This window comes from Scyliorhinus torazame, chromosome 7 (assembly GCF_047496885.1).
Source record: "Scyliorhinus torazame isolate Kashiwa2021f chromosome 7, sScyTor2.1, whole genome shotgun sequence".
NCBI classification, from domain to species: domain Eukaryota; kingdom Metazoa; phylum Chordata; class Chondrichthyes; order Carcharhiniformes; family Scyliorhinidae; genus Scyliorhinus; species Scyliorhinus torazame.
The window spans coordinates 268,743,856-268,815,944 of NC_092713.1; the positions used below are offsets into that span (position 1 = coordinate 268,743,856).

A 72,089-nucleotide genomic window follows, 5' to 3' on the forward strand; every position below is an offset into this window, starting at 1 on the left:
GTCAAGATAGATAACATCCATTGGCTCTCCTTGGTCTAACCTATTTGTTATCTCTTCAAAGAACTCTAACAGGTTTGTCAGGCACGACCTCCCCTTACTAAATCCATGCTGACGTGTCCTAATCCGACCCTGCACTTCCAAGAATTTAGAAATCTCATCCTTAACAATGGATTCTAGAATCTTGCCAACAACCGAGGTTAGGCTAATTGGCCTATAATTTTCCATCTTTTTCCTTGTTCCCTTCTTGAACAGGGGGGTTACAACAGCGATTTTCCAATCCTCTGGGACTTTCCCTGACTCCAGTGACTTTTGAAAGATCATAACTAACGCCTCCACTATTTCTTCAGCTATCTCATTTAGAACTCTAGGATGTAGCCCATCTGGGCCTGGAGTTATATCAATTTTTAGACCTCTTAGTTTCTCTAGCACTTTCTCCTTTGTGATGGCTACCATATTCAACTCTGCCCCCTGACTCTCCTGAATTGTTGGGATATTACTCATGTCTTCTACTGTGAAGACTGACGCAAAGTACTTATTCAGTTCCTCAGCTATTTCCTTGTCTCCCATCACAAAATTACCAGCGTCATTTTGGAGTGGCCCAATGTTAACTTTTGCCTCCCGTTTGTTTTTAATGTATTTAAAGAAACTTTTACTATCATTCCTAATGTTACTGGCTAGCCTACCTTCAAATTTGATCCTCTCTTTCCTTATCTCTCTCTTTGTTAGCCTCTGTTTGTTTTTGTAGCCTTCCCAATCTTCTGACTTCCCACTACTCTTTGCCACATTATAGGCTTTCTCTTTTGCTTTGATGCATTCCCTAACTTCCTTTGTCAGCCATGGCTGCCTAATCCCCCCTCTGATAACCTTTCTTTTCTTTGGGATGAACCTCTGTACTGTGTCCTCAATTACTCCCAGAAACTCCTGCCATTGCTGTTCTACTGTCTTTCCCACTAGGCTCTGCTCCCAGTCGATTTTCATCACTTCCTCCCTCATGCCCCTGTAGTTACCTTTATTTAACTGTAACACCTTTACATCTGGTTCTACCATCTTTCTTTCAAATTGGAGATTGAATTCAACCATATTATGATCACTGCCTCCTAAGTGCTCCCTTACTTTAAGATCTTTAATCAAGTCTGGCTCATTACATAACACTAAGTCCAGAATGGCCTGTTCCCTCGTGGGCTCCATCACAAGCTGTTCCAAAAAGCCCTCCTGTAAACATTCAATGAATTCCCTTTCCTTGGGTCCACTGGCAGTATTATTTACCCAGTCCACCTGCAAATTAAAGTCCCCCATGATCACTGTGACCTTGCCTTTCTGACATGCACTTTCTATTTTGTGATGCATTTTGTGCCCCTGGTCCTGACCACTGTTAGGAGGCCTGTACATAACTCCCATTATGGTTTTTTTGCCTTTGTGGTTCCTCAACTCTACCCACACAGACTCCACATCATTTGACCCTATGTCGTTTAGTGCTATTGATTTAATTTCATTCCTAATTAACAAGGCAACCCCGCCCCCTCTGCCCACCTCTCTGCCTTTTCGACAGGTTGTGAATCCCTGGATGTTTAAATGCCAGTCCTGAACCCCCTGCAACCATGTCTCTGTGATGCCTACCACATCATACCTGCCAGTCACAATCTGGGCCACAAGCTCATCTACCTTGTTCCGTACACTGCGCGCATTTAAATATAGCACCTTTAATTCTCTATTGACCGTCCCTTTTTGATTTCTTAGTGTGGTGGACCTTGGTTTACTGAGCCTCTACATACACTGTGTCATATTTTGTGGGATGGGGACAATCGTAACCACTCTTGAGTTTTGTCTGTTCGTGTTTTTTTGTATTCCTAAGCAGCTACGCTCCCCGCTGATTACTTCACCTCTTGGTTCCCTGACTTTCCCTTCCTCCCCAATCTTTAGTTTAAAGTCCTATTGACCACCCTATTTACTCTTTTCGCCAGAACACTGGTCCCAGCTCGGTTCAGGTGGAGACCATCCCAACGGTATAGGTCCCCCCTGCCCCAAAACTGATGCCAGTGTCCCATGAAAAGGAACCCCTCATTCCCACACCACTCTTTCAGCCACGTGTTAACTTTCCTTATTCTTGCCTCCCTATGCCAATTTGCACATGGCTCGGGCAGCAATCCGGAGATTATGACCCTTGAGGACCTGTTTTTTAATTTGAATCCTAGCTCTTTATAATCTCTAAACAGGTCCTCTTTCCTAGACTTGCCTATGTTGTTGGTACCGACATGGACCGCAACAACTGGATCCTCCCCCTCCCTCTCCAGTATCCTTTCAAGCCGGTCAGAGATGTCCCGCACCCTAGCACCGGGCAGGCAACATACCATGCGGGACTCTTTATCCTGCTCACAAAGGATACTATCTATCCCCCTAATAATAGAATCCCCTACAACTACAACTTGCCTATTTACTCCCTCCACTTGAATGGCCTGTTGAACCATGGTGCCTTGGTCAGCTGACTCATCCTTCCTGCAACCCTGTTCGCCATCCACACAGGGAGCAAGTGCCTCATACCTGTTGGACAGAGTCAAGGGCTGAGGCTCCTGAGTTCCCGACTGCTGGTTCCCTTTACCTGCCTGACTTGCAGTCACACCCTGCTGTCCCTGGCCACTGGCAGGATTTAAACTACTTACTCTGACAGGTGTGACTGCCTCCTGAAACAGTGTCCAGGTAAGTCTCCCCCTCCCGGATGTGCCTCAGTGTTTGAAGCTCAGACTCCAGCTCATCAACTCTGAGCCAGAGCTCTTCGAGCAGCCAACACTTACTGCAGATGTGGTCGCTGCAGCTCGCAATGAGATCTGCCAGCTCCCACATCAAGCAGCTCAAGCACATCACTTTCCCTCTTGTTCCCAGCTCATCAGGACACATTTCCACTGCGCCTGGAGTGTCCCTAACCTGATGGACAAAGGAACTGAGAAAAAGCCAACCTTCTCGTTCCCCGTAAAACCGACAAGACTGTAGGGCACCCCACTGGTTAGGGGGGTGTTCGGGGGTTGTCCGTGTGGACAATAGTACTGGAAGCACCTGTGTCCAGCAGGTAACTCCCGACTACATCCTGGACCCCCACCTTCACCCAGGGTCTACCACATGGGCATAAAAAGGTGGGCTGCTTCATTGGGGGGTTTGGGGTACGGACGCAGGTGTCCCCTGGCCAGTTGCCATGGACACCTGTCTGGGTTCTGCTGCTTTGGACTATAGAAATGCCAGCAGATCGTTCACCTCTACAGTCCCATGCCCAGGTCCACCTAACACCGGGGTTAGGTTGGCTGCTACTGGGGCCCTTTCCTCCACTGACCTATTCGAGCTTTTACATTCCCTCCTGTAATGCCCGGGCTTCCCACACCCGTAGCACACCGGTCTTTTGTCAGGGATTCTGTTGCCTCCCTGTCTCCACTCCCTTCTCTTAGTGGGTGCTGGTGCAATTTCGTGCACCCTTCCCTTGGAGGGCTTTTCCTCATCCCTTTCCCCGCTCCGGTATGCCAGGGTGAGCTTACGGATCACCTCCTCCTCCCTGAGGTTCGGGTCCTGTGGGTCGAACCGATGTTCTGCCTTAGCTCTGATTCTCGGGAGACAGTTTGCGACCAATGTTTTCAGCCAGTAGGCTGTTCTCTCATCCAAATTTCGCATGTCTAAAAGAATCCCACATGCTCCCTCATACACTGTCCACAGCCTGTCTGCGAGCATGTTCGGGGATTCTGCGACCTACTGCTTTGTTTCCCACACCCTTGTGAAGGGGCTACCCCGGTTTTACCCCATTGCCTCCAGAACCGCTGTCTGTGCTGCCGTCCATGTTGAAGGTCTTCCCCCTTCCCTGGAGGTCACTGCCTTGCATAGGTATGAGTCCAGGGTAATGAGTAATAATTTTACCCTCTCCCTCTCATCATAGTCATTTATGTCGGCTGCCTGCTGCACCTCCATAAAATGCAATGACGTGTCTCCCGCCCTGGTCAAACTATGAATGTGGGTCACCATCCCCCTGAGCGTGTGTACCCCATGGGGAATTATAATATCACTCTCTATCAGCCCCCTGTCTGCCAGTCCCACCGGGGGACCGTATTTGCGCTGCCTTACTGGGCACATCTGCCCTACCTGGGCTGCCGCCAAGATCCAGTAAGTCTTAAGTCAATGCTCGCTACGAAATAGGCGCACCTAGCTATCAGTCCGTACCAACTTTGAATCCCGCAGACTCAGAACCCGAAAGAAAGGCCATTTGTTCCCCTGACCTGGTGGGACAGTCCGAAGCTAAATATAGGCCTGTTAGTTGTCGAAGTAGCTTAGAAGTAGAATTTATGCATGAGTAGCGATTACTGTGTAAAATAAATGTGCTTTGATTTGAATCTTACTAATTGGTGTATTGAGTTATTGATCATTACTTGAACTTGAACCTTGTGGCGGTATCATAAAGATACCTGGCGACTCGAGACGGACCTGACCAGAACGGACTGACGGTGTTCGGGCTCCCCCAGTTGCAGCAAAAATACAGGGACAGCCCATCGAGTTTCTCTGGGACACAGGAGGGTCCCGCACCACAATCAATTCCTCCACCATATTTCAAAAGGACACGTGGCCCACTACAGCCACCATCACCCTCAGCGGCTTTACAGGCCACTCACAGCAGGGACACATCACAGCCCCTGTACCCATTCAAATCTGCAACATCACCACCAAGCACCCCATAGTTTTAGTCAACCTGCCCCACACAGCAGAACACATTTTGGGCATAGACTTTATGAATTCCCACAATCTATCCTTTGATCCAGTCAACCAATGTGTCTGGAAAATGGCAAAATCCGCAATGCTCACAATAGGTGAATACGCCAACAAAATTGATTTAACCCGACTACAATTAGCACAGACAAGCAGGTTAGGGCAGTGTTACAAAAGAACAGGACAGCATTCGCGACCCACAAACATGACTGTGGCTGGATGACTGGTTCAGTACAAATCACAGGACCTGACCCTAGACCCCAAAAGCAATATGGATTTCCCCAAGAGGCAGAGGGAGAAATCTCAAAGGTAATCAACAGCTTATTGGAGCAGGGCGTACTTAGATCAGTAGCCTCCACTAATAATGCCCCGATTTGGCCAGTGAGAAAGCCCGATGGATCATGGCGACTGACCATTGATTACCGGGAACTCACCAAAATCACCCGCAGCAGCCCCCACAGTAGCAACAAGTCACGAGACCATGCTCAAGCAGGGACTCAATTCCCGATACTTTACGGTTTTGGATATCAGTAATGGATTCTGGTCCATTCAATTGGCAAAGGCGTGCCAGTACAAATTTGCCTACACCTTTAAACACCAACAGTACACGTGGACATGCCTTACACAAGAATTCCACAACTCCCCCTCAATTTTCCACCGACAGCTGGCAAATGGTTGAGCCAAATTCTCTCGCCCAGAATGTCTGGTCCAGCACGTAGACGACCTACTACTGCAGACAGACACCAAGGAAGAGCACATCGAGCTTCTGTCCGAACTCCGAGAACTCCTACGAGCAATTGGATGTAAAGTTAACCCCAAAAAGGCCCAGATTTTGGAACACAAAGTGATATATTTGGGTACAATTATCACACATGGTAAACGCGAGATCGAGCATAAAAGGATTGACTCGATTGCCAAATTGCCCCTTCCCCAGAACGTTTCAGCCCTCCGGTCATTTTTAGGACTGGTTGGCTACTGCCGAAACCACATTGACGGTTTCGCCAGCAAGGCAGCACCCCTCTCAGACCTCCTAAAGAAAGGAGCCGCCCGGGAATGGCTTCCACAGCATACGGATGCTGTGAACTCGTTGAAAAGAGCACTCATAGCAGCCCCTGCACTACAAGTTCCAGACCCGCTTTCCCCCTATGCGATAGAGGTAGCAAGCACAGACCGCACCCTTTCGGCCGTGCTCCTTCAGGAACGGCACGAACAGTTAAGGCCCGTGGCTTACGCCTCCAGAGTTTTAGATGCTGCGGAGCAGGGATTTTCAGCCTGTGAAAGGCACCTGCTCGCAGTTTTTTGGGCAGTACAGTATTTTTCGTACATTACCGGACTAAACCCCATCACAACCCTGACGGAACACACCCCCACCCAACTTTTACTGGACGGACGACTCAAGGACGGTACAGTTAGTCAGATAAGAGCAGCCAGGTGGACCCTTCTTTTGCAGGGACGGGACATCACTGTTAAAAGGACAAAGACCCACACTTTTTTAGCCGACAACCTACAGTACCCCGGAACCCCCCATGAATGTGAAATTAACTCTCCACACCACAACACAGGCCCCTTTATTGCTAAAACACCCCCCAGAAAGATAGGTAGTTCACCCCAGAGCCCCAAGCACACAGACACGTGCAAACCGATAAGGATATATGTGGATGGATCTTCCACAATATTAGAAGGGAAGCGCATAACAGGATGTGGCATTTACATTGGGGACGCGCCCTAGAAGAACATAAGAACATAAGAATTAGGAACAGGAGTAGGCCATCTGGCCCCTTGAGCCTGCTCTGCCATTTAATGAGATCATGGCTGATCTTTGTGGACTCAGCTCCACTCTCCGGCCCATACACCATATCCCCGAATCCCTTTATTCTTTAGAAAGGCATCTATCTTTTTCTTAAAAACGTTTAAAGAAGGAGCCTCAACTGCTTCACTGGGCAAGGAATTCCAGAGATTCACAACCCTTTGGGTGAAGAAGTTCCTCCTACACTCCGTCCTAAATCTACCTCCCCTTATTTTGAGGCTATGCCCCCTAGTTCTGCTTTCCCCGACCAGTGGAAACAACTTGCCCGCATCTTTCCTATCTATTCCCTTCATAATTTTATATGTCTCAATAAGATCCCCCCGCATCCTTCTAAACTCCAATGAGTACAGTCCCAGTCTACTCAACCTCTCGTCATAATCTAATCCCCTCAACTCTGGGATCAACCTAGTGAATCTCCTCTGCACTCCCTCTAGTGCCAATATGTCCTTTCTCAGGTAAGGAGACCAAAACTGAACACAATACTCCAGATGCGGCCTCACCAACACCATATACAATTGCAGTATAACCTCACTAGTCTTGAACTCCATCCCTCTAGCAATGAAAGACAAAACTCGATTAGCCTTCTTAATCACCTGTTGCACCTGCACACCAACTTTTTGCGACTCGTGCACCAGCACACCCAGGTCCCTCTGCACAGCAGCATGTATTAACATCTTATCGTTTAAATAATAATCCATTCTGCTGTTATTCCTCCCAAAATGGATAGCCTCACACTTGGCAACATTGAATTCCATCTGCCAGACCCTAGCCCATTCACCTAACCTATCCAAATCCTTCTGCAGACTTCTGGTATCCTCTGCCCTTTTTGCTTTACCACTCATCCTAGTGTCGCCTGCAAACTTTAACACATTGCACTTGGTCCCCAACTCCAAATCGTCTATGTAAATTGTGAACAACTGCGGGCCCAACACTGATCCTTGAGGAACCCCACTAGTTACAGGTTGCCAACCAGAGAAACACCCATTTATCCCCACTCTCTGCTTTCTGTTAGTTAACCAATCCTCTACCCATGCTACCACTTTACCCTCAATGCCATGCATCTTTAGTTTATGCAGCAAGAAGTAGCAATAAAACTTCCAGGACACTTAGGCGTGCAGGCAGCAGAACTTGCGGCCATCGCATACATAGTGGAACACCCAGATTCCTTCCCCAGCCCAGCAGACATATATTTGGACAGCCTCTATGTCTGCAACAGCCTTACGGAATTCTTACCCCTGTGGAAAGCAAGAGGATTTGTTTCCGCAGACGGAAAACCCCTCATCTCAGCCCCATTGCTCCGCCACATTTTCGAGCAAGCACAGAACAGGACTTTTGGAATAGTCAAAGTTCGTAGTCACCATCGTTCCTTCCCCCCTGGAAATGTAAAAGCTGATGCACTGGCTAAAGCAGGTTCCAGGCACGGATATTTTTGGACACCCCCCGAAAGTGCACCAGTGAATGCAGTTCAGGTCTCGCAGACTAAGATTGAGGATTTAGTGCAGGCCCAGAAGCAGGATAGCAATCTCAGGGAGCTTTTGAAAGGAAACTATCCCGCCCCCTATGATAGGTTTAGAAATGCTCTGACCACACATGACGGTGTGGTGTTAAAAGACACCCTTTATGTGGTTCCTGAACAGGACAGGAATCAACTGATTTGTTTATTCCATGACAGTCATGGACATCAAGGAATTGATCCCCCTACAGCCCACCTCAGGCAGCTCTGGTGGTGGCCGAGTTTAAAAGATGATGTAACTCACTACATTGAGAATGGATGTATCTGTGCCCAGAATAACCTGGACAGATATGCCAAAAAAGTTCAGCTCAGTCACACCCGACCCATTAATGGCCCCTGGACTAACCTCCAGATTGATTATGTTGGACCATTGCCCCCTTGCAGGAATGGTTATAAATATGTACTCATGGTGATAGACACGTTTACAAAATGGGTGGAAGCATTCCCATCCGGAACGAACACGGCAAAGACCACAGCCAAGATTTTAACACACCACATCTTTACGAGATGGGGACTCCCCCGCAACATTGAATCCGACCAAGGTTCCCATTTTACGGGACGTGTCATGAAGAACGTCCTCACGATATTTGGCATTACCCAAAAATTCCACATCGCATACCACCCCCAGTCGAGTGGTATCGTGGAGCGCATGAATCAGACCCTAAAATCCACCCTCAGAAAAATGGTCCAGCAAAACGACACCACTTGGGATTCAGTCCTCCCCTTTGCGCTGATGTTTTTGCGAAATACAGTTTCAACTTCCACAGGTTACACCCCACACACGCTCATGACCGGACACCCCATGAAAGGCACAGAATTTTTATTAGGATTAGATTTGACCAGCCCCGAAGTGATGGCCCTCACACACGAAAAAACAGTAGAACAATTAGTGGCGAATGTTAAAACGGCTCAGCTAGCAGCCGCAGTGAAATTGGGCACAAGAAAGAAACAGAGCAAGGCCTGTTTCGATAAGACAGTGCATGCGACTGAGTTCAGTGTAGGACAGCAAGTCATGCTCTCCGTATACAACCCCAGCACATTCCTGTCACCAAAGTATTCGGGTCCGTACTCCATTGCGGACAAAGTCAGCCCTTCCGTCTACAAAATAAAGTTCCCCAATGGAAAGACTGCGTGGTTCCATATCAACCAGATGAAGGCATATGGAACACAGTCTAACCACGCACACCACGTCATGCTCGACGCAGCAGATCACGCCCCACCCACAGCCAACGTAACCCTACCCTCCCCCAACACGTCCAGGCCAGCCACGGACTCAACCTCGACTCCACCCCCGGACTATACACTCTGCCCCAGAATGCCCAGTCTGCAGCAGCAGCGACTGTGACTCGGACAATAGCCACAGCACGCCTCCCTACTATCCCCATGCAATCTGACCATGATTCGAGTGATCCCTTCACGATCACTTTCCTAAACAAACCCCACCACCGACCACCTACCCACAATGACGACCCCGATTCCGTCCCCACAGAACTTTTGTTTTGTTTTCAGGTAACCCTTAGGTTGCCAACCCTCTGCTATTTACATCCTAAAACATTGGGATGGTAAACCGCAGTCTGCGAGACGGCTCGCACTGGTTTAGTATTTGTAAGTGTGTCTTGTCCTGAAATTCGGATTTTTGGAAAAGAAAAATGAGGGAGTCACACGTAGTGACAAATTATAAAGGGAGTAATTGGCACTAAAGGACAGACAGGCTATCATACGAGATATTAAACCAAGATAGTAACAGACACTATGCTTAATCCCACAGAACTCCAGAAGCTCCAGGACCAGAGAAGAGAAGAGAGGTGAAAGAAGAAGAACCATGAGGACATCCTCCGCGTGGCTCATAACCATAATGGACATTTGGTTGCGCGCGAACGTGAACCCCCTGACCTCAACCCCCCCCCCAGCCGTTAATGATTCACTCCCCCACAGTACCCAGAGCCCAGTCACAAGCGACACCACACCATCTTGGTGTGACAGGTTTATAACCTGCTACTCCCTGTCCTACTTGATAGAACCCGTACTAGTATTGGCGATACTCTGCTGCATCGTGCAGACTATTTGTCTGAGAAAATGGAGAAGGAGAGCCTATCGCGCTCGCACCCCGGTATATAGGATAAGATCCCCTATTTTCGGATATGACCAGACCCCCGACCCCTGCGATCTACAATAAAGAGCATTCATTTGCGTTTTTGTTGTGAATAAAGAAATGTTTCAGGAGCAATTGTACAATCCTGAGCTTGACTGCCAAGCCAGAAAACTGTGTATAATGCTGCTATGATTTTGTGTGTATTGTTTAGGAAGTTAGTGTGATGGAATGTTTGAGTGAGTGTAGTTTATTAAGGATAGTTAGAGGTTCCGATTTTCTTATTTTGTAATGCATGTCCCTGTTTGACATAGCGCCCCTCAGAATTGTCAGTTAAAATATTTCTTACATAGTTATGGTCAGTGTAGAGGCCATAGAAGAGTGCTCGCCAGGTCAGGGAATGAAGAACAACGCAGTTATGTGATCCTTCACGCTTCGCATTAGGATCACAAGGAGGGATTGTAGCCACCTGGGTTGGCCAACTCCCGACGTAAAATGGAGAACAGCAAAGGCTGCAGGGAAATTCAGCCAACAGAGGCAGAAACTAGCAGGTGCAAGTTTACTGTGTATGAAACTCTGCAAAAGCCCAGACAGCATCGATACAAGCAGCCATCTGCATAATAATGTAGCAGCAATCTACATACTAATGAGCGATCCTCGGGAACAATCAAAACATTTGGGATAAACAAGGCCAAGCCAGACTCCTCGGCGCCAGCAGGAGCCAACACAAAAGAGGTTAACGGACACCTCAAGACCGCCCATCGATCAGGGAACCGCTCCAGTATTGGAGAAATCGAACCAAGCGATTGGAACAATGTCCAATCACATGGAACCAGTTACAGGGTCCGCCCCGAAAGGCGGGAAGCTCCTGGGGACTATAAAGTTAAGCCCCCAAGTTCAAATCGTCCTTCTTCACCGGGTCACTCAGCAACGCGAACCAACCCTTGACAGTGACCGGTTCAGCTGCTGCCAAGATCCAGTAAGTCTTAAGTCAATGCTCGCTACGAGATAGGCGCTCCTAGCTACCAGTCCGTACCAACTTTGAATCCCGCAGACTCAGAACCCAAACGAAAGGCCATTTGTTCCCCTGACCTGGTGGGACAGTCCGAAGCTAAGTATAGGCCTGTTAGTTGTAGAGGTAGCTTAGAAGTAGAATTTATGCATGAGTAGCGATTACTGTGTATAATAAATGTGCTTTGATTTGAATCTTACTAATTGGTGTATTGAGTTATTGATCATTACTTGAACTTGAAACTCGTGGCGGTATCATAAAGATACCTGGTGTCTCGAGAGCAAAGGTTATAAAACAGCCAATTGAACCAACCAAAAGTTAGCAACATATTACTGCCGACATCTGACGGGACCCGATCTAGAAGTGGCTTAACCACTCCGGGAGAACCCAAAAATTTGAATTAGAAATCCAATTGGGAACAGAAAACCACAAGTGTTCAAGCAGTTCTGATCAATCCTCATAATTCGGAAGTGTGTTAAATGCATGTGTAACTAAGCGATAAGGTAATACTGATAAATTTTTTGTTGCGACAAAACTGTCGGGAGTTTGTATTCCGGAAAATAGTGAAAGCCGTACCCGTAATTACAGCACTGCCTTAGTACCCCTCGTTCCAAATTTAAGAAAGCATTCAGATAGGAAAGATGGCAATGCAGGCAATGCAACGCCTCATGAACCCAGAAGAATTTGTGGTCGTAGCGACCAGCAGCAGTAGAGTAGGACAATGTCCCGTATGGGAAGAAGAAATCAGGAAGTACCTCAAAGGGAAAGGATGGCCCCTTTGGAGCGAATTCTGTAACAATGAGGAAACAGGTCCCGGGAGTATAGGAAATAATTGGTGGGAGAACCTGAGCGAGATTCACAAGAAGAGCTTAGGAAAAGCTCGCAAGCCGATGGAGTTTAGAAGGATAAAGGAGATCTCTTTAAAATGTACAAGATTCTGAAGTGGCTTGATCAGGTAGACATTGGAGAGGTAGTTTCCCCAGCTGGAGAATCTAGAACAAGGGAGCACAGTCTATGCATAAGGGGGCAATCGTTTTGGACTGAGATGAAGAGAAATGTCTTCACTCACATGGTTGTGCATCTTTGGATCTCTCTACCTCAGGGCTTTGGTGCCCCATCACTGAACGTATTTAGTGGCAGCCGTGTGTACCAGCTACAAGATGCACTTCAGCAACTCACCAAGGTTCCTTAGGCAACCCCTTCCAAACCCACGACCACTACCATCTACAAGTATAAGAGCAGCAGATACCTGTGAACCCCACCACCTGGAGGTTCCCCTCCAAGTCACTCACTACCCTGACTTAGAAATATATCGTTGTTCCTTCACTGTCGCTGGGGCAACATCCTGGAACTCCCTCCCTAATAGCCCAGCGGATGTGCCTACACCTCAAGGACTGCAGCAGTTCAAGAAGGCAACTCACCACCACCTTCTGAAGGGCAATAAATGTTGGCCGAACCAGAGATGCCCAAATGAATTTAAAAAAATGAAGATAAACAGATCTCTCAGGGAATGAAGGGATATGGGGATTAGGTGGGAGGATGGAGTTGAAACAGAAGATTAGCCATGGTCTTATTGAATAGTCAACTCCTGCTCTTATTTCTTATGTTCTTAGCTCCACTTGGATGATGAAATTGCTAAGCCATAATTGATGTGGGAACCTCATCTTCGACCAGTGCACGCAGCTAGGCTCTTATCAGCAAAATTGTGTCATCCAGTTCCAACGGCAAGATGCTGTTGGTTGGTGACTGGAAAACACATATTGTCATTTTTCATCCCGCTAAATGACTTATCTGGAATAATTCGGGGAAATTCATGCTTATCATTGCTTTTTTCATCGAGCATGTTTTTCTGAAAAAGCATTAATTGGCCTTGAGGTACGCAGTGACCTTAAAAGCAGCAATTTTAATGTTTAAGTGCAGCACTATTTGTAAATACTTGCACAGGACGATTTAGTGCTCATTCATTTATAAAAAAAACACTCTTCAATCAGACTCGCTCTGTAAAGAACGAAAAAGTGCTTAAGGGCTGGAATTCCCGGATCCGAAAGCGGATGCATGGACACCAGGGCCGCCGCCTTTCCATCGACACGAGACGGACCGGGTAGAGGCGGCAAGGTGGCCAGGGAGGCGGGACAAAGCGGCGGATGGGCGGAGACGGGGACGTGGGCGTGGCACGCAGGCGAGAGGGCGGGGCAAGACGGGGAGTGGGCGGAGCGAAAAAGGGGCAGTGGGCGGGGCGATGTGGAGAGTGGGCGGAGAGAGGCAGGGAGTGCGCGGAGCAATGTGGGGAGTGGGCGGGGCGAGGTGGGGAGTAGGCGGGGCAGGGCATGAAATGGGCGGGGCGATTTGGGGAGTGGGCGGAGACAGATAATTAGTGGGCGGGGCAAGCTGGGGAGGGGGAGAGGGTGGAGCGAGGTGGGGAGTGGGCGGAGAGAGGCAGGGAGTAGGCGGGGCGAGGTGGGAGTGGGCGAGGTGGGGAGTGTGCGGGGCGGAGACGGGCAGTGGGCGCGGCAGGGCGGGTAGTGGGCGGGGTGAGGAGTGGGTGGGGCGAGGTGAGGAGTGGGTGGGGCGAGGTGGGGAGTGCGTGGGGCGGAGACGGGAAGTGGGCGGGGCAGGGTGGAAAATGGGCGGGGCGAAGTGGGGAGTGGGTAGGGCAAAGCAGCCTGCAGGCGGGGCGATAGAGAGGTTGCGAGGTGTGGAGAGGGGCGGGGCCCGGCAATTTGGGGGGCGGGGGAGGCTAGGCTAGGCTAGGCGCTGACGTCAGTAGCCAGACTGCACGCATTGTGGAAGATGGAGGCGCGAGCTGGGTCTGGGCTGTCGCGGACGGCACGCGCTCTCACGCTGCTCTTCATCGTCACCGCCGATGCTGTTGTTGTTGTGGCGGCAGCCCTGAACGCGAGCGACGACGGTGAGCACCCCTGGCCAATTTAACGTCCGCGTCTAACGTTGGACAGATGTTGTTGGGGAGAGTCTGCCGGTGGGTCGGGGGCTGCCGTGCCCTGGGTCGGGGCTGCCGTCCGAAATCCCTGACGTTGAGTCTGGAGTGGAAGTATTTTATTTTCCCAGCCGGATGATTGAGGCTTTGGGAATAAAACCAAAATGCGGCGAATGCTGGAAGCGTGAAGCTGAAGAAGGGCCTGTCTGACAGAGTCGGGTCCCTAGCCTCTGCCCACAGATGCTGCTGGACCTGCTGAGCTCTTTCCAGCATTTTCTGTGTACGTTATGACCTGGGGTTGGTGTCCGTGTTTAGTCAGTGGGTGTTCTGCGTGTTATCTGTCCATTGATTCGGTTATGTGATCATCTCGGGGCGAGAGGAATATTTTGCAGATGTGAGCCATCTGAAATAAAAGCTCGAAATACTCAGCAGGTCAGACAGTGTCTTGGAGCGAGAGAAACCAGAGTTAACGTTTCTGGGCATGTTGGGATCATCGACCTGGAATGTTGTTGGCTCTGCCCTGCTGAGTATTTCCCAGCCTTTTCTTTTTTTGTTCCGGGGTAAGTGCAGTTTGTTGTGGGAATCGTCCACCGCATGTTTAAGGGCACATTTACTGCGATAGGGTCACAATCAATCTTGTCACATAGATTGCACTCTAATTGCAGGGAAAGATATTACAGAATCATAGAATTTACAGTGCAGAAGGAGGCCATTTGACCCATCGAGTTTGCACCGGCCCCTGGAAAGAGCACCCTACTTAAGCCCATGCCTCCACCCTATCCCAGTAACCCCACCTAACCTAAGGGGCAATTTAGTATAGCCAATCCACCTAACTTGCACATCTTTGGACTGTGGGAGGAAATCGCAGCATCCAGAGGAAACCCACCGGGGAGAAAGTGCAAACTCCACACAGTCACCCGAGGCTGGAATTGAACCTGGGTACCTGGAGCTGTGAGGCAGCAGTGCCGCCAACAGCAAAAACATGGGGTTCAAACTATGACGTCCACAATATTAGGAAATGGCTCAAATTCTCCACATTGACGTCTTGTCTACTTGCATGTGTGCTAAAGCGCAACCAAGATTCAGGAGCAAGATTGATAATATTTTGTTAAATACTCTCTGCTACAATAGAAGACACTGCAGTAGATTTACAATAATAGTCTTATTATTACACAAGTGCGTTTGTGGGCAAATGCTAAAATTTGCAGACCAAAATTAATTGTTGGCACTTAAAAAAACAAAAAACTGGGATGGCTAATTACCATCAGCTCCCCCACTTAAGACAAATTACCTTGCTTTCTAGCCTTACAAGTGAACTGAGCTGGAGGATCCATTAATACAAAAGCAAAATATTGCAGATGATGGAAATCTGAAATAAAAAATGCTAGAAATACTCAGCAGGTCAGGCAACATCTGTGGAGAGAGACAAGTCTGTAAATAATTGTTCAAATGTGAGAAAAAGGTTGTTAATTTTAACTTAATCTTAATTTTTGGATACCTGCCAAATTCCAAATGCAGCTTTGTGTAGATGTGTTAATATTTTGGCTTTTAAAAAAAAAAATTCTTTATTCTCCTTTTTCGCATTTTCTCCCAAATTTACACCCACCAGCAATAAACAATAATCAGTAATAAACAATAATCAGTAACAAATATGTCAACCCCTATATCAATAACACCGATCCCATCCTCCCACCAAACCCAAAACATTCGCCCACATGTTCACACAAACAACTGACAAAAAGGAATCAGGAATCACCCATGGCCACCATTAACACCCTTCGCCCCCCCCCAACTGATGTTCGATGTTATCCAGTTCTTGAAAGTGCATAATAAATAATGCCCATGAATGGTAGAACCCCTCCATCCTTCCCCTCAGTTCAAACTTAACCATCTCCAGTCAAGATTTCCAACAGATCTCCCCCCCCCTCCCCCCTGCCTGCCAGGGCACAGGGTGGAGAGATTGCTCTCCAACCCATCAGGATCCGCCTTTGGGCGATCAACGAGGCAAAGGCTACGACATCTGCCTCCACACCTGTTTCCAACCCTGGCTGGTCCGACACCCCGAATATGGCCTCCCGGGGTCCCGGGTCCAGTTTCACGTGCATCACTTTAGAAATTACCCTAAAAACCTCCTTCCAGTAATCCTCTAGCTTTGGTCAGGACCAAAACATATGAACGTGATTAGCTCTCCCCCCCCCACCCCCCCCCCCCCAACGTTCACACACATCTTCTACTCCTTCAAAGAATCGGCTCATCCTCGTCCTCGTGAGGTGTGCTCTGTATATCACCTTCAGCTGTATCAGCCCCAACCTCGCGAACGAGGTGGAGGCATTCACTCTCCGGAGCACCTCACACCAGAACCCCTCCTCCATATCCTCTCCCAACTCTTCCTCCCACTAGCTTTGATCCCTTCCAGTGGTGCCTTCTCCTCCTCCAAAATAGCTCCGTAAGCCGCTGACACTACCCCCTTCTCCAGTCCTTCTGTCGTCAGCACCTCCTCCAGCAATGTGGAGGCTGGCTCCTCTGGGAAGTTCTTTATCTCCTTTCTGGCAAAATCTCGAACCTGCATGTATCGAAACATTTCCCCCTACACCAGCCCATACTGCGCTTCCAGCTCCTTCAATCCTGCAAACCGACCCCTAAGAAACACATCTTTCAGTGTCTTCATCCCCTTCCCCTCCCATTTCTGAAAATTTCCATTCCATCACCCTGGCTAAAATCTGTGGTTCCCCCGAATTGGCATTTCCCTTGACGCTGCCTCCAACACGAAGTGTTGGCAAAACTGCCTCCAAATTCGCAATGAAGCTATTATTACCGGACTCCCTGAGTACTTCCCCAGGGCTTTCGGGAGTGTCGCTGGTGCTTTCAATCCCGACCCCCTGCACTAACACTCCTCCGTTCTGACCCACTGGGAATCAACCCCTCTTACCCAGCTCCGCACCTTCTCCACATTCACCGCCCAGTAGTAATACATCAGATTCGGAAGACCCCAAACCCCCTGCCTGCCTTCCCCTCTGTAGTAGCGCCTTTCTAACTCTGGCCACCTTTCCTTCCCATATGAGCAATGTAATCCTTCCCTCAATGTCTCTGAAAAAAGCCGTTGTCAGGAAAATTGGCAGGCATTGAAAAATAAACCGAAATCGTGGCAACACGTTCATTTTAATCGCTGTACCCAACCCGCCAGTGACGGAGGGAGACCATCCCACCTTGCCAGATCAGCTTTCACTCTCCCCACCAAACTAGAAATGTTGTACCTGCGGAGCCCCCCCCCCCCACCACTCCCAGGCAACCTGCACCCCCAGGTACCTAAAGTGAGTCCCTGCCCTCCGGAATGGCAGCCCCCCACCCCTGCCCCCACACCCGGCCGAGATACCACAAAATACTCTTGTCTAGATTCAGCTTGTACCCCGAGAAAGACCCAAACACTCGCAGCAGCTCCAATATTCCCCCTATCGACACACTCGGTTCCGATACGTATAACAGCAAGTCATCAGCAAAGAAGGACACCCTATGCTCTATTTCCCCCCCCCCCCCCCCCCGCCCCGCCCCGCCCCGCACTATTCCTTTCCATACTTCTGAACCTCCTTAATGAGATGGCCAACAGCTCAATCGTGAGTGAAAACAGCAGGAGGGACATAGGACATCCTGCCTAGTCCCACGGTGGAGAGAAAAGTATCTCGGAGCTGATGTTGTTTGTGCGGACACTCGCCCTTGGCTCCTTATATAGTACCTTTACCCAATTCATAAATCTTGGTCCAATCCCAAACCACTCCAGAACTGCCATCAAGTATCCCCATTCCACCCAATTGAACGCCTTCTCAGCGTCCAATGCCACAATCACCTCTGTTTCCTTGCCCTCTGCTGGTGCCATTACGATGTTCAATACTCTTCTAATGTTTGAAAAGAGCTGCCTCCCTCTCTCGAACCCCGTCTGAGCTTCACCTATCACCTTCGGGAGGCACTCCTCCAGCCTACCCGCCAGTACCTTCGCCAATATTTTTGCGTCCACATTCAGAAGTGATATGGGCCTATACGACCCACACTCCGTCGGATCCTTATCTTTTTTTAGCAACCGGGAAATCAATGCCTGCCCCAAGGTTTGTGGCAACAGTCCCTTCCTTATCGCCTCTTCAAGCATTCCCACCATCAGGGGTGGCAGCTTATCCTTGAATTTTTTATAATATTCCACCGGAAACCCTTCCGGCCCTGCTGGCTTCCCCGACAGCATCCTCCCAATCGCATCCTTTATCTCCCGCTCCACTATCGCTCCTTCTAATGTAGCCCTGTCCCCCTCCCCTAACCTCGGGCACTCCAACCCATCTAGAAATTTCGGCATCTCACGATCTCCCCCGGGTGGCTCTGCCCTGTTCAGCCTCTCATACAATTCCTCAAAAACCTTGTTAATCAGATCCATCACCACCAACTTCCCTGCACAATTTCCCTTGCCGCTGCTTCCCTCCGGAGCTGACGTGCTAACTCCATGTTCGTAAACTGCACCTCTTGCTCGTCTCAGTTTACCTTCTATCTACCTTCCTGGTAGATAGTCGGTCAAAGCTCGCCTGTAGTTCCTTCCTCTTTTCCAGCTTTGCTGGGTCCCCAACCTCTGCATAACTCCTATCTACCTCCAGCATCTCATCTATTACCCTCTGCCGCTCCAACCTCTCTTTGTCCACCCTGGCCTTAAACGAGATCACCTCACCACCGCCTTTAGAGTCTCCCAGACGACCACCTTCGACACCTCACCCGTACAGTTGAAACCTACATATTCCTTAATAACCTTTTCAATTTTGTCACAAAACACTTGGTTCCCCAAAAGTTGCACATCTAATTTCCACCCCGGCCTCTGCACTTCCCCCTTCTCCAGCACCATATCCACCCAATGCGGAGCATGATCTGACACTGCAATTGCCGAGTATTCCGACCCCTTAACCCCAGCCAACAAAGCCTCCCCCACCACGAAAAAGTCAATCCGCGAATATACCTTATGGACTGCTGTGAAAAACGAGTACTCCCGCTCCCTCGGGTACAGAAACCTCCAAGAGTCCACCCCGCCCCCCCCTCCCAATTTCCACCATTAGCCCAGCTAACGCCTTCGCCCCCCCTGATGGAACCAGTGAGCGCGGCCGAGACCTGTCCAACCTTGGCTCCTGCACCAAGTTCCAGGACCCCCCCCACTATCAGTTTGTGTGTGTCCCAAGTCGGGGATGGCCCCAAACACCTTCTTTGCGAATCCCACATCGTCCCAATTGGGGCCACATACACTTAGCGGCAGTAACCTCCCCTCCAGCGCCCCTGCCACAATCTCATATCTACCCCCCTGATCCGCCACCACCTTCTCCACCTGGAAGCGTACTCTTTTGCTGACCATTATCGCTACCCCTCGAGCCCTTCCGTCAAGTCCAGAGTGAAACACCTGACTAACCCAGCCCTTTTTAAGTCTCACCTGGTCCTTCACCCTCAAGTGAGTCTCCTGCAGCATTGCTAGATCGGATTTCAAACTTTTCAGTTTTCACCCTTGACCTCTTGACTGGACCACCTTACCCCCTCATGTTCCACCAGACTATCCTAACTGGGGGTCTCTCACCCCCACCCCCCCCCACTTCTTATCCACCATCATCATACCACCGGGTCCTGCCCCACAAGCCTGACCCGCCCCTATCCATTATTAACATGAAATGAAATGAAAATCGCTTATTGTCACAAGTACGCTTCAAATGAAGTTACTGTGAAAAGCCCCTGTCGCCACATTCCGGCGCCTGTTCGGGGAGGTTGTTACGGGAATCGAACCGTGCTGCTGGCCTGCCTTGGTCTGCTTTCAAAGCCAGCGATTTAGCCCCGTGCTAAACAGCCCCTCCATCAAACCCCTCCTACGTTTCCTCTCGAAAAAGCATCTCGCAGCGTCAATCCCCCACCCCTCGCTCTCCTCGTAGGCCCATCGAAACCTGCCAATCAGGCTCTAATGTCCGCAGTCCTCCTCTCACCTCACCTCCGTTCACTAGCCGACTTTAGTTAGCTAGCACGGATGGCTCCCCCCGCCAAGATATACCGTCCCCTCCCACCCAGTCCCAGAGAAAGAAAAAACAAAAACAACAATCAAACCCATACAATTCACTAAAATAAGATATAACCGTCGCAACACAGAATGCCAATCAACCCAACTAATAACTTTTTTCATAGAATTTACAGGCAGAAGGAGGCCATTCGGCCCATCGAGTCTGCACCGGCTCTTGGAAAGAGCACCCCACCCAAGGTCCACACCTCCACCCTATCCCCATAACCCAGTAACCCCACCCTACACTAAGGGCAATTTTGGACACTATGGGCAATTTAGCATGGCCAATCCACCTAACCCGCACATCTTTGGACTGTGGGAGGAAACCGGAGCACCCGGAGGAAACCCACGCACACACGGGGAGGATGTGCGGACTCCGCACAGACAGTGACCCAAGCCGGAATCGAACCTGGGACCCTGGAGCTGTGACGCATTTGTGCTAACCACAATGCTACTGTGCTGCCCTCAACTTGAACTCTGTAACAATGTGAAGAGAAGTAAATTACAATGCACGTCAGTGAAAAGAAAGTTATAACATTTATACTTTTTCCAGCTCCCCAATCACAGTCCACAGTCTCTCTTCCAGCTCCGCTCCTCACGTCTGTCCCAAGCTTTCTGCCTTCACGAACGCCTCAGTCGCCTCCGCTGTCTCAAAATAAAAGTTTTTTAAAAAATATATATTTTTATTAAAGTTTTCGAACACAATTTTTCCCCCTTACAAATCAACAAAAATGGTAACATGATAACTGATAGTAACATGATAACATTGTTAAAATAAAATAGTGAACTAACGAAATAACACTAAATAGTGCTCCCCCCCGCCCCCTCACCCCATCTAGAACACAAACAATTTACCCCCCCCCCCTCTGGGCTGCTGCTGCTGGCTATCTATTTTCCCCCTAATGTTCCGCTCGATAGTCGAGGAACGGTTGCCACCGTCTGGTGAACCTTTGAGCCGATCCTCTCGGCGCAAACTTCATCCGCTCCAGTTTTAGGAACCCCGCCATATTGTTTATCCAGGCCTCCACGCCGGGGGGTTTCGCTTCCTTCCACATGAGTAAAATCCTACGCCGGGCTACTAGGGACGCAAAGGCCACAATCGGCCTCTTTCGCCTCCTGCACTCCCGGCTCATCCGCTACACCAAATATAGCTAACCCCCAGCTTGGCTTGACCCGGACCTTCACCACCTTCGAGATCACTCCCGCCACTCCCCTCCAGTGCCGGACACGACCAAAACATGTGTGTGGTTCGCCGGGCTTCCTCCGCACCTCCCGCATTTGTCCTCCACTCCGAAGAACCTGCTCAACCTCTCTACCGTTATGTGTGCTCTATGTAGCACCTTAAATTGGACCAGGCTAAGCCCAGCACACGAGGAAGAGGAATTTACCCTACTTAGGGCATCAGCCCACAAACCCTCCTCAATCTCCTCCCCGAGCTCTTCCCATTTTCCCTCAGTTCCTCTACCAGCTCCTCCCCCTCTTCTCTCATCTCCTGGTATATTTCGGACACTTTGCCCTCCCCGACCCACACCCCCGAAAGCACCCTGTCCTGGATCCCTTGTGTCGGGAGCAGTGGAAATTCCCTCACCTGTTGTCTCGTGAACGCTCTCACCTGCATATACCTAAAGATATTCCCCGGGGGCAGCTCATACTTTTCCTCTAGCGCTCCCAAGCTCGCAAACGTCCCATCTATAAATAAGTCTCCCACTCTCCTAATTCCTGCCCGGTGCCAGCTCTGGAACCCTCCGTCCAACCTCCCTGGGGCAAACCTATGGTTGTTCCTGATCGGGGACCACACCGAGGCTCCCAACACACCCCTCTGTTGCTTCCATTGCCCCCAGATACTTAATGTTGCTGCCACCACTGGGTTCGTGGTAAACTTTTTCGGGGAGAACAGTAGTGGCGCCGTCACCAGCGCTTTTAAGCTCGTTCCTTTACAGGACGCCATCTCCAGCCTTTTCCACGCCGCCCCCTCTCCCTCTATCATCCACTTACGGATCATCGCCACGTTGGCGGCCCAGTAGTAGTCACCCAAATGCGGCAATGCCAGTCCCCCTCTGTCTCTGCTAAGTTGCAGGAACCCCCTCCTTACCCTCGGGGCCTTCCCTGCCCACACAAAGCTCATGATGCTCCTATCTATTTTTTTGAAAAAGGCCTTAGTGATCAATGTAGGGAGACATTGAAACACAAATCGGAACCTCGGGAGGACCATCATCTTAATCGCCTGCACTCTGCCCGCAAGTGACAGCGGCTGCATATCCCACCTTTTGAAATCCTCTTCCATTTGCTCCACCAGCTGAGTCAGATTGAGTCTGTGTAAGGTTCCCCAGCTCCTGGCTATCTGAATCCCCAGGTATCGGAAGTTTATTTCCACTCTCCTTAGCGGCAGGCCATCTATCCCTCTACTCTGGTCCCCAGGGTGTATCACAAAAAGCTCACTCTTTCCCATGTTAAGCCTATATCCCGAGAAATCTCCAAACTCCCTCAATATCTGCATGACCTCTGTCATCTCCCCCCCCACCCCCCCCCCTCCCCCCCCACTGGATCCGCCACATACAGCAGTAGGTCATCCGCGTAGAGTGACACTTGGTGTTCTTCTCCCCCTCTAACCACCCCTCTCCATTTCCTGGAGTCTCTCAGCGCTATGGCCAGTGGTTCAATTGCCAGCGCGAACAGTAATGGGGACAGCGGGCATCCCTGTCTTGTTCCCCTATGTAGTCGAAAATACTCCGACCTTTGACGATTTGTGACTACACTTGCCATTGGGGCCCCTTAGAGGAGCTTAACCCAGCTGACAAACCACTCCCCGAACCTCTCAGCACCTCCCATAGATACTCCCACTCTACCCTATCAAATGCCTTCTCTGCATCCATTGCCGCCACTATCTCTGCCTCCCCCTCTGCTGGGGGCATCATTATCACCCCCAATAGCCGTCGCACGTTGACATTCAATTGTCTCCCCTTTACGGACCCTGTCTGATCTTCGTGCACCACCCCCGGGACACTCTCCTCTATCCTCATTGTCAGCACTTTTGCCAGCAACTTGGCGTCCACATTTAGGAGTGAGATAGGCCTATAAGACCCGCAGTGCAGCGGGTCTTTATCTCGCTTCAGGATTAGTGATATCATCGCCTCCGACATTGTCGGGGGTAGGGTCCCCCCTTCTTGGCCTCGTTAAAGGTTCTTACCAGCAGCGGGGCCAACAAGTCCACATATTTCCTATAAAATTCCACCGGGAACCCGTCAGGTCCCGGGGCCTTCCCTGCCTGCATGTTCCCCAGCCCTTTGGTCACCTCGTCCACCCCAATTGGCGCCCCCAGGCCTGCCACCTCCTGCTCCTCCACCCTCGGGAACCTTAGTTGGTCCAGAAACTGCTGCATCCCCTCTTTCCCCTCCAGGGGTTGGGACCTATATAACCTCTCATAAAAGGTCTTGAACACCTCATTTACCTTCCCTGCTCTCCGCACCGTGGTTCCCGTTTCATCCCTAACTCCCCCTATTTCCCTCGCCGCTGTCCTCTTACGAAGCTGGTGGGCTAACAGGTGACTCGCCTTTTCCCCATATTCATATCTCATCCCCTGTGCCTTCCTCCACTGTGCCTCTTCCCCTCCCTGTGGTCAGCAGGTCGAACTCCGTCTGGAGTCGTCGCCTCTCCCGGTATAGTCCTTCATCCGGGGCCTCTGCATATTTTTTATCCACACTCAAAATCTCCCCCAGTAATCTTTCCCTTTCTTTGGCCTCTGTTTTCCCCTTGTGAGCCCTGATGGAGATCAACTCCCCCCTGACCACCGCCTTCAGCGCTTCCCATACTACCCCCACTCGGACCTCCCCATCATCGTTGGCCTCCAGGTACCTTTCGATACATCCCCGCACTCTTCCGCAGACTCCCTCATCCGCCAATAATCCCACATCCAGTCGCCAGAGTGGATGCTGCTCCCTCTCCTCTCCTAGTTCCAGATCCACCCAATGTGGGGCATGGTCTGAAACAGCTATGGCCGAGTACTCCGTTCCTTCCATCCTCGAAATCAGTGACCTTCCCAAAACGAAGAAATCTATCTGGGAGTATACCTTATGGACGTGGGAGAAAAAGGAGAACTCTTTGGCCAGCGGCCTAGCAAATCTCCACGGATCTACTCCCCCCATTTGGTCCATAAACCCCCTAAGCACCTTGGCCGCTGCCGGCCTTCTTCCGGTCCTGGATCTAGATCTATCTAACCTTGGGTCTAGCACGGCGTTGAATTTCCCCCCCCAATTACCAGGTTTCCTACCTCCAGGTCCGGGATGCGTCCCAGCATCCGCTTCATAAATCCCGCATCATCCCAGTTCGGGGCATATACGTTGACCAGCATGACCTCCATTCCCTGCAGTCTGCCACTCACCACCACATATCTGCCCCTGCCCCCCGCTGTCTGCTACAATGTTCCTAGCCTCGAACGACACCCGTTTCCCCACCAATATGGCCACCCCTCTATTCTTTGCGTCCAGCCCTGAGTGGAACACCTGTCCCACCCATCCTTTCCTTAACCTAACCTGGTCCGCCACCTTCAGATGCGTCTCTTGAAGCATGGCCACATCTGCCTTCAGCCCCTTTAAATGCGCGAACACTCGGGCCCTCTTAATCGGCCCATTTAGGCCTCACGTTCCATGTGATCAGCCGGACTGGGGGGCTGCCCGCCCCCCTCCCCTGTCGTCTAGCCATCACCCTCTCTTGGCCAATCCCACGTCCCGGTTCCGCGCACCCACCCGTCCCTCAGGCGGCGCATTCCGCCTCGACCACCTTTTCTCTTACCAGCTCCCTTTCAATCTCCGCAGCAGCAACCCAGTTGTGTGTCCCCCCCCCGCTAGATCCCCATCTAGCATGGTTACTCCGCCCCCCCCCCCCCCCCATATTGCTTCCGAAAGTCAGCTGACTTCAACTGACCCCGGCTTCTCCCGCTCTCTCCTTGACCCCCCCATGTGAGGAACTCCCATCCTCCTTGCGCCTATCTTCCCGCCATCATGTCTCTGGCGCGGGAAAAGAAAAGAGAAACCCCGCGCTTTCTAGTGCCATCCCGCCCCCCATGGCGCAGCTCCCCTTACCGCCCCGCTCCCATTCCCCGTCCCCCGCCTGTGTCCCTTCTTTTCCCCCCCCCACCCCACCAGCGCCCACTCTTCTCAGTGTCCCCCCCCCCAATTTACACCTCTATACATCAGCATTTTCGTTTCCCCTCCAACATCAGTCCCTCAGTTCTGGTCCAGTTTCTCTTTTTGAATGAAGGTCCATGCTTCTTCCGACGTTTCAAAATAGTAATGTCTGTCCTGGTGCGTGACCCACAATCGCGCTGGCTGCAACATCCCGAACTTCACTTTCTTCTTCTGCAGCACCTCCTTGGCTCTATTGAAACTCGCCCTCCTTCTCGCCACCTCTGCACTCCAATCCTGATACACTCGTATCACCGCATTCTCCCATCTGTTACTTCGTACCTTCTTGGCCCATCTCAGAACCACCACTCTATCATTGAAGCGGTGAAATCGCAAGATCATCGCCCTAGGTGGTTCTCTAGCCTTTGGTCTCCTCGCAGGGACCCGGTGGGCCCCTTCCACTTCCAAGGGGCCCGAGGGGGCCTCAGCTCCCATTAGCGAGCGTAGCATTGTGCTCGCGGAAGCCCCGCCGTCAGCTCCTTCCACTCCCTCGGGGAGACCCAGGATCCGGAGGTTCTTTCTCCTTGATCTGTTTTCCAGGACTTCAATCCTTTCGATGCACTTCTTCTGGAGCGCCTTGTGCGTCTGCATTTTGACCGCTTGGCCCAGGATCTCGTCCTCGTTGTCCGTTGCCTTCTGCTCCACCACACTCAGCTCTATCTCCTGGGCCCTTTGTGTCTCTTTAAGCCCCTCGATTGCCTGTAGCATTGGGGCCAGCACCTCCTTCTTAAGCTGCTCCACACACCGTCTTAAAAATTCGTCCTGGTCCGGTCCCCATGTCGCCTGGGCTCCCTCCGGCGCCATCTTGCTCCTTTCTTTCTTCTGCCGCTGCCCTCGAGGATTCTCCGAGATCTGGCCGCCGCCGCCGATATCTTTCTTTTCCGCTGGGGGGGACTCCCTGTTGCCTCACCCCACACCGGGTTTCGTCACAAAAGAATTTCCCGTTGGGGCTCTTAAAAGAGCCCGAAGGTCCGTTTAAGCTGGAGCCGCCGAAACGTGCGGTTTAGCTGGTAATCGCCGCAACCGGAAGTCTCCAAAATAAAAGTCTTTGGCACCATATGTCCCTCTCCGCTTCGCCGGGTATACCATACCAAATCGCACCCCCTTCTTGTACAGTGCCGCCTTCACTCGCCCAAACGCTCATCTTTTTGCCAACTCCACCGTCAAGTCCTGGTAGATCCGAACTCCAGCACCGTCCCACTGCACCTCGCCCCACTGCACCTCGCGCTCCTGCTTCGCCCAGCTTAACACCTTCTCCTTCATGCAGTACTTATGGAAACAGATGATTACTGCTCTTGGCAGCTCGTTCACTTTGGGCTTCGGTCTCAATGACCGATGAGCTCGGTCCAGTTTGTACTGAGAGGGGTTCTCACCCTCCCCTATCAGCTCCGCCAACTTCTTAGCGAAGTACTCTGTTGGCCTTGGACCCTCTATCCCTTTGGGCAAGCCCACAATTCTTAGATTGTGCCGCCTTGAGCGGTTCTCCAAGTGCTCAAACTTTGCACGGAGCCCTCTGTTGACCTCCGCCGCCCTCAGCAGCTCGTCCCCCATAGATGTTAGCTGGTCGCTGTGCTGCGAACCAGCCTCCTCCACTTCCTTCATCTTCTCGCCCAGCTCTCACCTCGGCCGATGTCTTTGCTACAGCTGCTCTCACCGGGGCGATTGCCTCCTCCACCAATGACTTCAATGTGACTGCCATCTCCTTCCTCAAAGCCTCCATGTGCCTCGCAAACTGCTTTTCTAGCTCCACCGCCATCACCTCGGTCATCTTCTCTACTGTAAGCAGTGCGACCCCACCAAGCGGTTCGGCCTCCGCCGCCTTGTCAGCACTTTTGCTCGTCTTCTCATTCAACGGCGAGCCCGCGTTTCCTCACTTCCTCGACTCTGCTTTTCGCATCCTTTAACGGCTTATTATTTTTCCTTTTTCTCACCCTTCCTTCAATCTTCTTTCCTTTTTTTTTGTATTCCTCCAGAATTATTGGGACCGGGCTTCAGTCTTCTTACCACATTCTAGGCGGGAGCCATCCGATGTGGGACATCTCTCCTACATTGTGCCCTGGCTTCGGGCCCGCTGCCTCGGCCTCCGCTTGGCTCCACCCCCGCTGCTTCCTTCAAGTTTTCAAGAGAGAGAAAAAACTGAAAAAAAATTCTGCATTCCTCTCCGTGCTCTCTGTGCCCTTCACCTTTCAGGATGCTCCTTGGGAAAACAAGTCACGATCCTCGCTCCTCCTCCACGTGCAGCCGCCCCCGCTAAACCCCCCGAGGCCAGTCTCTCCCCTCCCGCCTTTTCAGCCCCCCAGCTCCCGTCAAATGGAGCTTTGATGTTATCACAGGGCGAGGGAGGCAGGGCTGACCCCGGAGAGGGTTATTCCTTCCAAAGAATTTGCGGGGAACTTCCGAAAAAGATTGCGATATCGCGGACCGGCGGGAGCTTCTTCCGGATGCGGCCGCTCCGCTCGCAGACTCCACCGGAAGTCCAATATTTTGGCTTTTTAATATGACTGAAACCGATGAGATTCTTGTCCAATTTGTCTTTTTAAAATTTGCTCACTGGGTGGGATAAATTGGAAAAACCAAAATTATTTTCCAAGCTTGCTACCTTTTAAAAGGGGACAGTAGGTCAGTGCTATTCACTGCACTGAGTTCTCCATAATAGCGTCGACCAGCCAATTTTGGATTTTGACCCAACGGTGAAGAAGGAAAGTGATATACGTTTAACAAAAACTTGCATTAATGGTGTGTGCGGCTTTAAAATAGTGAAACGTTCAAGGTATTTCACGGGGCAAAGATTGATTTGGAGCCAAGAAAGGAAACGTTAGAATGGCTAATCATTCAAAACACTGCTGCACGTATCCTAACTCTCATCAAGCACTGACCACTTATTAACCTTGTGTTCAGTGATCGAAGTTAGCTCCCAGACCAGCAAAGGCTCAATTTACCAAATTTTCATCTTCGTTTTTAGATTCTTCCATGGACATGCTCCCTATCTCTTGAATCTCCTCCAGTTCGACTTTGCTACAAAATCTCTGCATTTCTCTAATTGTCATCTTGTGCTGATTTAAATGATTTAATCATTGGCCTCTATGTATTCATCTATCTATGCTACAAGTTCTGGAGTTCCCTCTCCAAACCTTTGTCTTCCCTTTAACCCTCTTCCCTTTAAAGCTGTTCCTGAAAAAACTTTTTTCAGATTTTCACTTGTATGAATATTTTATGTGGCCATGTCCAGTGATAATTTTGTTGTTTAGCTGCTATTAAAGATACCATTTGAGTAAAAAGAAAGGGAGGTGGAGAGAGTAGGGAGGGATTTGAGAATTTGGCTGGGGTAGATGGCTGTATTGCCAGTGGTGAAGTGAAGGATGTAGAATAGAATAGATTTGGCATGCACACTGTTTCTGAAAGGTTGCAGGGACAGAGTAGGTTACAGAAATAGGCTTTGGGCGAACTTCCGCATTTGGTTGAGAATTTTAACATCAAGGAGCTCCGTGTAGGTCAGTGAGCATAGGTGATGGGTTCAGAGAACCTGGTGATCATTTGGATAAAGGCATCAGAATTATGGACAAATTTAGGTTTGTGTGGAGTGCAAGGTGGTAGGTCAGCCTCATACAGTTGAATCTGGAGATAATGAAAGATTGGATGAGATGGACTGAGGTAGGGACGAGATAGGAAATCTTGGGCCTGGAAGTCTGTGGTCACGGTGTTGGAGGTCCGGGCCAGGTAGGACTCTGAGGTTCCAAATTCGAATTGGATATTGAATTAGCAGTCCGAGAACACAAGTTGTTGAAGGGTCAAAAGGTGGTGGTGAAATAGTCCTGGGGGGGGGGGGGGGGGGGGGCGGGGGGGGGGGGGGGGGGGGAGAATGTGGTAGTTGCACAGGATGTAATTTGTGAATTTGGGGTAGATTTAGATTTATCGTCACATGTACCGAGGTACAGTGAAAAGTGTTGTTCTGCGTACAATTATAGCTTAGGGCAGAAACCTAATTGGAAATATTCAAACATGAAAATGTAGGAAAGGTGGGCATGTTTTTGACAACATGTTCAAGGAATTTGTGGGAACTTTGAGATAATGTTTGCTAAGCCAAAATTATCAAATTTTTATGGTGGGGGGGGGGGAAATGAGATAAGGAGGGTGTTTAGTACATGAGGAGAGGGAGTCATTACAACACCAGACAACATGGAGGCCAGAAGGAAAGTTGAGTCTGCAGCCATCAAAAAAGTGTATCTGGTCCACAGCATTGAGAATGAAAGGGATTATTTTGTGAAACATCTTTGGTTATTATTTTGTTTGTTTTAACAAGTACATAGTGTAATGGGGTCAATCACTCTTTAAGCTATCAGTAAAACTCCATATATCGAGTGCTGTTCTGCAGAACAATCAATCCCCTGCCTCATGTCCCTTAAGAAATTTTAGATTTGAATGTAGGTGCGGTGGAAGGGGATATTTTTATTCTGACTTCAATGTTCGTGAAATTAAGCTTAGTGTTTCTGCCCAAAGCGCAAAATCTCCCAGTGGTAAAATTTTAGAGTTGAAATTTATTATTGTTGTTATAGTTATCCAATTCGGCTCTCCGTATTTGAAATCTGGTAACCTGTTACTGTTTTTAAAAGTTTTTTCTTCCAGTTGACTTGGGTATAAATTTATACGTCCCAAAGATCTACAGTAGGAATATGTTTCCCATTAGTTGGCACTATTACATAACTAAAATACAGGTACAAAATGGGCAACAGACTTGCAAAATATTAATTATGTAGATATCAGTTTAATAAAGCCCCTGGGATATTTGCTTTGATTTCTATTGTTGGTGTAACTGTTATTGTTTGAGCTCCTGCTGTTTGTAGCATGAGATTATCCATGAAGGCCCCGCCTTCTCAACTTTACCCTTCACCTGAGGTGTGGTAACCCTCGGGCTAAATCACCACCAGTCAGCTCTCTCCCAAAGGAGGAGCACTTTCATTTCACTTTAATCAGCCTAGAATTTTATAGGGAAAGCCCATACGCTTATTAATGTGTATGTTGTTCAACAATATGTGGTGTGGGAGAGCTAAAACAGGAAGACTTTCATTTGTATAGCACGTTTCATGACCATGGAACATTCCAAAGTGCTTTACAATGAAGTAGTTTTGAAGTGTTGTAATGCTAGATATGTGGCAGCCAACTTATGGACACCAGCAATGTGATATTTGTGTTGATTTTTAAAGTTTGAATATTAGTCAAGGCACAAAGGAGACAGATATTGCCATGGAATTTGTTTACCTCTGTCCATGCGATCAGAATGGAACTTGTTTCTGTAACTAATTTGACTCATTCACTCCACTTCCTTCTCTGTCCCTGTTTCATTCTCCCTCCTTGTTTATGAAGTAGACTGTTGGTACCATGATTCATCATGGACCCAGCATGGTTCTCAGCTCTCCAGTCATTTGAGTGGTTTTTGAGCGAGGGGGAAAAAGTGGAAAAGTGCAAAATCTGGACCATTATAGAAACTTTGGAAATATTAAATGACAGAATGTGCATATGTTGGGGATGTTGCAGGAGTTCTTAAACACTGTTTTACATCATTTCCTTTTGCGACCTTGAGGTTTACTTTGCACAGCCAATGGTAGTGATAGTGTCGCAATTTTATGATCCTGCAAATTTAGAGGATTGATGACTCACTCAAAAGGCCGTTAGGCTAAATGACATTAGTTTATTTGTATCTACAATCACAAATTTTATAAGGGCCAGATTTGAAATGATTACAAGAAAATTAAAATGCTTAACAGAAAATGGTTACAAATTTATCAGGCTGAGAAAAGATAATAACAACAAACACAGCAGCTGCTTTGTTACTTTACTTCCAGCATCCTGATATCTTGTATCAGAATGCTCAAATATGTTACTATACTTGCAACAAGTAAATACTTTGTCAATATCTAGCTCAAATATACTATTAACTGGTCATTCAATCACCCAAAGTGGTCAGCTCTTCTAAATGTAGACTCTTCTCCCAGTCATCATTCAGGCTCTCTATTTGAGATCTCCTTCCCACAATTAGTGGAAACCTCTTACTTCAACTGCAGTAAAAGTCTCTGATGTATTTACCCTTTTTCCCTTTTTCAGGGGTTGGGGTTAGTTTACTATATTGATAAGTCATACTGTCCAATCAAACTACTCTTTCAAACTCAGTGTCTAATTATTTTTGCAACCCTTGTTTAAACCCTAAATTGTATCTGCTCAGAAAGTTGTCCATGTTTCTTTCACTTTCTTGGGTACTTTGCCATTATGTGCAACACCGTTTAGTCAATTTTCCAGTTAACGATGTATGTATTTGCTGGAATATCGTGCTTCATCTTATCTCAATTCAAGGCCGAGACTTCGTCAACTAAAACATTGGTGTCACTCGCTGGCCTGTATTAATGGGCAGCACGGTAGCATGGTGGTTAGCACAATTGCTTCACAGCTCCAGGGTCCCAGGTTCCATTCCCGGCTTGGGTCACTGTCTGTGTGGAGTCTGCACGTTCTCCCCGTGTGCGTGGGTTTCCTCCAGGTGCTCCGGTTTCCTCCCACAGTCCAAAAGATGTGCAGGTTAGGTGGATTGGCCATGGTAAACTTGTATCATCACAAAGACCACTTCTGTAACTTACCTCCAAATCATCCCTGTCTCAGTTTACCTGCTGAAACCTTCATATTGGTTGCCTCCTAGATTGGACTATTCCAACACATTCCTGGCCAGCTTCCCATGACCCATGCACCTTCTGCAATGCCTTGATTTAAAAATTATTGTCCTTTTTTTTTCAAATCCTTCCTCGGCCTTGTCTCTCCTCATCTCTGTAATTTCTTCCAGCTGTATAAGCCTCAGTGATTCTGCACTCTAATTCCGGCCACCAGCTGACAAAACCCTATGCTCTGGAATTCCCTCCCTAAACTTCTTTGCCTCTCGACATCTCTTTCCTTCTTTAAGGCACTCCTTAAAATCTAGCTCTTTAGCAAAGCTTTTGGTCACCTCCTGTAATATCCCTTGATGTGGCACAGTGCCACATTTGGCTTTATAAGACTTCTGTGAAGTGTGTTGGGACATTCTGCAAGTGGTTCTTGTTTCCCCAAACACCAGTCTCTTACCCCAACATTTTTCATTTCTGTAGCCCTGTTTAGTTACTGACTGACCTGACGTTATTTCTAGCTGTTCGTGTTTTGAACTATAAAGAACTAGAGAATGATTGATGTGAGTGCACTGCAGAGCTCATTAGTACTTGAACAGCTAAGCTGCATATACACAAAAAGCTAGAACAAAATATCAGCACTAACCTCATAACCAACATACAGAGTAGGAGGGGCTGACTAGCTCTTGAAAGTTATTCACACTTCATGGGCTATGAGGTCAACTGTCCACATCAGATATTGCTATCTTGTATATTCTTGTTTTATATCAATTGGGCTGATGGCAAGATTTCACAATAAGTAATTTTCTATCAAGTAAGCAGAATTCCTCTTTTAAACTTGTTTGTACCTTGTGTAATTTAAAAAAAGCAGGCCAGCTTTTTTTGTAATCCATCTTTCTGCATATTTCTCAAAAGTGTGTTTTTTTGGAAGTGAGTTGTTTTAATATGATTGTGGGTCACTCTGCATACTTCTGGAATACAAGGCCACTATTGTAGAAGATAGAAAACTGATGATTAAGCTAGCACAAACACAGATGATGCAGAGTGAAAATATGGAGTTGCATATTTGTTGCTAATTTTGTTTTTTCTTTTGTTATGGACAGGGGAGAGAAGTAAATTGAGCTCCTTTATTTTTCTTGCTGTCTGTCCATAAGCAGAGGTATTTTAATTTTTGAACTAGGGTGTGGCATGTTTCTCCACGCCCGTGTTGGTGAAGTCAATTTTCTTTTTGAAAAATATTTGATTGAGGCGTTTATATTACAAATTTTAACACAATGGACAACCACCCCCCCCAAAACCAGCCAACATGGCTTACATAAACAGCACCCCGCCCCAACCTTGTCTGCCTCTCCCTGCCTCGGTGAAGTCAATTTTAAAGGGAACAAACTCTCTTTCGGGTTAAATCAGAGGTATTTTATATTCATACATTCCAAGCCAGGACATGGTTGTTGCAACTACATAACACACACAGAACATAGTGTAGAAGGAGGCCATTCGGCCCATCGAGTCTGCACCGACCCACTTAAGCCCTCACTTCCACCCTATCCCCATAACCCAATAACCCCTCCTAACCTTTTTGGTCACTAAGGGCAATTTCTCATGGCCAATCCACCTAACCTGTATGTCTTTGGACTGGGAGGAAACCGGAGCACCCGGAAGAAACCCACGCAGACATGGGTATAATGTGCAGACTCCGCACAGACAGTGACCCAGCGGGGAATCGAACCTGGGACCCTGGCGCTGTGAAGCCACAGTGCTATCCACTTGTGCTGCCCTAAGGAAAGGAAAGAAACAAGAAATGAGTTTTGCAACTAGGAATAACGATATGGGTATTAAGGCACATGAATGTCTGAGCTCAGTGAGGGCTCTTCACATAAGAGTTAAAGTTCAGGTGGGTTCAGCTAACTAAAAGCTGGAGTTGCCAAACTTTTAAAAAGTTGTTGATGGTATAGCAAAGTGAGGTTGGTATACAGAGACTTTTATCTATGCTACAGGCGTTGTCAGGAATCTTCCAGAGAACCAGGCTTCAAGGAGGTTTAGAGTTGAGGCAGGCTTTGCCAGCCTGGAGTCCTGCTTTAGAGATGACAGGCTGGTAGTTACAACAGACTGCTCTGGGAATCCAGCAATGTATCATTAGAATGTTCCAAAGGCCAGAGGAGCTTGGGCCATGCGGTGTTTTATAACAATCAGTTTCTATGTCTCTGGCCAAAATTCATTGTTTGCCATTGGAGATAGATGGTGGCTATTAGCCCCTCTGCAGGTATAATGAGTTTTAATGTTATTTCTTTGTTATAACTCGAGGCTGGGGAAACAGACTGTCCGCTGTTCCCTTTCATTGATGTAATGGATCCACACAACGATAGTTGTGAGATTCCGCAAGGATGAGGGTTGGGTTTTGTCCTGTAATTGCTGCTGGAAGTTTCTAGAACTGTAGCCAATCGTATGACTTTTAGCAGCCATGTTTTTGGTCCAGCCAAGTACATTTTGAAATAAACAGAAAGTAAGGTTCAATTTAAACAGTTTATGATCTTTCATGTCTTATGGACATGAATGTTTGAAAGGGTGCAATACAACTGCATGGATTGTGATAGTTTTATTCCAGCATTTATAAAATCATTTTGGTAATAGCACATCTAGAGGACTGAGTGCAGGTTTGGTCTCCTTATTTTAGAAAGGATATAAATGTGTTAGAAGCCATTCAGAGAAGGTTCAATTGACCGATACCTGGTATTGGGGGTTAACTTGTGAGTAAACGTTGGACAGGCTGTACTAGAATGTACTAGAATTTAGTACATTTAGAGGTGATCTTATTGAAACATGCATGTAAGATCCTAAGGGGACTTAACAGGGTGCTGAAAATATGTTTCCCACTTGTGGGAGAGACTACAACTGGGTGGCAAAGTTTAAAAATAATGGGTCTGTCATTTAAGATGGAGATGGTATTAAATTGGTCCGTAACTTCAAGCTAGCAGCGGGAAGCCACGGGCCGCCGATTCTAAAAAGAAAAATTGTGCATGAACCTGTGCTCGGATATTGCGTCCAACCTTCCTCTTGGTGCGACAGGCTCAAGCGTGGCACCCATTGAGGGCAAGCATTTAAACTGCAGATTTATATTGGAACACGACAGGCAAAATATTTAACAAGTGTTTTAAAGGTATGTAGGAATTTTTTTAACAGTTTTTTTTAACGTTTATACAGACATCTCTGTTGTTATTGGTTCTTTTAAAGTTTTTTTTTTGATTAAAGGTGATTATAAGTGAACCAAGGTTTGGTTATTTGTTTTAAATCTGTGAAACTATTTAAATCTGCACTATGTTATGATATAACTTTACATGTGGCATGCTTAAGTGTTTGTATGTTTTAATTTAGATTATGGTCATAAGATTTTTATAATGCTCCAGGGCGATGTGCAACCTTGGTGCCCAGGGCTTTTTAATGTCACTGTTCTTGTGGCATCTGATATTTTTGTTGATATGTGTTTATAGAATCACTGCAGTGCAGAAAAAAGGCATTTGGTCCATCGAGTCTGCACCAACGCTCCAAAAGAGCACCCTACCCAGGCCTGCGCCGCTGCCTTATTCCTGTAACACCATCCTAACCATTGGACACTTGAGGGGCAGGTTAGCAAGGCCAATCCACCTAATCTGCACATCTTTGGACTGTGGGAGGAAACTGAAGCACCCAGAGGAATTGGTGGCGACGCGGTGGTCCAGTACTTAGCACTGCTTCCTCACAGGACCAGGGACCCGGGTTCAGTTCAGACTGTGTGGAGTTTGTATGTTCTCCCTGTGTCTGCGTGGGTTTCCTCCGGGTGCCCTGGTTTCCTACCACCATCCAAAGATGTGTAGGTTATGTGGATTGGCTATGCTACATTGCCCCTTAGTGTCTAGGGATGTACGGATTAGGGTGTGCGGCGATGGGAAAGAGGGCAAGGTTTTGACATATCAATTGTTAATGTGACAAGCTAAAAGTCCGGAAACAGCAGCTACTGAAGCACAGTGTCTTGGCACATATCTCCTTTGACATCATTTTGGGATGCCCTTTGTCGATGCACTCTTGGGGGTGGGTAATTGATTTGCTGCAATACCTGTCTGACAGAGAGTTCACATTAGCTTACAGGAGGCTTGTATATGTCAACTAAGGCATTAAACTTTGTTAAAGCTTTTGAAGTAATCACTGAGGCTTGTAAGGATCAGGGAGGCTCTTAAACAAAGCTTAAAAAGCATTGCAAAACCCAAATGTACTTTAGCGCTTAATCAGATGGGAGGACAGGCATGCCAGCGTTAGTGTCCTTGAAGGAGTCAATAGCACCGGTATCGAGGCTATGATCGTCTGAAACCAATGCCGATAGGCTGCCCATATGCTTAGGATGTCAGAGTCCCAACCATCAAAGCAAATCATCTTCGCCAAGTTCAGGAAGGATCGCCAACAAGAGGAGGACAAAAGCTCTTCAAAGATACCTTGAAGGCTTACCTCAAGAAATGGAACATAGACGTCAATGCCTGGGAGACCTTTGCTCAGAGACCTAAGTGCAGGAACCTGCTGATTGAAGGTGCACAATTCTTCGAGAACACCTGATGGCTCGAGGAGGCCTGGAAAAGGAGCCTGAGTAAGGAATACCCACGACTTAGCATCCAAGGACCGATCCCACGTTTTGGAATCTCCAGCCAAATGAGTGACTGAAGATGTGGCTCTAGGATTGGGCTGATCAGCTACACAAGGACCACAGAACCCGTGACCAATAACATGGAGTATCTTAACGTGGGCAGTCATACTCGTTAGCGAGTGATCACGGCATTCTATCCATTATAGTTCCTTTAATGGAATAATATCCTTATGATAAACCAAAGTTTCTATCTTTCACTTTGTGACTCCAAACTCACTTTATACAATAAAGTACCCTTTTGATGGAATTAACAGCTTCATGACAAACTAAAAGTTAAAATAAAATGTCTTCCTTTTACTTTATTTACATTTCAAACCTACTTGTAAACACTAATAACAAAACATTTAACCTACCAGAAAAAATATCTCCCACCTCTAGTAGACTGAAAAATAAAAGTGCAAATGAAAAGGTGTAAAAACTCACCTAACATTGGGGCAAGTCGTCCAAGTTAGTGCTCTACCTGCATTTGTCATTGAGCAGTTCCAGCGCAGCCCGCGGGGCTTCAAGCAGGGAAAACAAAACGGCCGGGATATTAAATGTTGTGCGCTTCTAGTGCGCACGCCTGCACTTCAGGTTGTCACGCCACGCATGTGTGGCGGACCAGTAACTGAAATCACTGACCAGTGAGGAAGTTACGGGACATTATTTCTCTTTTTTTAAAAAAAAAAAAAAAATTTTTTTTTTTAGAGTACCCAATTCTGTTTTTTTCCAATGATGGTGCAATTTGGCGTGGCCAATTCATATATTTTTGGGTTGTGGGGGCGAGACCCACGCAGACACTGGGAGAATGTGCAAACTCCACACTGACGGTGACCCGGGGCTGGGATCGAACCCAGGTCCTCTGCACCATGAGGCAGCAGTGCTAACACTGCACAACTGTGCTGCCCAGCCCCCGACCATTATGTCTCTAAGGGGTGTAAATCTTTGGAAATCTCTCCTAAAGAATGTGGAGTGAGGGTCATTGAATATTTTTACGGCAGAAGTCGATAGATTTTCGACTAACTCGGGAGCCAAAGGTAATGGGGGTGGTTGGGGATATAGAGCTGAGGCCACAACTAGATCAGCCATGATCTTAATTGCAGAGAAGGCTGAAGGGGTTGCATGACCTACTCTTGCTAATTTGTATATGTGTTTTTAACAAGTGCACCTTTGCTAATTTTGTGCGGGGAAGGGTTAGGGAAGTAGATTCAAGTAGCTTGAATGTTGTGCTTTTCTGTATTGAAATGGCAGTCTGTCACTGGATAAGCTCAACTATTAGTGCTGTTGAAATGGGTTTGAATATCTTGGTGTGTCTCAGGCCATACTGTTACATAAATAGGGATGTTTTCATAAAAGGCATGAAGTAAATAGTTGTGGCTTGTATGAAGGCCTAAAACCTATTGGCAATGCATGAATGAGTTTATTCAGCAGCTCTAGCAGTAATATACTGTGCTATGTGTGAATAGCTGTGTAATGCCAATTTTCTACTGCACTGGGGAATAATCCTGTATGGTGCTAAAAGGCGCCAGCAAGCCTTGTCAGTGTCTGAACATTTGGTCTGCTGCAAAAGCTGAGGTAATGCAAAAGGAAAAAACCTTGACCCCTTACGTACAATCCTGAATCAAGCATTGTGGAAATGGATTGCTGAAGTAGTGTTGAAATTAAACTCCTGACTTTGTAACAGTGTCAAAGAAAGCAGAACATACTGATCTCATGCAGTGAATTAAACTGATTCCATTACAAGTCGGTCATTTCTTTAATTTGTTGTCTACCTTGACCGAATGGAAAGCTTTCTATCAGAAATGTCTCCAGTAGTGCCTTGTTGATCTGCTAGTAAGCTGGAAGAATTATTTAACAAGCAGGCAATGACTACTAATAAAGTGTCAAGGATCATTTGACAAACCTTTTGATCCTCTGCTCTATTATCTCCTTATGGGACTCTTATCAAATATTTTTAACTCTGTTGTGAAGCATCTGGAAAGAGTTCACCAAATGAAAGTTGCTATAAGCAAGTAGTTGTTTGATTGAAAGGGTTTTTTTCCTTCCAGCTCCTTCCCGAAGGATAGGGGGAAATAAGAGTTTGTCACACGAATAAAAGCTGGAAATGCAACAATGCTGATTTGGGTCAAATACCATAACCCTTTCTCCTACTCTGATGTTTTATTCACACGCCTCTCTCTCTCTGGATTTAAATACTTTACATCTTTTAGTTTTCCTTTTACCTGTCTATTATGCTTGTCTCTTTGTTTGTTTTGGAACTATTATTTATGTTAAATTTTCCATTTGCGTTCTCCCTGCCATTTAAAAGTTCAAAGTCCTCGTCCTATTTATCAATAGGATTTGGCACCACTTTGGTTCAGGCAGGGCTTATTCCAACAGTACAATTCATTCCTGATCCAGTACTGATGCTAGTGTCCCATGAAACAAAATCTCTCTTTTTCAACACACTAGGCACCTCCTTTATCGCATATCCCTGTGTGAGTTTGCATGTGACTTGCGTAATACTCCAGATATTATAACCCTCGAGCTCCTGTCTTTTTATTGAACTCCAAAGTTTTTGGTACTCATCAGATAGGATCTGAAACAAATAGGATCTCTTACCTATGTTGTTGGACTGCAACAATTGGATCCGGCCCCTTCCTGTCCAATGTCTTTTCAGCCCTGTTCAAAATGCCCCTCTCCCTAGCATCAAGTAGGGAACAAACCCACGATGGAGTCCAGATCCTGCTACGTGTTCCCCTAATTATTGAACCCCCTACTTCTCCCTCCTGCACCAAAGCACCATGGCTGTGCGTTCTGACTGCCCTTCTGACAGTCTTTATTCTTAACTTTGCAGGTTGCAAATTCCTGCAAGAAAATTTCCACTTCCACCAGATTCTCAATGTCCTGAAGCTTACCAGCCACCTTGCCCCAAGCTGTGGTGCTTCCATATTCTGTCTTGTTTCTAGATAAATATGTATGGACGACTCTTTGGAAAAAGGCGTGTTCGCTATATCTTTTTTGCAGTCTTGAGTTTTGAGATGGATTGTGATTCATAGCAAGCTTGGAAAATGGCACCAAGTGATTTGAACATTTTGCTAAAAAGATTTAGCGTGCCCTTTATGGATTATAACTGCTATATGTGCTTGCTTGTTTCTCTCATTATGCTGATTAGACTGATATGCAAAACTTCTGTGATCATGGCTCTGGAGACCTGTCTAATTTGCGTCTGTTGCATTTTGTGACCTTTCCACAGTGACCAATCACACCACATCAATGGAAAATTTAACAGCAACTACTGAAAATCACAAAGAAGCAAATATTCTCAGCGATATGACATCTGAGGGAACTCAGACAGATAATAAAAACATATCTGAAAATAAAGATGCAAATTCAAACCTGAATACTGCAACTCTGACCAAGTTCACTACATCTGCAGCTCCAAAATCTACTCCAACAAAAACAATGGGAACGTCAATTAAGAGTGCTAAACCTTTAACAGGCACTGCTGCTGGCCAAAGTTCTGACCAAATAAAAGATGCATCTACATTGAAAGATAACATCATTGAAGATGTAAAAGATACAGAAGTAATGGTAATTGACACAGAAATTGAAGACGTTGAAGTCATAACGCCTAATACAGATGCAGGAAATATGGATGAAATTACAGATAACCAATTGCTGCTTGTTGAACACAGTAATTCTCCATCCTATTATGAACCAGATGAAGAAAAAGGGGCAGGCGAGTATTTTGATATGAACCAAGCGGATGAGAATGATATGGAAAGTGATGACGTGGATGAAGCTCCTGAGCTCCCTGATCAACCAATATACTTCGCCTTACCTGAAGAAGAAGATAGTCATTTCTTTTTCTATCTGGTTGCTGCTGCTTTTCTGATTGCCATTGTTTACATTACATATCACAACAAAAGAAAGGTGAGTGTTTGCTAAAACTATATACTAGTGCTGGGCAAGCTAGACGAGTGAGTGGGGCGCATGTGTGGTCCTCCTTCATCTCAGTGGGCCGCAAGATTGAAATCAGGCTTGCTCACTAATCATGACCCCATGAATAAGATTAAATACATTTAATACAGGTTCAATATTTCATAATGAATTATAGAAAATGCTCAAATTTTATGAATAGAACGATCAACTTCAAATGCTAAAAGCAAAAGAATATTTACACCGAGGGCGCGCAGGGCTCTCACGCTCTCACAGTCAATGTTGTGTGCAATCAGCATGTGCCTCTCTTCACTTGCCCTGGCTTTACGTGCGTTTCACTTCAGTCATACCAGTAGGAACAAAACTGCAGACGGAAATCAGCAGGATGTAGCGACCCTGCCCATGGGCAACAGTCAACAAAATGACTCGTGGGCCATACTCACAACTTAGATGGGCCATATAAGACCATAAGACATATGAGCAGAATAAGGCCACTCGGCACATCGAGTCTGCTCCGCCATTCAATCATAGCTGATATTTTTCTCATTCCCATTCTCCTGCCTTCTCCCCATAATCTCTGATCCCCATATTAATCAAGAACCTATCTATCTCTGACTTAAAGACACTCAGTGAATTGGCCTCCACAGCATTCTGCGGTAAAGAGTTCCACAGTTTCACCACCCTCTGGCTGAAGAAATTCCTCCTCAACTCGGTTTTAAAAGATCGATCGTCCCTTTTGCCTGAGATGGTGTCCTCTAGTTCTAATTTTTCCTACAAGTGGAAACATCCTCTCCACGTCCATTCTATCCAGGCCTCGCAGTGTCCTGTAAGTTTCAATAAGATCCCCTCTCATCCTTCTAAACACCAGCAAGTACAGACCCCGAGTCCTCAACCGTTCCTCATACGACAAGCTCTTAATTCCAGGGACCATTCTTGTGAACCTCCTCTGGACCCTTTCTAAGACCAGCACATCCTTCCTTAGATACAGGGCCCAAAACTGCTTGCAATACTCCAAATGGGGTCTGACCAGAGCCTTATACAGCCTCCGAAGTACATGACTGGTCTTGTATTCTAGTCCTCGACATGACTGCTAACATTGCATTTGTCTTCCTAACTGCCGACTGAACCTGCACGTTAACCGTAAGAGAATCTTGAATGTGGCCCACGGGCTACCGGTTGGCCATTGCTGCTATGCAGGGTAAAACTATTTATCAGCTTCAATTCAGAAGACTTCTGTTCTTTCTGTAGAGGCTGGGTGTTCCTTGTTTTTGTTTTGTTACAGTTATGACATGGTTTGATGTGAAATAAAGTTCCCTCTACACTGCACCACCATTATGTTCAGTTCCAATATCACAAAAACACTCCCATTCGCACATCGGCCACCCCATGGCTTTCTGGTTGGGAATTAGTGCTGAATTGGGGCTAGTTTGGTGCTGCAAGCCTCTGCTCTCTTCACAATTGGAGCAGCACAGCCAAACCTTTCTGTTACATAACACTCATAGCCAGGAGCATGTGAAGATTTTGTTTGTCATTCTGGATTAGATATCAATCTAGGCATCAGATTGAACGCCAGTGTCTAACCTAATGCAGTACCTCGTGTCCCCTTTTGACTGCTACTCACCCTGATATCATTTGTATTTTTTCAGATCTGTATTACCTGCATTGCTAATATGAGACTAATCCAGAAATTTTACATAGCCCATGACAAACTGGTAAATTATATATTTGAGGCTGATTTCCAATCGGAGTTCCTGGCTGCAGTAATTTAAACAGAACTGATTAATTTCTTCCGAGATGTTTCTTCCACCGACACTAAAAATAATGTTGAGCAACTCACTGAAGGAATAGCCCTTCAAATCTTATTGTTGTTTCAAAGACTATCTTTTCTGTTGAGTTAACTTGTTCTGAGATAAACTGTTCACTTTAAAAAGAAAAATTATTACATGAGCAGTTGTTTTGCAGTCACCTGAGGTGATCTTCCTGGCAGACAAAAGTTCCAGAACCACATGTTCTGTATTGGTAATCATGAAGTGGCTCATTCACTCATTCCACTGGTTGTATAAATAATGAGTGTCTTTGGGTAGCTGCTTTGGATTTATGTTACTGAAGGCATGGGCGGACTGACTGCCTCTGACGGCAAGACTGTAATTTCCTTTATAATGACTTTCCTCTTGTGCGAGAGCTGCTGTTGATGGTGACATGGTAATATTGTAAACATTTGGATATTAAAATTTCTGTTTACAATATGCATAACTGAAATCTAATTCAATTAACAAGGTGTTTTAACATTGAATGGAATATTCACTGATCAGTTGCTGAAATTAAAGTAATAAATGGGTTGTGATACATGTAGGGTTTTGCGGGAGGCTTATTATTCATGGTTAAACTTCAGTCTGACTTTTCACAGAATCGTAGAGATTTATTGCACATGAGGAAGCCATTCAGCACATTGTGCCTATCCTGGTTGAAAACCAGGTATCCAGCCTAATCCCCTTTTAAAACTCTTGGTCTATGGCCTCTTGGGTTCAAGCACTGTTGATGAATATTCTGTGTGAAAAGGTTTAGAACCTTTTAGAAATAAACTACTTAACTTTGTCTTGTGAATTCATGGGTATTGATTCCTACAGTTCTCCTCTTTTTGTCTCACGTCTCCCAAGTTTTCACCCTTCCTCTGGAACGTGATGAATTTATCCTAGAATACAGTACCTGGGTTAGTCTAAACTATCTTTATCTAAATGGTTACTGATTTGAGTTCAGTGAATGCCAGATGGTTTTTCACTGTGGGAATATCACAGGTGAACTCAGTCTTGCCCGCATTCAATAATTACATACTGACTTGAACCCAGAGATCTGTGAAGTCCAGTGAATAGTTTTTTTCTTTTGTGATGTAATAGCTTAGGCTACAGCTGCTTTTTCCCCTGTTACCTCTAATATACATGTACGTAGATGTATTTAAGAGTTTAACCATCATTATTCTATTTTTGTAACTAGTTTTCCCAACCCTGTCACCCACAAATGAAAAGGCTGCTGTGAATCAATATTTATATTTCTCATATCACTTCCTTACTGCAATGAAAATGAGGACTTGTTTGCAAATCTTTTTGTAATTGTATTTTCTTTTCCCTTTTAGATTTACATTCTCTTAGTTCAAAGCCGACGATGGAAGGATAGTCTGTGCTCAAGGACAATTGAATACCAACGGTTGGACCAAAACATACATGATGCTATGCCTTCACTTAAGATTACAAAGGACTACATTTTCTAAATACATTACTTCCAACTTTATATCAGAGTTAATGCAGTTGCATTTGTTTCAATTTTTTTAAACATAATTTTGCTGATGGGATAATGCAAATCTAAATTAATATATAGATTGTGTCTGCTTCCCTCTGTTTAGCATTAAAAAAATCTTCACACTTCAAAAAAAGTCAAATCCAGAAATAACTGCATTGCTAATCTTTGAGAACACATCTTTTCAAAGAATAGTTTCTGAAATGGTTCTCTGAATCATTGTACCTCTTGTTATTGCATCAAAAATTGCTTTGGATGGTGGCTGCTAAGATCAGAATGGTCAGGAAAAACAATCTGTTCTAGATTGCTGACAAATGAATCCTACCTGAACAATATTAAATTAAATACTTTGGTTTTTTTGCTTTTCAGAACTTAACTATTCATTAACTCTAGTGTCTGAAATCTGGACAGCTGACTGTCACCAGCTAGCTTAATATAATTTTACGCATAATTAATATTTACATCTGATTCAGTTTCCTAAAAAAAAAGTTCACTGGGTAAAAGTTACATACTTGTTGTAATGGGCTATTGATTGTTTAATAAATTTAAAAAGTTTCAACTAAAATTGGTACATAGTCATGAAAAGTGATGACAAAAATGAATTCTTTGGGTGTCATATCACTATTTGTCTTAATACCCTTTGCTGTTAAAATATTACCTGTAGTGTTAAATGGTACACCAGCCAAAATCAAGGTGTGTACCTGTAGCCTTAGAAAAATGCCTCAATTTCAAAATGCTTATTAGCCCCCATCATTCCAAAGTATTTATCTACTGAAATGTGAAAGTATTTTTTATCAGCTTTTTAGGATATATTATTAGCAGCATGGTACTTTATTTTGCAATATTCAGTATGTTCTCGTAAATTGTGTACTTTATTTTTAGCCCACTAAGATTTTTTTCTTGTGTAGGTGTGTTTCAATGCAAGCAGTATGAAACAGTTAATTGAGTCAGTACATTATCTGTTTGGTTCAGGAAATCGTTTTACTGAAAATGGTTTCTGGAATAGGCTACTGTTACCTGAGCGACATTGTAAGTTCTCATTTTGAAAAAAATAAATGATTCAGTTGGTGTGTGATCAAGAAATTGTCAAATTCTTAATGCAAGTTCATCAAGGCAGTAATATTGGTTGGTTTAAAGTGATTTCAATGGGTGAATGGGAGATGAAGGTTGCTGAAGTGTTTAGTCTGCTTTGATCACTGTTTACATGCACATTTAATCTTTGGTGTTTGTGAGAAGCATTGCGAAAAGAAGCACAATGAATCATAAATTGTTGAAATATGGTATCATTTTTGTACCTAACTTCTGTATGGTTTAATAAAGTTTCTGAATTAATGCTGTGATTTTTGATACTTTTAGCACTTAATTATTCAAAAAGTTATTCAGGCTCCCATCAAGAAATAATTATTCAAAAAGTTATTCAGGCTCCCATCAAGAAATCAAGTCCTAGATCTGGGGACAGGGTCAGTATTTATGGTTGGGAATGTACAGCACTGTTCACTGGTGATTTGTTGGACATACTGATGATTTTGTTTTTGGATTGCACTACCAAAGATCCAGCACAGCCGAATTTGCCCAAATGGTGCTTCCTGCACTGTTAGCTTCTAAGGTTTTGGGTTACTCTACTATGTAACATTGATCTTCACACTAATCTTTTCCCCTCCAAACCATTGACATGAAGTTATACAAGTTAATTGTTTGGATTCATTCTCTTCCTGTCTCTCTCTTCTCCACTGCAAGAGGGAAATTCTGTGCATGAGATTGCTGATCCACCATGTTAAAGAAATAAGTTTTGCTGAAACAAAAGAAACTTAGGATTTTTAGTTTGGATGCAAAGCTAATGAGTGATATTTATGGCATATATGACATAGCATATCGTATGGAAAAGGTAAATCTGGTAAATTGCTTAAAAAAAAATTGAAAACAGAATATCTTCACACAAAGATTAATCGATGCTCACAGTGGGCTCCTGGATTGAACACTAAAGCAAAACCCTGAGACAATTGAAGAATTAATTATGAATCAATGGAAGAATGTGTCTAGATGGAGACCATGATCGTACATGTGTATATTTTTTCCTCCACATTTATCTTGTTCTTTAAATATGCTCTGGTAAGTCTAACTGGCACAACACAAGAAAAAACTTAGATACGTTTTTAAGTTATAAATATAAGCAAATGGAATTGCTGAAGTTCTTCACGTCTAATATTTGGGATTTAGATGGTTTTACAAGATGCCCTGGAGCAGCTTTGGGCTGAGAAGGCTTGACTTTGGACTGCTTGACACGGGAGGCAGAAGTCTCTGCTGGCTAGCTGACAACTTGCAGCAAAGGATGTGGCAGTGATGGGAGGAACAGATAAGACAGTAGATTCATGCTCCAGGAAACAACTGCCACTATCACTGAGGCAGTGCCCCAGCAATTCTAATAATCTGTTGGAAGTTAAATTGCTGGACTGCTGAGAGTCTGCTGCAGCCATGCAAACAGCTGGCTAGGTGTACATGACAGCAAGCTGAGATTGCTTGACCTCAATCTGAACTTCCACTGCAGGACTTGTGTTGGGTGACTTCTCCTTATACTGCAGTGGAAGCTGAGGCATTGACCACCAGACACCTTCATTGTTGGGTATGCAAGTGCTGTGGAGTCATAAAGTCAGTTTTATGGCCCATAGAGGCCATTTGGCCCATCGAGTCCATACCAACTCTGTAGGATATCGCAGTCAGTCTCTAGCTCCTGTCCCCTCTAACTCCTGGAAATCTGACCATGGAAACTCAGTTTTGGTACCAATGTGCATCACAGCTTCTGGCTTACGTTCCCTGGCTCACGTCCCCTGTAGAATATTCTGCACTGGCTCTGTGATGTCTTACCCTTGCACCAGGAAGACAACATCCCATGGAAGACTTGCAGAGATAGTACAAAAATGCTTATCTTTTCCACTAACTGTGGAATTTCCTGTAACAATTTTAATTCTATTTTTGCTGTTCCCTCATGGACAGTTCCTTGTCAATGTCCTGATTTGCTCTCCGTCAAGGTGTCATCACTCCCAGTTGCCTCCAATGCTGAGTATTAGCTTGCGAGCAGCACACATTCCAAAGACTCATGCACTCCCTGCCTCTTAACCTCTGCTATGCTGTACTTTCCATGCTCCTTTAGACTTTCTACAGTATTAAACTCCATTTGACACCGGCTTTCCATTTCTTTGTCTTATCTTACCCCGTATACTCCTTGACAATCACTGGCTCTAGTTTAGGGAGTCTCCTTGCGGTATCATTTTTGTTCTGAACTCTCACCTATCTCGTGCTTGAATGCCCCCACCCCCACTGTTCTGACATTACATGAAAATCAATCAATCAATGCTTCCAGTCCACTCTTGCAAAATCACATTTCAGCTTAAGTTTGGCTTTTCCCTAATTGAGACTAATTTTTCCCTAATTTTTACTTTGATCTGTCTTAGCCCTTTTCCATAATTTTATGATCACTACTAGCAAAATGTTCTCCCACAGATACCACTTCCACCTGCCTAGTTTAACATCTTGAAACTAAGCTCTCAACTGCCATGTATTAATATGTGCGCGCGTGTGCACAAAACCATTCGACTCATGCTGCTAATTCCTGTTATTTTCACTTCTCTACCATTATGATTAACATTTAAAAGGAAACTGTTCTCAGTTATTAACTGACATATTGCACCACAGGATTTCATGTTTCAAACAAAAATGTTTACTGTACCAGAATTAGACAAAGCAAGTGCTTCTCATTTAACACTATATATTTTGTAAACATTTAGATTTTAAATCCAAAAATCTCAAACCATTTTCTGTTCTACTTTTACTTCCACCCAAGAGTTCCCTATACATTACAAGATCTTGAGGGCTCTTTCATTTGTCATGGGACCAAACCCAGGTGTGCCACAGCTCTCAGGAATTCACTTTGATTCTTTCCCATGTTCCTGCTGTTCTGAGGTGAGATTTATTGGGGCCCCTCCCCTCGCATCCAGCCAAGTGACTGTCCAACTGTCCTTGCGCACCCCAACCCATCTCAAACGTGGACCTTGCTTGACTCTTGTTCAATGACTCCAAAATCAGAAAACATACTCAACGATGATAATCACTTTTTGTCACAAGTAAGCTTCAATGAAGTTACTGTGAAAAGCCCCCAGTCGCCACATTCCGGCGCCTGTTCGGGGAGGCCTGTACGGGAATTGAACCCGCGCTGCTGGCATTGTTCTGCATTAGGCAGAGATCCCTTTGCTTCTGGTCTACAGCTTCTGGCAAATTCAATCTTTGCTTCTCAAAACTGCTCCCTAGGTGCAACCGCAACTGCTGGCAGCTCTTGCTGTGTGTGCGTCTCTCCCTCTCCCTCTCACAAGCTGCTCAAACTCCAGATGTAAACTGCTGTTTTCTGTGAAAAATCATACAAATTATTAAAATTGGCAAGTCATGATGCAGCTGTATAGAGCCTTAGTTAGGCCACACTTGGAGTATAGTGTTCAATTCTGGTCGTCACACTACCAGAAGGATGTGGAGGCTTTAGAGAGGGTGCAGAATAGATTCCCCAGGATGTTGCCTGGTGTGGAGGGCATTAACTGATGAGAAGTTGAATAAACTAGGTTTGTTCTCACTGGAACGACGGAGGTTGAGAGGCGACCTGATCGAGGTCTACAAAATTATGAGACAGAGTGGATAGTCAGAGATTTTTTCCCAGGGTAGAGGGGTCAAGTACTAGGGGGCATAGGTTTAAGGTGCGAGGGGCAAGGTTTAGAGGAAATGTACGAGGTAAGTTTTTTTTTTTTTTTTTTTTTTTTTTTTTTTTTTTATACAGAAAGGGTAGTGGGTGCCTGGAATTTGCTGCCGGAGGAGGTGGTGGAAGCAGGGCCGATAGTGACGTTTAAGGGGCATCTTGACAAATACATGAATAGGATGGGGATAGAGGGATACGGACCCCAGAAGTGTAGAAGATTTTAGTTTAGACGGGCAGCATGGTCGGCGCAGGCTTGGAGGACCGAAGTGCCTGTTTAAGTGCTGTACTTTTCTTTGTTCTTTGTTCTTAAACCCAAAACAAAAAGGGTACCTCCCAGCAATCTCTTCTCTGCAATGTGGCATCCCTGGCAACCTGAGATAGATATTTCAACGAATTGACTTAAATTCCCAAACCTTTTGATCTGAAAAATATATGTATGCTTTGTATCACCTTGCCGTTACTCTCCGGAACCATTTGAATAAATTAAACCTTTTATGAAAACAACTAGATATCTCCGCCGGGATTCCCCTTCCTGGGGACTAAGTTCCCACGCCGGCGGGAAAACCGGCGCCGCCAACTCCGCGTCAGCGGGCCCCCAAGGTGAGGAATTCTCCACTTTCTCGGGGGCTAAATAGACGGCAGAGGGGTTGGCGCCGCTCCAGCCGACGGCGAAGGGACTGCACGAGTTTGTGCATGCGCCAAAGGGCCGGCGTGATCTCGCGCGTGCGCGGAACCGCTGGCCTGTTTTGGCGCATGCGCGGGCGGTTCTCTTCTCTGCGCCGTCCATGGCGGAGACCCACAGGGGCTGGCGCCGAAGGAAGGAGTGCCCCCACAGCACAGGCCTGCCCGCAGATCAGTGGGTCCCGATCGCGGGCCAGGCTACCATGCCCCCGCCCCCCCCCCGGGATTGCCCCAGCCGACTTACCTGCCAGGTCCCGCCCGTGTGGGACCATGCGTAACCCATGCCGGCGGGACTGGCCAAAAACGGATGGCCGCTCGGCCCATCGGGGCCAGGAGAATCGCCGGGGGGGGGGGGGCGCTGCCAATGGCCCCTGCCCGAACAACGGCACCGGAGAATACGGTATCTGGCGGGGGGCGGGATTTGCACCCCCCCCCGCCCCGGATTCTCCGGCCCGGGGTGGGGGGGGGGGGGGCTTGGGGGTTGGAGAATGCCGCCACTCATCTTTACCAAGATGCTCAAAGAAGCCAATTGCTTGGTATTTTCCCACTTCTGACTCTGACCTTATTTATGGGACAGAGGCCACCCTTTGAATTGCAATCACTTCAGGTCTATTTACTAGCCGCTCATACCAGGTGCTTCCATTATTTCACATTTAAAAACTTCAGTCTCAAACTAAAAGTTATACTCCCAAAATATCTAAATCATGAAACAGGACATTTTCACAACACTTTCACTACCTTTCTGCTCGTAGTGTAATATTCCTAACTCCTCCCTGTACTTGGACCTCAACATGCTAATCTCTTTGTGCAATATACCAACATTTTCTTCTGAAATGTTTTAGCACGTATCCATCAATTAACTGAAATCTGGAAAATGTGCAACAATTAGTCGTTCGGTTGTACTGGACTTGAGTATTGCTGAAAAAAATAGTGTTTTATCTTGCACTCAAGGAAAATGGCAAGGGAAACAACAATGTTACACTATGAGAAGAGGGTACTGATTGTTTGGCATGTGAACTTTGAAGAAGCATTGCCATGAAGAATGCACCAGTTGGTGGCGACTGACAGTTAACTGCCAAGCATGGTTTGAATTTTAAATTGGGCAGCTTGACTCTGATGAATGAATCGGTGAATAGCTATACAGGACCTTGACTTCCCATTGCTTGCCATTTCAACACAAGATCCTACTCTCATGCCCACCTGTCCTTGGCCTGCTGCAATGCTCCAGTGAAGCTCAACACAAACTGGAGGAACAGCATCTCATCTTCCGGTTAGGCATGCTACAGCCTTCTGGTCTCAACGTTGAATTCAAGAACTTCCGATGATTAGCTCTACCCCGCCTCGACCCCTTTGTTTTCAATCTATTTCATTTTCACTGTCTTACATTTTCTGCCCTTTGCTTCTCCCTTTGCCCCCTACATCTGTCACAGTTTACCATCTGATTTTAATTTCTGCTGTTTGGCCTTTTATTCTGTCTGGGGACTGCAATTAGCACCCCTTTCCCTCGGTTTCTGTGGCTATTAGCACTCCTTTCCCTTGGTTTCCGTGGCTAAGACTCATCTTTGATTGCCGCACCCCACAGTATAAATATCTCCCATTTTCTATGCCATTTAGCTTTGATGAAAGGTCACCTGGACTTGAAACGTTAGCTCTTTTCTCTCCCCACAGATGCTGCCAGAGCTGCTGAGATTTTCAAGCATTTTCTATTTTGGTAATTGTCATCACTTGTTTTGTTTACAGGAAACAGTCATGTTTTGTGCACAAGTTCTTTCTGTCTGCAAAGAACTGGGCCCTGTGTATTATATGTTGCTTTTTTCAGCAATTGTTACAATGGCAATTCTAGGCAACCTAATTTTTTAAAAGCTGGTCACTTACAGCCACCATGGAATCTTTGGAATTATATGCATTTATCGTGAAATATCAGAATCTAGTAACTTACGCTATTCAAAATCATCCACAGAGTTTAAGGCCACAAGCAGAGTTGCATTGATCATTGGATAGTCCAATGATGGCCAGGTTAATTGTGGTCTCTGTGCTCTAAGCCTTTCCAGGTGCAAGGGACTGCAGTGATGAATACTATATAAAGCACATGTTGTTAGACCGTTGTGATATATTTTAGGCCTGCTTTTGTTTTCTCAGGTTACCAATCTCTAATCAATGAAACTGTCTCTTGCAACTACAAGCTTTCTTTTGCTACCTAATATCTGGATGCTTGAGTGCATAACCTGAGTGCAATCAGGCCTACCTGTTATTGTAACTGTGCATCATGATCCATGCACTATTTCATTCTTCTGAATGGCAGATTGATAAATACTTTAGTGTGATGATGCCAGATACAATACATGAAGATATTTTTATAGTCCGTGAATGAGTAAAAAGTTTGCAAATTGCACTCATTTCAACTTATCTTCAGTCATGCCACATTGACCCTTTCAACATGCTAAAAATTATTTGATATTCTTGTACCAAGTTCTTCAACTGAATCCCGAAATGCTACTTCAGTTTAGACTAGCTTTCTTCTTAAAAGGACATATGAAATAGGAGCAGGAGTAGATGATTTGGTCCCTCGAGCCTGCTCCATGTTAACTGGATCCAAGCCAGATGTTTTTACTTCGCTTGTAGGTTTTTTCACAGCAGGCTGCATTACCGATCTCTGCTTTTCAGTGTGCCAGGGTCCCAGCTGGCTCTCCTTAGATGCTCTTTTGACGAAACAAAAATCAATCGATTAAACAAAAGATCAAAAATGAGATGGCGGGGGTGGTGGTAACAGTCCCTGGTGGGGCGCTGTAACAAAAAAAAAATCAAAAATTCATTGGACACTTACAACTCAAATTAAAAATATAATTCCCAGGGCTGATGATGCACTCCAGCCCCCACTCATGGAAGATTGACTCTTTCTATACGCTTGGTAAGACAAAAGTCAATCAACACATCAAACAAAAATGAGAGGGGGTAACAGTGCTGGGACATTGTAACTAAAACAAAACCTCAAAGAGAACTTAACTAACTAAACCAAAATGCCATTGCCACGGCTGATGATGCACCCCAGCCACAGCAGCTCCCACCAGTTGCAGAAGGCTGTCTACATGTGTTCTCCCTCCTTAACCAAACATTGCCCATCGCCCATGTATCTTTAACAATATAATCGACTAACCATTAACAGACTCTTTCATCAAAAGTTTTACAACGTATTTCACAAATTACAGTGCAATCAAAGAACAAAATGAGTTTCCATATTTCTTACAATTTATAGCTTAAGATGACCCTCTTCTGGGACCTCCAAAATGTTATAGGAACAAGCGTTACTCTTGGGAAAGCAGTCTGATAATTAGCGACTTGCACTTACCCATTTTGTTTGAGAGATATCTTTTCCCTATAACATTTCCTTTATACTAGCAAGGTCAATCCTTAACTTTTTCTCAGTGACTTTTTGCTGAATAAACATTATCCAAAAGATAATGGTTATCCATATTGCATTCAATGGGGCAAATGACATTTCCTTTAGGATGTTAAACAAATACAATCGTATGGGTGCGATTCTCCGGAAAGATTTCTAAGTGTGGTAGTGAGTGAGAACTGCAGCGAGCTTCCCGGCACTCGGCCTGGCGAAGCCAGAAGCGCAATACAACGTTAATTGGTCCACTTAACGAGGCCCCATGGGCTTCATGCCGCAAATGAAGTCTTGCCAGCTAATTTTCCAAGACTGCGCTCGCCAGCCACCCGCTAACAAGGTCGAGCAGCACTTACACAGCCAACCCCACTCAGCTCTTAGCCATGGTGCTGAGATGCCTGGCCCCAAGGTTTGGAGATGCGGTTCCGGGGAGACTCCTGGATGCGTCGAGGCCAGAAGGGATGTCCTGTTCCCCCCAGGGTCGTGGAGGGTGAGCCCTTATGACGCCTCTGTCACTTAATCCCGCAATGCGGGCCGACCTCCGAACCCTTATCCCATCTCTCCAGGCATTAACCACTGATCTGGCATCAATTGCCATTTGAGGAAGAGAGTTCCACACCTCTACCACCCTTTGTTTGTAGAAGAGCTTCCTAACATCGCCCCTGAATGGTCAGGACCTAATTTTTAGACTCTACACCCTAGATCTAGAATTTCCAACCAATGGAAACAGTTTATCTTTATAGAATCATAGAACTCCTACAGCGCCGAAGGAGGCCATTTGGCCCATCAGGTCTGCATCCTAAAGAGCACCCTACTTTGTCCCATGCCCCCACCCCATAACCCTACCTAATCTGCACACCCTTGGACACTAAGGGCCAATTTAGCATAGCCAATCCACCTAACGTGCACATCTTTGGACTGTGGGAGGAAACCCATGCAGACACAGCAAGAATGTGCAAACTCCACACAGTCACCCAAGGTTGGAATCGAACCCAGGGTTTCTGGCGCTGTGAAGCATCAGTGTTAATCACTGTGCTACTGTGCTGCCCTATACCCTGGCTTTTCTTGTTAATATCTTGAGTACTTCAATCAGATCATCCCTTAACCTTCTAAATTCTAGAGAAAACAGGCTTAATTTGTATAATCTCTCCTCACCACTTAATCCCTGAAATCCAGGTATCATTCCTGTAAACCTAGATTGCACTCCCTCTGGAGCCAAAATATCCTTCCTAAGATATGGTGCCCAGATCTGCTCCAGGTAGGGTCTAACCAGGATTTTGTAAAGCTGCAGCATAACATCTACGTCCTTATACTCCAGTACTCCAGATATAAAGGCTAGCATTCCTTTAGCCTTTTTGATTACTTTTGCACTTGTTTGTGGCATTTTAAAGATTTATGCACCTGACTCCCAACAATTTCCACACCATAGACGTCAGGCTAACTGGTCTGTAATTCCCTGAGTTTCCTCTTGCACCCTTAATGATTAGTTACATGATTAGTTTTACAATCCAGAATCTCCTGAATCAAGTGAACTCTGAAGGGCACCTACAATGTGCTCCCCTATTTCCTTCAACACCTCGGATGGAAACCGTCAGGTCCTGGAGATTTGTCACTCATTAGTTATTAATGTTTTACTTGCGTTAATCTTATTTAGTCCCTGTCCCCGATCCACTATTAATGTTCTCGGGATTTCCGGCAAGTTATCCTCCTTTGAGGCAAAGTAATTATTCAACTTGTCTGCCATGTTTCCACTTTCAGTCTTTAGCGAACCAACATTGTTCCTAACCACCCGCTTATCCTTTATGTAATTGTAACATTTCTTCTTGTTGATTTTGATGTCCTTGCAAGTTTCCTTTATAATCGCAGTTAGTAGCTCTATGAAGCTGCTTTGTGGCCCATTGCTGAGCTTTATATCTTTCCCATTCGAAAGGATCTGTGCTGTTTTTTACAAATAATATTTAATGAAAGTTTCATATTTAACAAACACAGCGACCCCTGTAATAGGGGGACCTCTCCACAGACCTCGTCCCCCACAGACACCCCCCCCCCCCCCTCCCATACACAGACCACCCTACCCAGAAAAGGGACCCTTATCTGGAAGTTAGACAGCAGTCCAGATAGGGGCAGTGGGAAGCATTATCGCTGTAATGCTTATGTTGCAGCTCCACTCCCGCATGTCAGTCACGGACCCGGCATATCCCACACCATTTTCAGTGGAATCGAGTGAGTTCCACGTTGCACCGGTGCTAGCCCCTCAACGGTAGCAGTATCGTCCAGGTGCGGCGCTGGTTTTTCTGTTGTAAAAGTCCACGGATTCTCCATTGGCGTCAGAAACGGAGAAACCCGCCCAAAGGCTTTGACTGCTAGTGGCCTCTAATGGCGTTTAATATTTGTTCTGTAAATCATGTTTTAGTCAAACTATGACCTCTACTTGCTCTCCTATCTTTCTGGACACCTGCTTTATGATCTCTCCCGCCCACGATCACAGGTTCTGTTGCCGTTTTGTGATCATTTCCCAGCATCAAATCCACCTTCAGATTCACTTGGGAACTCTCACTGCTTTCCACAGGCTTACCTCATTTTGTTATTCCATAGAGTTTATCTCCAGTTCATCATCTTGAACATTTAGCCTGTGTTTAAATTTGCTGGTGGCTTGCCCTCCTCTCCCTATAGTGGTCACATCCCTCCATGCACTGGACTGTTCTGATATGTATGTTATGCTGGAACTGACTTTTGACAGTTGTTCTTTGGGAAAAATAGCTCTATCCTGTGCATCGTTATCACTTTGCCTCCGGCCATTCAGCCCCTCATCTATATTCTACTCGCGTATGTGAAGCACAGGGTGCCTCATCACCTTCTAATAATTACTGATTCTGCAAGTTTATAATCAATCCCAATTAACCTAGATGAATGGACCCTAATAGTTTGACTGTTATGTAGAAGAATCAGTGACTTCCCATCACACCCTGTCACTTTATCTAGACCGTTCCATTCTTTCTGACCCTCTCTTTTGTAGTACACTAAAACCTCAGGATTAAAGTTAATCTCTTGATGATCTTATGTGATGCTGTAAGACTTGCTGAATTTTCTCTGAAACTTTTACCTTGCTGAATGCCTTTCTCCCTGTATGTAGGGCATTGAAGGATACAGGAAAGGTGAAAATATTTATAATCCTTTCCAAGGGTGGGGGATGATCACACATCACTGAAGGTAATTTTGGATTTCTCCCTAGACCTACTGATATAGCACCCAAATATTTGAAACAAATTATATGCATGGACTGCCCATGCCAGAGCAGATGTTAGCTCACACTTTGATTGGTCAGCTAAGACCTTATGGGGCAACTGATCAATAACTCAAAACTGAAGCAACTTTCAGCTAGTGTTCGTCACTACAATGTTCATACTTTTGCACATGTCTCTAAATTTGTTGCTGTCAAATTCTTCCCCATTGTCAGTCAGAAATTTCGCTAGTGCTCCCTGTCTGGTCATTATCCAGTTTTCCATGATTTTATCTCTTCCGCCTTTACCATGTATTATTGTGAACATGCCGATGAAATGTAAAATGAAAATATCTCTATCCTTGTCCCACACTTTTAAATCCATAGCTAGTACTTAATTAAATTCTCATGCTAATGGGAGACTTACAAAAAGCAAAGCCATGATGATGTCCATTGATACTTTCTGCTTAAATCACATTTCTCGCTAATTTCTTCAGTAACCTTTGTGTACTAATCATCTACCACCCCTGTGTCCTTAAGGTGAATATTCACTCTTGTGTCAAGAGGGATGAGCAAATTGTTGATGTAGCTGTAAGTCTATTTGCTTTTGTGCTCCCAAATTCCTGTCACCTGTTACTACGAAGAGATGTCTATAAACATTCTGATTAAAGGTGCTAGACATTGTTAAAGAGGTGCAATAATGTCCTGGTTGAGTAAAGTGAATATCTACTGACTTCCAAAGACAATTGTTTTATCATATTCCATGTTTCATTTGTGTCTGTTTCATGAATGGTTTGCTCAGCAGATACTCCAGCTATACTCACAAAGTGACTTACCCATTCTATGGAATCACCACTCTTTTCAGTGACTTCAGCGTGTTAACATCCCCGAACCTGAGGCAAGTACCTTGATCTTACTTTGATCCTTACTGAATGAATTCAAATGACGTTTCAGTCAAGCTATGGAGAGATCCCGATTTTGCCTACTGGAGCGTGTCGGTTGCATCACAAACTGTTTGGCGTCTGGCGTGGTTAATGTTTTTGGCCTCTCCCGCTATTCACCGGCCTCGTTTCGCTTGAGTGAGAGCATACCGAGGCCGGAGAATCACGCCCTGTAAATGTTTGCTGCAAAATTTTTAATTTGACAGTCCAATGTTTGAAGCCAGTCGGACAGACCCTTTGCCTAACATTTGTTACAAGTGAATGGCCTGAGACTCTACTGCCTTCAAAGAAACTTTAATGTAAAAGCAATTGTTAATCTAAATTTAAAAAAAAAGCTACTCCCCTTGTGATCAAAGAACTGAAAATCCCCAAACATTTAACAATATTAGATCCACACCACATGCAGATGATTATGTGGGATCGGTTACGAGGGATGCCTCTACAAGCTGAGGTGAATTCCAGGATGTAACACTGAGAACACTCTTATAACTGACGAGCTAGCAGGCCATCAAGAATGGTCAGTATATACGAGGAATTGTTAAAAGGATATGATGCATGGTAATAGGACTCTGCTTGAGGTGTGCATGATGAGTTTTCTTGTTTTAGTTTAACTTAAAAATGCAAAAAAATTAAGATTCCACTGTCATTAGAAGCTATTTGTTTATCAAATAATGAATATCCTCCACATGGAGTGTTGGGAAAGGTATCTGGGCTATCTTAGGATCAAATTGATTATGAGTTGTGATCCCTTGTGAGGAAAGATTGGCATTAGTCAATCCTGCGTCACAACAGTCTTGATAATACACTGACCAGCACTTCACCCCCTATTGATTCATTGGTCAGCCAGTTCAGTTCATTGAGGGACCTGGTGAGATATTACAGATTTCAAATTTGTTTGCTGTTCGCTCAAGGCCAGCAGTGCTGATTATTCTTATAAGTAGTCCAGGTGGCTCACCTTTAACAGTGCGGCCAACATGAATTTGATAAAAAATTAATTCCTGGGATGTGAGGACTGCAGGCAAGGCCAACATTTATTGTGTAATTATCCCCATGGAGGAACCGTAAACCAAAACAACCATATTAACCAAATGACGCCCCCCCCCCCCCGATAAAGAAATTACCACCATGATTCCTTTTTGTAGCCTTTACTTTCACATCTGTAACTGTTAGCGCAAGTGTATCGTAACAGCCAATACAGCAAAGATATGTTTTACATAACCACAAAGAGCATAAATGACATTACATAGCTACATAGTTCTTTATCCATGTAGGATAAGTCAGGAATCCGACCTGCCAACAGTTTCACTTCTAAGTTTCACAGGTATTAATATCATTGGCAAGGCACACCTCAACAAGCCCTTTCTCCCTCGGGTTACAACTTCCTACCGGTGCAGCTCTCCAAAGTTCCTTATCAATTGTCTAATAGAACTCCAGTACACAGTCATTGGGCGTGATTCTCCGGCCTCGTTAGGCTCTCGCTCAAGCAAAACGAGGCCGGGTGAATAGCGGGAGAGGCCAAAAATAAATGAGAACCGCGCCAGACGCCAAACAGTTGCGATGCAACTGGCCCGCTCCCGCAGGCAAAATCGTATCTCGCCGTAATATGGCGAGAAACCAATTATCACCACTTAAGCCCTATTTCCAAACAAGTAACGAAGCCACCCTATATCCAAAGACCCCCCATTATTCAGCGACCTCCCCAGCAAGTACCAGCTCCCGTACCAGCCTCCCCGAACAGGCGCCGGAATGTGGTGACTAGGGGCTTTTACAGTAACTTCATTTGAAGCCTACGTGTGACAATAAGCGATTTTCTTTTCAAGTGGTTACCCTGGCGCCGATTAGTACTCCTTTTGAAAAACGTGAACCTGGCGGAAGGGCTTCTGTGGGGAGCCGAGGAGGTGAGTAGCACAGGCAAAGAGCACGGGGGGTGCTGGGATTGCTGCTTCTGTGCACGGCGGGGCGTGGGGGTCCCTCAGGCGGGGCTGGGGGACCCCCCCGCAGGGGTGGGCCACCATAGGAGGGTGGAGGGGAGAGGTGCTCGGGGGGGGCAACCATGACAACCCTTGGATCTTGTGTAACCATTCCTGTGGCAATCCTTGTCCCTGTCTGTCTGCCCCACCGACCACCCATAACCCACGCCGACTGCAGGGGCCTCTGACCGAGTGGCTGAAGCCTATTGCTAATAAGGGAATTGGCAATCGTGCGTAAGTGAGCACTTCACACAGCCCAAGTGGATTCCTGTGGGTGGACACCCATGTAGCATGTGGAAGTCATTGTCTAGCATTCCAATCACACCTTGATGCCTGGGCACTTTGCCTGAGCACTGCGGGAGACAACACCACTTACTTAGCAGCCAACATCCGAATACCCAGGAGATGGGACACACCTCCGGGGACATGTCCACGGGGATGCCTGGAGAGATGGGCCTAGGGTTCAGAGATTGACCCGCATTGCAGAAGAAAATGACAGGCATCATACTGGTTGTGCACAAAGGTGTTTATTGTGTAATACAAGTCCACACTCTCCTGATGGTGCTGTGCCCACTACCCCAAACCCCGCCCCTCCTCCCCACCCCCTACTTATCCACCCACACCCTCCCCCTCTCCCCTGGTGCCCTCAATGATCCTCGACATTCTTGGCCCTCAAAGCTCTACAGGATGCACATCTGAGGTGGGGGCAGCCAGCTGCTTACCTTGCCCTGTGGCCTTCGATGCCCCTGGCAGGAGTCCTCCAGGGGCTCTGAGGATGGATGGCCTCAGCTCACTTGTCGGCGTCACATGCACAGCCGTGCCGCCCTGTCCCATGTGGTGACTTTGAGAACCGGCCTCATCAGAGGAGTGGAACTCGGGAAAGCTGTGGTCACCGTCCCCACTCCATGGGACGGGTCCGGGATGGCACGCAGCGCCTCCTCCTTCCGCTCGGTGCCCATAGGGCCCTGGGGTTAACCTTGGGACAGAGAGGCAGCTGGTTCGAGCCCTGGCTGCCCCTGCATCATCTGGCTCTGCCAGCCCTGGTGGTTCCCCATGGTCTGCACCATAGTGCCGATGCCCTCAGTGATGCTCTTCAGTGACCGGGTCATGCTCTGCAGAGCCTCAGACACGGCCACCTGCGACTGGGACAAGCTCCGCAGCGCCTTGGCCATTCTCATCCGAGAGCGCGAGATGTCCCACAGAACCTCATCAAGGTCAGCCTGGTACTGGGTGACATTCCCCCAACGAGTCGGACATTCTGCCGAGACCCTCAATCATGGCCGTCACCGACTGCGCAACGCCTTGGACTCCTTCACTCATGGTGCCGACGTTGTGCACCAGACTCTCCACTGCGGTCACCACCCTGGCAGTGTTAGCCTCGGTGCCACTCATTGCCGGCGCCATCTCCTGCACCTGTAGCCTCTGGGACTCCTCCAAGCGGCTATGGGTCTGCTGTAGTGACACTGACATCTCCCTCCGAATGTACCGGCTGCTCCCTATCGTCTCCATCAGTTCCGGGTCACTCTGTCCTACAGGCCCAGCAACAGGCTGGGACCCAGTTGGGTCCTGGGATCCAGCAGCCCTCCGACTGCTGTCTTGCTTGGGGGTTCCTGCCTCCACCTGATGTGCATCAGCGACTGTGTGGTTCTCACCAGATTGTGCCCCTGAAACATGTCCACTAACATGTCCCACCGAGGTGTGTGTATCTGCGCTGATGGAGGGTGAGGATGGCATCCTCTGAGCTCTTCTCTGAGGTGTTCTCCTGGGAGGCTGAAGAGGGGGCCGCCCGGGATGGGTGCCGTCAGCTGGAGGACGTGCAGGAGAATGGACATGTGGTCAGTGGGAGGGATGGGTCAGTCAGTAAGACAATAACAACTCACGTTTAACAGATCCCCCCGGGTGGATCCTGGTGGTTCCTCACGGCTGCGGCATCCACCAACCTCATCATGGGTGACCGACTTGTCCTCGGCGCCCCCATCACTTCCAGGTCACGCTCCTCGAAGGAGGGGAGGATCCGTAAGTCTGGCACTCCTCCGCCAGTCTGGGCCCTTTCCCGATGATTATTGGGGAGCTTTTCCTGAGGAGACACAGAGGGAGCATCGTTAGGCGCACGCACATGTGGTTCACAGTGGTGGGAAGGTGAGTGTGAAGGAGGGGTTGAATGGGGAGGGGGGTGGAGGATGGGTTGGAGGTCACTTGGAGACTATGGGGGGTGGATGCTTCCGTGGAGGTGGACAGGTCTCGGGGGGGGGGGGGGGGGCATGGAAGTAGTGGGTGTTGGTGTCTACTCACTCATGCTGCTCGGTGTAGGTCTTTTTATGACACTGGAGGTCAGTCCCCTGGTCACACTCGCCGAGCTCACAGCTGCCGCCACCTCGTCCCAGGCAGCACTGGCTGCCCTAAGACTCACTCTCCGGGACCCTCGGCGGAACAGGACATCACTCCTGCCGTCCAATGTGTCCAGGAGCATTCTCCAGGTCAGCATCCCTGAATCTTGGGGCTGGTCTCCTCGGAGCCATTGTTGCGAGTTGGCTGGGTTTGGCTGGGCAAGTGCAGTTGAAGTGCTGCTTAACATTGTTCGAGTCCTGGCAAATCAGCCGGCGAGCCATCATTTGCGGCGAGAAGCCAGTGAGGCATCGTTAAGTGGACCAATTAATGTTAAATTGCATTGCCAGCCTCGCTATGCTGAGCGCTGGGAAGCTTGCGGCAATTCCCGCTCTCTGCAGCACTTTCCAGAGAATCGAACCCTTAGTATCTCTGAGTTATGCACAGAGCTTTCTAGGTTTAGGGGCTGGTTTAGCACAGGGCTAAAGAGCTGGCTTTTAAAGCGCACCAAGGCAGGCCAGCAGCACGGTTCGATTCCCATACCAGCCTCCCCGAATAGGCGCTGGAATGTGGCGACTAGGAGCTTTTCACAGTAACTTCATTTGAAGCCTACTTGTGACAATAAGCGATTTTCATTTCATTTAATTTCATTTTCATTTCATTTCAGGTTTTAGACCTTTTTAGTCAGCTCACATGGCTTCCAAAACCCCTGACTCAACTGCCAAATAGAAAAACTGTCCATTTTGAAAATGATTTGCTTCTTTTTGTCAGAAGAAATTGGGCGCAATTCTTTCCCCAAAATTCTAAGTTCATTTGTGGCTGGTTTTTCAGGGAGTTTCTGGCTGGCTCAGCTGGTGAGTTACCCACTGCTATTCAATTACACGTAGTCACTTTTTTGGGCCCTGGGGAGTTTCTCACTGGTTTAGCCCACACTTAGGGCGCGATCCTCCAACCACGCTGCGCCGGAAAGTTAGCTTGCAGTGGTGCAGCTTGGCCTTTGAAAGCTGGGAGACCTCACTCCTGGGATCTACCTGGTTTGCAACGCCTTGCGAGTTTCAACGCAATCCCGTGACACGTCGCAAGGTGAAACCCACTCACAATGGATGGGATCACATTTTGGCAAATCTGCATATTAGAGCGAGGCAGTAAGCCTTATTTTAATGTGCAGATTCCCAAGATACCTAAGGCTTTGGGATTCAATCCCTTCACCTTGGAGACCTCGGGCGAGTGTCCTTTGGTATGGTCCCCACAAACGGGAACCAGAAGGAATGGCACTCGACAGGGTCTCTAAGGGGATCGGAGGTCCCCAGCTGCCTGCCCTCTGGGCAGGGTGGTGCCCTGGCACTGTTGTACCATCTGGGTACCCTGGCAGTGCCAGCCTGGGACCCTGACAGTGCCACCTGGGTACGAACCTGGCACTGCCAGGGTACCAACCTGGCACTGCCAAGGTGCCAAACTGGCATTTTTTGCACGCGTGCGATCGGGCCGGGGTTGCCCGGCGTGGGTGTTGGGGATCAGGGGGCCCTCCCATATTGCGTTCAGGCTGGGGGGGATGTGGAGGGAGGTTGTGGATTCTTATTGGGGTCACCAATCTCTCGGTACAACGGGGAGTTCCGGCGAGTGGAGCTTCCCATTGTAAAAACAGGACAATGGCCGTGCGTTCCCCGTTCAGGCCTCTTATTCAACATGAGTCATGTTGAATAACCTCTGTGAGTGCTGAGAAATACGCGGCTAAACGCGCTTGCTCAGAAGCTTTGTTCCTTTTTGGGACGATCGAGCCCTCAGACTTTCTTTTAGCACTGGGAACTGAACTCCGAGATTGGGCTGCTCTTTTGAAAGGGTGCCCCAATCTTTAAGTTAGCTTGTGGGTCCCCCACACACTCCACCTTTGGGCAATGTCACCTCCCCGCACATGGGCATTACTCCACACCTCCCCAAGTGAGGACACCCCACTATGCGGTCCCTTGTTGTTCCCCCCTCTTCAGGGCCCCCCACATCCACTTACAGGTCCCCCACTTTCAGGACTCCATCCATCACCCCCCCCAGCCTCCCTGAGGTCCCTACTTACCTGCCCTGCATACCCCCACCCTTCAAACCAACTCCCTCCCTCCAACCCTTCTTGGCAGTGGCACCTGGCACCCTTGCACTGCCACCCTGGCACCCATGCAATGCTCCTACCAGCTTGGGAGTGCCACCCGGGCACCTTGGGCTCTCCCATCATTCACCAGCTGCACCGCGCTCAAGGGAGAGCGCAACACAGCCGGTGGATCACGCCCCTCGATTGTGTCTGGCCACGTGATGCCTGTATCTTAATTTCCTTCCTATTACCATTCATTGTTTTTCAGATATTAAACCTCCTACAAGCAAGACAACAGCATCCAAACTTGGGCTGATAAAGGGCAAGTGACATTTATGTCACAAAAATGCCAGACAGTGATCACCTTCAACAGGAGAGGGTCTGACGACCTGCTTTGACCTGCTTCCAGGTCAAGGGTTGCCAGGTCACATGGACCAGTATGCAATTTATATCTTTACAATTGATGTAAACTCCTTTTCAAACCTTCTTATAACAACAATTATAGGTTACACCGACATTTACAAACTTTCCCTTACTGCAACGCTTCCAGTCAAAGCTCTTCATTATTGCCCAAGCCTAATTAGCCTTGAGAAGCTCAAGGGCCTTCTTGAATTGCTGCAGTCTATATGGTGGAGGGAGTAAAGGAGTTCCTGGTTTTTGACCGAATGACAGTGCAGGAATGGCGACCTCGTTCCAAGTCAGAATGGTGAGTGGCTTGGAGGGAAAACTGCAGGTGGTGGTGGTACCATTGTCTTCTAAATGATAGAGGCCACAGATTTGGAAGTTTCTGTTGTAAGAGACTCGGAGAGTTGGTGTGCTGCATCTTATAGATTGTATTCACTACTGCCACAGTACACCAGAGTGAATGTTTAAGGAGGTAAAAGAGGAGTTGATTAAGCGGGATCCTCTTTCCTTGGTGGTGTATAGTTTCTTGAGAGTTTTTGGAGCTGTACCCACCCTGCTACATCCACTATTCTGCTGACTCCGTAGATGGTGAAAAGTCTTTGGAGAGTCAAGAGGTGAGCCATTTCCCCCAAAATATATAACATCTAACCTGTTCTTGTAGCCACAGTATTAATATAGCTGTTCCAGGAAAGTTTCTGGTCAATGGTGACCTCCAGAATGCTAATCGTCTGAGACTTGATGGTTCTCTCAAAGCAGGTTGTCAGACCCTCTCCTGTTGAAGGTGATCATTGTCTGGCATTTTTGTGACATAGATGTCACTTGCCCTTTATCAGCCCAAGTTTGGATGTTGTTGTCTTGCTTGTAGGCAGGTTCAATATCTGAAAAGCAATGAATAGTACAAAACACGATGCAATCATCAGCAAACACCCCCACATATGATCTGATGTCATAGGGAAGGCCATTGAAGGATCAGAAGATAGCTGACCATCCAGTCCAGTCATCGTATAACAATTATAAACGTTTATTTATTAAATTAAAGAAAAGACAATACACATGAACAGGACTATACTATGCTGAAGCAATTAAGTATATGAATCACTATACACATACATAGTTTATGTAGAATGTACCCCTTGTTCCAAAATATCTCTATGTCCTTGAACTCCTTAAGACTGCCCCAAACAACATCCAAATTAAATAGATCTATAAGTTAATATCCAACTTACAGTTACCACACAATACAGGGTCGGAGAATCGCCGGGGGCTGGCGTGAATCCCGCCCCCGCCGGTTGCCGAATTCTCCGGCACCGGATATTCGGCGGGGGCGGGAATCGCGCCGCGCCGGTTGGCGGGCCCCCCCTGCGATTCTCCGGCCCGGATGGGCCGAAGTCCCGCTGCTAAAATGCCTGTACCGCCGGCGTAGATTAAACCACCTACTTTACCGGCAGGACAAGGCGGCGCGGGCGGGCTCTGGGGTCCTGAGGGGGGTGCGGGGCGATCTGGCCCCGGGGGGTGCCCCCACGGTGGCCTGGCCCGCGATCGGGGCCCCCCGATCCGCGGGCGGGCCTGTGCCGTGGGGGCACTCTTTCCCTTCCGCCTTCACCACGGTCTCCACCATGGCGGAGGCGGAAGAGACTCCCTCCACTGCGCATGCGCGGGAATGCCGTCAGCAGCCGCTAACGTTCCTGCGCATGCGCCGCCCGGAGATGTCATTTCCGCGCCAGCTGGTGGGGCACCAAAGGTCTTTTCCGCCAGCTGGCGGGGCGGAAATTCATCCGGCGCGGGCCTAGCCCCTTAAGGTTGGGGCTCGGCCCCCCAAGATGCGGAGCATTCCGCACCTTTGGGGCGGCGCGATGCCCGACTGATTTGCGCCGTTTTGGGGGCAGTTGGCGGACATCGCGCCGATACCGGAGAATTTCGCCACAAGTCTGGGAAACACCATGTCCCAGTCCAGTGAAAATATTTACACTCCCTTTATGAAGGATTCTGCACTTCCTTGGCTCTAAGACGTAGAGGCAGTTAGATGTAAAACCTGGCCTCCAGGCTGCTGGAAACTGGCTTGTCTGCATCTGAGCTGCCAGGTGTCAACTGGCCTGTCTTGGTACTAAGCACCTGGCCATTATACCTTTGTTCCACTTTGATGTTGCCTCTGTATTGGCTGTCTGCCCCTCTCAAATTTGTTGATTCTAAATATTCTATGTGTATACCTCATTGATCTTCCAATCGTCTAGCTGATCTGTTTCTACTAATGTGGAATTTGCATCTGATTCTATCTGCTAATGTCATTACTGGTAAAAATGCATCTCATCCTGCCTTTTGGAGGCTGCTAAAGCTTTTGCTAGACAGATTTCTACCTGTTGCTGGGCATATCACGTCCCATTATGTCTTGTTAATTTTGTGTTACCCCTGGTACTTGGAAAATCCATGACATAGGTATGACTCCAACTCGTGGAGTGTTTTCCCATCGATTCCCATTGCCTTCAATTTTGCTCAAATTTATTGATGCTGTGCTGTGGTCTCAGCTCTGTAATTCAGTCTTTTTGTTTGTGTTTTTACCAAGTCTGGAGCCAAATGGCCCTGGCGAATTTCCAACAGTATTGATGAGTAGCTTATTGGTGAGTTAAGTGCCATTTGATATAACTATTGACAACCTCTTCCCATCACTAAGCTGCTGATTGGCAGCATACTGATGGGCAGTAATTGGTCAGATTGGATCTGTCCGGAATTATGCAGAGGACATATCTGGGCAACTTTCCATGCTGTTGGATAGATGTCAGTGTTGCAGCTGCATTGCAACAACTTGGATGGGGCCGTGGCTATTTCTGGAGCACAAGTCTTCACCACTATGAACAGGATATTGGGGACAATTTTGAGCCTGCATTAGCCGCCAGTGAGAATGGCAACGTGGGCAGAAAATTCAGCCAGTCAGAAAAGACGATTCTCTCCAGCGAGATCACTATTTCCAAATTTCTAGATCCCTCGCTGGTGACGTGATGAGACATGAGAAAACCTAATTTTCATACATTATAATATCATTGGTGAGCCCTCCTTCCATGACCACCTCACTCATTGATTGGTTGCTAGCGTGATGTCACAATTTCGAACAGCTGTATAAAAACGAGAACCTGCCGACCTTACCTCCGAAGGGAATATCATTCCCGTGTCCCCCTTGCTGGGCTTGTGGCAATATCACCTCCGAGGGATTTCCCTTCCAGAGTGGCAGCTGGAACGTGGGTGGGAGCAGGTGAATTCATAGGGTCAGCACTGGGGACGACTGTGAGGTTCATGTGTGGGGTTGCATGAGATGAAAAGTTACATGGGCTTGAAGACCTCCGACAGGGGGGAGGATGGCTGCAGTCAGAATGAACCCCCACACTCGGGGAGCACTGTACAACCAGAGGGCATGAGCTGTCTGAAAGTGCAGGCCACTGTTTATGGAGGCAAAGCAGTCGGATTAGTTTCTGGGTGGCTGGTTGTTCCGGTTGGAAGGCTTGTTTAATCCACGGAAATGAGGGTGCCCTCTAAAGATGAAGTTGATGTGCTAATTGCATGAATCACGTGCCTCACCTGCCACAAGGGGAAACCAGTTGCCTGATCAGTTTCCTTGATGAATCAATTGTACCAAAATTTTTTAAATATAAATTTAGAGTACCCAAGTCTTTTTTTCCAATTAAGGGGCAATTTAACGTGGCCCATTAACCTACCTACACATCTTTGGGTTGTGGGGGTGAAACCCATGCAAACACGGGGAGAATGTGCAAACTCTACACGGACAGTGACCCAGAGCCGGGATCGAACCTGGGACCTCGGCACCGTGAGGCGGCAGGGCTAACCCACTACGCCACCGTAGTGCCCTCAATTGTACCAATTAAGTCAGCATAGCAATGCATGAGTGTGTCACTAATTGACACCCAATTCTTAACCCCTTAGAAGCGATGCACCCAAGCATTGAACTCCAAGGCTCACAGTCATGTCTACATAACAGAAAGGTGACAATGAGGTGGCCCCCAACGCAATGAGTTATGGTGAAGTCTCTCATCACTCACTCCCTTCTGGGCGAAGCTGGGGGCATTGTCTAGGCCCCCAGTGAAACTAGGACGCTGGTCCATTGAATGCACTTGACTGCCTGAACACCTCATGCTTAGGCAGAGGGTTGGGGGTGGGGGGGCATTGGGGACCGCTGTGACTCTCAAGGGTCGAAGTGCTTCATTCAGGCAGAGTTGAGAGGGGCAACATGGGAAAGCGGCTAATTTGTGAGGATGGGGGGTAAGTGAGGTTTAGTGGAAAGGCGCTCACATTGGGGGAAGTGCATGGATGGATGTCCCAGATGCTGAGAGGGCTGAGCATCAGGGGACTGTCAGGAATCCTCATTTTTCATTTTAATGTTCTCTTCCATTCAGTTCATGATTCTGGAGAATCATGGAGCCATTCGAATTGGTTATTCCATTGACTGCGATTGACCAGCAGCAGCTGCATCGATGTGCCACTGTACGCCGCCAAGATCATGCATAGGAGGGGTAGTCAGGGCCCGTTGATCTTCCGGGAGCAGGGCCACAGATGGACGGGCCTCGGAGGAGACACTACGGGCCAAGGATATTCCCAGTTCAAACTTCCTACTTCCAGATATCAGCGTTCCAGTGCCAGAGAAAACTGTGTCTGTCGCAGGGGATGACGGGGCACCTTTCCAGCTGATGCAAGACTTGGCAACACCTGGACTGGGAGGTCACCCATTGCCTGCGGCCCTGAAAGTTTCTGCTGCTCTGAACTTGTATGCCAGCAGCTCATTCAGGCAACATGGGTGACCTGTGCGGCATTTCCCAGTAAGCCATGCACAAGTGCATAAGGAAAGTCACAGGTGTGCTATTTGTGAGGGCCCCCATGTACATCAACTTGGACAGGGACTAGGCGAACCAGGACGTCAGGGCCATGGGTTCACCCACATAGCAGGCATGCCATGGTTAACCCACATAGCAGGCATGACCCAAGTGCAGGGGGTCATCGAATGCACGCATGTGGCTCTGTGGTCTCCATGGCAGTATGGGGCAGCACTTATAAACCGCAAGGGATATCACTCGCTCAATGTCCAACTCGACTGTGACTACGCGATTCGCATCATGCAGGTGTGTTCCCATTTTGCAGGGAGCATCCATGATAGTTATACCTTGCAGCAAGCTCACAGATCCCAGCCATTTTTCAGGGAGAGCAGTGGCTGGAGGGATGGCTCCTCGGGGACAAAGGGTACCCTTCAGGAGGTGGCTGATGTCGCCAGTGCGGAGGCCACAAACACCCACTGTGACTTAGTACAATGATGCTCATCTGTTAATGAGTGTGCTGGCCGAACAGGCAGTTGGACTGCTCAAGCTGCGGTTCCAGTGCCTTGACTGGTTGGGCGGAGTCCTCCAGTACAGCCCCCAGAGGATGGCACACGTCATAGTAGTCTCTGCACTCTGCACAACCTGGCACTGCAGCTGGGAGAGCAGTTGGACGAGGAGGACATGGAGGACCGATGCATCTCCTCAGATGAAGGGGAGGTCGAGGAGGGAGGCAAGGGCCAACTTGCGGAGGAAGAGGAGGAGGAAGATCTCAGGTGATGGCCAGGGTCCACATGGAGTGAAGAGCTAGGGACGCCCTCATAGAATCTCGGTTTGGGGACGACCTGGATGAGGGAGTGAAGTTCTCTCCCACGCAGGGGTCTGACATCATCTGACTAATGTGGTAACCTCTGGGAGGCCTTAAGATGGTTCCCACATTCATGGTCAGGGCGCTAAAGCCATTAGCTGCACACTGCAGGAGAATGATGATGACTTGCAGTGATGACAGAGTGATACTCCTCTCACCATCAGTGAAATGCCTGACTCCTACCTGGCAGAGAGCTGAAAGCGTCCTGCCAAAGAACGGGCTTATCATGGGGTTCAGACAAATCTCAGCAACTACTGTCCCCTCCGAGGTCAGGGGCGCTGGTGTTTTTCTCCGGCTTATTTATGAGCTGGACAGCCTCTCAACAGTTCATCAACCCTTGGCATCCTCATCACTGGAGAAGAGTGGCAGGCATGAGAGGCCTGAGCAGTGATGTTGTGGGGAGTAGTTAGCTTCCAAGGATGGGGGTGGTGGCGGGGATGCGGGGAGGGGGGTGGGGGTTGGGGGGGGGGGGGGGGGGGGTGGGTGCGGGGTTGATGTGGGGCTTGCTGCCTTCCACACCCTGTTGCCTCAGATGATCCTGGCGGGCACCCCCAGGGGGCCTGAGTTTTGATTGCCCAGGCCTACTTCCATTGCTGTATTGCTCTCCTCAGTGTGTGAGGCTGGAGGTGAGTCATTCACAGGGAGCGGTGTGTCAGACGGGCTGGGCACCACAAGGATGCTGGGTGGAAGGCCCCAGGCTGTGCTCTTGGCAATCTACTTCCCTTCGGGTGCTCAGGGGCCTCTGGACTCCTCCATGGGATAGAGAGGCACCTGGAGTGAGGCCCAGAAGCCCTGTTGTCCTCTGGTGCTGACACTCATGGCTTTCCACCAGTGCCAGCACGTGCAGTTGATGCCCTGAACCATGGAGCTCATGCTCATTTACCATTGTTCCCGATTGGATGAGGCAGGTCTGCTGACCTTTGATCTGATCTGTTAGTTGTGAGAGTGCTTAGCTCTGTTAATGAGAATTGTTCAGGTGCTTTGTTTTAAGGATTGCAAGTTAACAGACTAATAGTATTTTTATATAATTTAAAGTGCCCAATTCATTTTTTTCCCAATTAAGGGGCAATTTAGCGTGGCCAGTCCAATTACCCTGCACATCTTCGAGTTGTGGGGGTGAGACCCACGCAGACAAGGGGAGAATGTGCAAACTCCACACGAACAGTGACCCAGGGCAGGGATCGAACCCAGGTCCTCGGTTTCGTGAGGCAGCGATGCTAACCATTGTGCCACCGTGCCACCCATCAGAATAATAGTTAAAGGAAATCTCAACATTCTTCATTGAATCACACTTCTGTCCTTGAAAAAGTAATAAATCACAGGCTCTATTCTGTTTATGCAGTCGATGTTCTAGTCTTGGCATTACTTTCTTTCCAGATAACTTTATTTCATACATTGACCTTCCACTTCTTAGCAGCTCCAGTATCAGGCATGCAACTTGCAGGCTCCTGTTTAAAAACTCACTGACTGCAGATGTCTCTCTTCCACCCTATCAGACAACCAAATCTTTCTCTTTGTGAGAATTGCTCTCCTTCCGCATTTAGGAATCCATCAGTTGTGGTACCTCTGTGACAACCAACCCAATAACTTTTAGACCCAAGTTTCACAGTATTTTATCCTTTCTATCGCATAACTTCCCCGTGGCTGTTTTGATGGACTATGGAATCAAAGAGGTAAATGTTGCCACCCGGGCGATAACTCATGCTGCAGACGGCCTACTTGTTATAGAAATTGTCCAGTAACATCAATGAAATGTAAATGGAATGATTTTAGAAGAGGCAGCTGATTCACAATGCAGCAAGTTGAAAATCTACCACCAGATAAAGAATTGATTAACATCCCCTGACAACAAGGAAGATAGTTAGTTCATCACAACGTTAAATTCTCTTTGTCTCAGTTAGCCGCAATGTATGGCTTTTTAAACCTTTGTAAATGTTCTTTCTTTTAAACCACAGCATTTTAACAAAGTTTACTCCCCAATCTTCACTCGGAAGGAAGCGAATGATCAAGAACACAAACACGGCAAATGGGTAAAGCTGGGATTCTTCCCTCCAGTCTCCATTTGTCTGGAAACCAATTTGTGGCTTTGGCTGGTCGGAGGAAACAGTGCCTCTGTAATCATCCTCAATCTACGGCTGCTACCAATCAATATTTATGCTGTAAGTATTTAGGTAAATCGAGGATTGTCTAGGCTTTTTAAATATGAAAACTGGAGGCCTAGGCAAACCACTGAGATTGCTAGAACTGTATCTCCACAAGTGTTGTTAAAGTTGAGCAGTGGAGGGCAAAGGTGCAGAAACATCAATGCATTGCTGCATGTCTTAGGGGGATGCACATTTGATCCCCTGCTCTGCTGATTTCCTTGTTTCAATTGTATTCGCTGGACCAAGCAAGGCCAGAAAATAATCAGAAGGAACTCCTTTACTAAGCTGATCTCATGCATCCCCGAGTTCCTGGGATAAGCAGAGGCTGAGGAAATAGTTGCCTTAGGAGATCTGTGGCTCAGAAAGATGAAAGGTGGCTTAAAAATAAACGCATAATACTCTTAAAAACAAATGAAAAACATGTAAGCTTAGCAATTCTGTAATTGCTCACTAGATGGCAGTCTGACAACAGCAAACAGCCATCTTCAATAATGAATTTACATTTCTTTTTGTAACTTAATCAATTTAAATAAGTACGAGTTCTCTTTTGTTGAATAAATTACAGACTAAAGAGATGGCGAGCTTTTTCAAGTCATGGCACGGTTCTAGCAGATGCAAAGAATGAGGATGTTATCTAATTCTGTATTCTTGAATTGCATTATGCATTGGCAGGGCTCAGCATCCAATTTTGGCAGGAGGTTTAAATG

The 72,089-nt window shown here is 47.1% G+C and overlaps 1 protein-coding gene across 4 annotated transcripts; it reads left to right on the forward strand.

Annotated features, from left to right (window-relative positions):
* Window positions 1-13,899: 13,899 nt before the first annotated feature.
* Window positions 13,900-45,146, forward strand: LOC140427030 (uncharacterized). 4 transcript variants are annotated; one of them, XM_072512446.1, is made up of 3 exons: window positions 13,900-14,060; window positions 39,838-40,517; window positions 43,654-45,146. In XM_072512446.1, the coding sequence occupies exons 1-3, from the start codon at window positions 13,943-13,945 to the stop codon at window positions 43,786-43,788; spliced, it is 933 nt and encodes a 310-aa protein (XP_072368547.1). In that variant the 5' UTR covers window positions 13,900-13,942; the 3' UTR covers window positions 43,789-45,146. The 4 variants fall into 4 exon arrangements, with proteins under 4 accessions (XP_072368547.1, XP_072368548.1, XP_072368549.1 ...); XM_072512447.1 differs by lacking the exon at window positions 13,900-14,060 and adding an exon at window positions 14,192-14,367; XM_072512448.1 differs by lacking the exon at window positions 13,900-14,060 and adding an exon at window positions 14,360-14,384.
* The last annotated feature ends 26,943 nt before the right edge of the window (window positions 45,147-72,089 follow it).

Bases quoted from the DNA above. Each gene is read 5' to 3' on its own strand.
- LOC140427030 (XM_072512446.1), top strand. From the start codon at position 13,943: ATGGAGGCGCGAGCTGGGTCTGGGCTGTCGCGGACGGCACGCGCTCTC. The intron at 14,061-39,837 runs GTGAGCACCCCT...ACCTTTCCACAG, and splicing joins CCTGAACGCGAGCGACGACG to TGACCAATCACACCACATCA. The intron at 40,518-43,653 runs GTGAGTGTTTGC...TTTCCCTTTTAG, and splicing joins CATATCACAACAAAAGAAAG to ATTTACATTCTCTTAGTTCA.